Below are 72,089 nucleotides of genomic sequence, written 5' to 3' on the forward strand. Positions count from 1 at the left end.
TATTAACAAGGAAGCTCAGACAGAAGGCAGAGGCCTAAATGGTGTGTTTTTTTGAGATTTTATTTATTTTGACAGAGAGAGTGACAGAGGGAACACAAGCAAAGGGAGTGGGAGAGGGAGATGCAGGCTTCCTGCCCAGCAGGGAGCCTGATGTGGGGCTCGATCCCAGGACCCTGGGATCATCACCTGAGCTGAAGGCAGAAGCCTAATGACTGAGCCACCAAGGCACCCCTAAATGGTTTTAAGTCTTGCTTCAGGTGGCTCATCAGCCCATGTCTGGTGACTCAGAAGCTGATCCAGCCTCACACCCAAGAATGCACTGTCCTGGGGCCTTGCATAGATAGGGCCTTCCTTTTGTGTGGGAAGTACTCAGTGGTCAGCGTGGGCCACTGACTATATTCAGACCTGGGCATCACTTGCTTGCCTAGGTCTCTATCGGGGACACCCTACTGTTTGGTTTATCAGCATCAATCCCACATGCACCCTTTTCTTAAAAACTGTTTTTCCCACAGCCCCATTCCTTCTAATCAAGTTCTTTTTTTTTTTTTTTTTAAGATTTTATTTTTAAGTAATCCCTATGCCTGGGGCACCTGGGTGGCTCAGTGGGTTAAAGCCTCTGCCTTTGGCTCAGGTCATGATCCCAGGGTCCTGGGATCGAGCCCCGCATCGGGCTGTCCGCTCCGCGGAGAGCCTGCTTCCTCCTCTCTCTCTCTCTGCCTGCCTCTCTGCCTACTTGTGATCTCTGTTTGTCGAATAAATAAATAAAATCTTAAAAAAAAAAAAAAGTAATCCCTATACCCAACATGGGGCTCAAACTTACAACCCTGAGATCAAGAGCCGTGCGCTTTACCAAGCCAGCCAAGCACCCCACTAGTCATATATTTCTACGGGGACTGGCCCTCCTGCTTCATCCCGGGGTAAGAACAGTATTCAGCTCTACTTGGGAGTCCTTCCTCTTTCCTTGGGATTTTTAAGCTTGCAAGTCAGGTGTACTTCTTTGCAGGGGAGCAAAGCTGTAAGATGTGAGGTGTGGAAGCTTCCAGTAACCCTCTGAGGAAAACTTGTTTGCATGGAGAAAAAAGCAAAGTCATCAGGCAGAGAAGAGGAAGGGACAGAGACAGTGTTGGTTGTGTGGAGCCCCTGAAGGCAGCTGTACCCACTGCTCAAATGTATCTTAACTGCTCTTCAGGAGGGATCAGCTGTTCAAGGTGTCCTTGGATCCCACGAACCAACAGATCTACCTAAATTAATTCAGATTGGCTTTTAGTCCCTTACAACAGAATTGACCCCAACTCTACATTAAGTCACTCAACTAGTAGGAGTCTGTTTCCTCACCTGCAGAACCTATTAGAAAGATTTTTGGCAAGGACTAAGGAGATATGTAACTTTGTTAAAAATGTACTAAGCCGTAATTACATAAGGAGGGACTATGACCTGTCTGATGATGAATATGATGGCAAGTGCTACCGAGGTGGAGGTAGCACAAATGACCCTTGCTGCTAGGAAGACAAGGGTGTTGTTGACTAGAAGGCAGGAACTCAGCAGTGGACACCCACTGTTCGTCTGTCCAATTGCCCTACCCCCCCCCACACACACACACACTCTACTTCTGGGTGTCCATTTGATTTCCATGGGAACTGCCCTATTCTTTCAAAATTCCATTCCTAGCCTGGCTGATTGATGGGCCTCAGGATAAGCACCAGACCCAATTAAGGCTAATGAACCCCTTTCCTGGGACTCTTTTTTTTTTTTTTTTAAGATTTTATTTATTTATCTGACAGAGAGAGAGCACAAGTAGGTACAGTGGCAAGCAGAGGGAGAGGGAGAAGCAGGCTCTCCACTGAGCAGGGAGCCCGATGCAGGGCTTGATCCCAGGACTCTGGGATCATGACCCGAGCCGAAGGCAGAGGCTTAACCCACTGAACCATCCAGGCACCTCTGGGACTCTTTTTTCAAACTGTGGCAAAATATACATAATGTAGATCTATTATTTTTTTTAAAGACTTTATTTTATTTGAGAGAGAGAGAGAGAGAAAGTAGGGCAAGGGGCAGAGGCAGACTACCCACTCAGCATGGAGCCCAATGTAGGGCTTGACCCCAAGACCCAGAGATCATGACCTGAGCTGAAACCCAGAGTCAGACACTTAACTGACTGAGTCACCAAGGAGCCCCTAAAATCTATGATCTTAAACCATTTTCAAGTATACAGTTCAGTAGTGTTGAGCATTTCACACTGTTGCACAACCAATCTTCAAAACTTTTTCATCTTGCAAACTTGAAATTCTATACCCATAAACAATTCCCCATTTCCTCTGCTCTCCAGGCCTTGGCAAGCACCATTCGACTTTCTATCTCTATGAATTTGACTACTTTAGATCCCTCATATAGGTGGAATCATACACTATTTGTCCTTTTTGTGCCTGGGTTATTTTATTTAGCATAATATCCTCAAGATTCATCCATGTTGGACCAGTCAGAAATTTCCTGCCTTCCTAAGACTGAATAATATTCCATTGTATGTATATACCACATTTTGCTTATCCATTTATCTGGCCATGGGCACTTGAGGGCTATTTCCATTTTTTGTCTACTGTGAATAATGCTACAATGAACACGGGTGTACAAAAATCTCTTCAAGACCCTGCTTTCAGTTCTTTTGGGTACACACCCAGAAGTGGAACTGCTGGGTCATTCGGCAATTCTATTTTTGATTTCTGTAGGAACCACTGGACTGTTTTCTGTAGCTGCTGTACCATTTTGCATTCCCACCAATATTGCTCAAGGGTTTCAGTTTCTCCACATCCTCATCAACGTCTGTTATTTCCTGGTTTTTGATAGGAGCCATCCTAATGGTTGTAAGATATCCTGGCACTTCAGAACTTTAGAGAAAGAATCAGCACAGTCTCTCTGCTGTAAGAGCTCTAAGTGGTAAAGCTTAGGTGCTACTGGCAGCCTGGTCTGCATCATGTAGAAAAAGCCTGTTTGTAATGAGAGGAGAGAGCGGCGTCTCCAACAGCATCAGATTAGGTAGTACTGGTTGTGCCTGGGGCTTTTCCATCCTTGAATCTGATGAGACACCTAAGTAATCCTATCATAAACTTACCTTTTTGCTTCAGTTAGAGTCTGGCTTACTTAATTTTTTTTAAAGTAGGCTCCATGCTGGGTGCCCCAGTGTGGGGCTCAATCTCACAACCCTGAGAGCGAGACCTGAGCTGAGATCAAGAGTCGGACGCTTAGCCCACAGAGCCACCCGGGCGCCCCAGAGTTTGGCTTATTTCATTGGTAACCATGAGTCTTAACTAAAATAAACATCTTAGTAAAAGGGTTAGTTCTTTGGGAATCTTTTTTGCTTTTTCTTTTCTTGATTCCTTCTTACAAGTAGTTGGGATATAAATAATTTGTACATTGAAAAAGCCCTAAAGGAATGTCCTTAATGAAGCAGTGTAACGATTAGAGCATGGGTTTGGAGTCAGCCCAACCTGGCTTCATATCCTAGCTCAACAAATATTTAGTGAGTGCCTTGCAAGCCGCAGGCCCCCAGCAGGTGCCAGGGATAAAGCAGTTAACAATGGACAAAACCCCCTGCCCTCACAGAGCTTTTTTTCTAGTACTCATTAAATATCTGTGTGTCGACTACACGCCAGTCACCAGTAAGCACTCTGAATATATACGCCTGTTTATAAGGTGGGGATAATAAATTACCTTGTCCGTTTGTTTAAAGGAATCATTATAAGGTATGCATGTGCTTAACACACAAGGCCTGCCTGACACACAGCAAGCACTCAGTGAGAAGCAGCCACGTTTATGTTTAGACACAGCGGCATGCCTTGCAGGAACTAGCCTCACTATCTGTTGTGGGCCCAATGTATGTCCTACATATGTCTCAAAATAGGACTGACACCTTGACAGAATTTTCTCTCCAACTGGAGCCAGAGATAGCTAGAGGTGATATGCACTTTAGCAGAATAATGAGGCAAAAGAATACGGTGGGTGAGAACACAGACTTTGGAGCCACGCACCTAGATTCAAACCCCAGCTTGCGCTCAGGGCAAGAACTTAACTCTTCCAGTTTCCTCAGCTGAAAAATAGGACTAATATCAATGATGATGATATTACCTCACAGAGCTGTTGTGAGGATTAAATGAGTTATTATATGTAAAGTACTTAAAACCTGCCTGGCACATACTGCTATGCAAGTACTTCCTAATGTTACTTATAAACTGCTATGGAGGGGCACCTGGATGTACCTGATCTCAGGGTCTTGAGTTCAAGTCCCACAGCGGCCAGAGATTACTTAAAAACAAAAACAAAAAACTAATATGGGGGGGCGCCTGGGTGGCTCAGTGGGTTAAGCCTCTGCCTTCAGCTCAGATCATGATCCCAGGGTGCTGGGATCCAGCCCCGCATCGGGCTCTCTGCTCAGCAGGGAGCCTGCTTCCTCCTATCTCTTTGCCTGCCTCTCTGCCTACTTGTGATCTCTCTGTCCAATAAATAAATAAAAAATCTTAAAAAAACAACAACAACAACAACAAACTACTATGGGAACACATAGGAAGGAGACACTAAGCTTCCTTAGAGGTCCCAACGAAGCTTTGTCTAAGGAGAGGACATCAGATTTGGGCCTTCAAGGATATATAGGAGTTCACTAGGTAAAAAGTAGCAGAAAGCATTCCTGATGAAGAAAACAGTTTAAGCAAATGAGCTAAGCCATGAAGAAATCATATGCGTTAATGGGCACCTGGGTGGCTCAGTGGGTTAAGCCGCTGCCTTCGGCTCAGGTCATGATCTCAGGGTGCTGGGATCGAGTCCCGCATCGGGCTCTCTGCTCAGCGGGGAGCCTGCTTCCCTTCCTCTCTCTCTGCCTGCCTCTCTGCCTACTTGTGATCTCTCTCTGTCAAATAAATAAATAAAAATCTTTAAAAAAAAAAAAAAAACAACAACAAGGGCCCTGGCTGGTTCATCCACTGGAGATATGACTCTTAATGTCAGGGTCGTGAGTTCAAGCGCCAATTGGGTATTTTAATAAAATAAAAAATTTCAATTAAAAATTAATTTTTTAATTTAAATTTTTAATTAATTAAAATTAATTTTAAAAATTTTTTAATTAAAAAAACAGTAACAGGGTGCCTGGGTGGCTCAGTGGGTTAAGCCACTGCCTTCGGCTCAGGTCATGATCTCAGGTTCCTGGGATCGAGTCCCGCATCGGGCTCTCTGCTCAGCAGGGAGCCTGCTTCCTCCTCTCTCTCTGCCTGCCTCTCTGCCTACTTGTAATCTCTCTGTCAAATAAATAAATAAAATCTTTAAAAAAAAAAAAAAAGTAGCAACATCTAGCAAATGGTAGACAATACACGAGGCACCATTTTAGGCCATGAGCATTGTGGATCACCAACCTAATCAGTTTTAACTTAGAGCTTGACCTGGTAACTTCTGGGAACTGACATGACACCATAAACCAACACTTCAGGAGTATTAACAATTTTTCCACACTAAGCAAATAAATCCAATTTATACCCACCATTTACTGGACACTGCGTTGCAGTAAATGGCAACAACTACGATGTTTTCAAAAGGACCTCATTTAATCCTTAGGATGTCCTCTGGAATGGAGGCAGTAACTCCATTTTATATATAAGGAAACTCAGGCTGCGTGAGCAATTTTCCCAAGGTCACAGAGACAGTGTACTGGATAGGAAAGTATTCCTATCAAATAGCAGTTTTGGTTGTTTCCTTTCTTTTCCCCTCACATAAACAGAAGTCCGCAGGAAGGGAGTTGCAGCCCTTAGTTCAGTTACTCTGCAAAGCCACCAAAATACCTCTCACTCCTTCCCACCATCTGGAGAGCGTTTGCCATTTGGCCCTGTGGCTCCTGCAGTCTCTCATTCCTTAGGACGCCTTTCAAACCCATCTTTAAAAATCTGACCGGCCAAGATTTTGTCCAGCATTACTTTCTGAAGTATTTCAGCAGTCAGCTCATACAGCTCACTGATTTCACAGATGGGGAAATAGATCTGCCCCTAGCAAGATAGCAAAGCTAATTAGTTACACCAGCCTGGAGTCCGGGGCTCTTTCCAGGATACAAGTATTTAGTGGAGACTGCAAGTTTCCCACCAAAATCTGTTCTCCCTTTTTTTCTTGGCACATGGCTTGACTGCATTTCTCAGCTTCCTCTGCAGGTAGGTGCGGACAGCCATGACTAAGTTCTTGCCAAAGGAAAGTGCGAGGTATGTGTGCTACTGCAGGGTCCAGGCCTTAAGGCTTCCGGTGTCTCCTCTGTGCTGTTTCCCCTTTCCATTTCCCCTTCACTCATGCAGATGATAAAATGACAATGCCCACCCAGAGGCTGGAAAAACAACATGATATAAGGAACCCGTCCATGTCCCTGAATGACTGCTTGGAGCACAGCTGCCCCACTGACCTGGGCCGCTCGCTCACTTCAGAAAAGTTAACTACTCCCCCAGAGCTGTTATGTGAGAAAGAAACAAACTTCTTTGTTCCTTAAGCCACTGTATGGTTGAGCTTCTTTGTTATAGCAGCTTAGCCTTTTATCCTAACTAATACAACCATGCAGCTTCCTTTGTACATATTCAGAATAGCTTTACAAGTGACCCGTTAGCCATCTTTTTAGAAAATAGCCCTAACTGCCCAAGCACGTGATATACACTGAAATTCCTTCCTCTGGCTGCTATCTCAAGATTTTCTTCATCCTGGTTAAGGTTATTTAATGATTAAAACAGATCATTTATGTAGAGACCTACTTAGCTTTTATGCTTTCATGTAATTACTTCAACAAATACTGGATTTTCCACATGTTGGGGATATACAAACAGGTTACTGCATTCATAAAAGCTTGCCTTCTAGTGTTTTTTTGTTGGTGTTTTTAATGTCATATTTTAAGCAGAAAAACCTCTCTGTAGGAACTGAGGCTAAGAATACAGTTACTAAGGGTTACAAAGGATCAAACCACATACCTAGCCTACAGATAAACTGTTTTCCTGCTTGGCCCTAAAAATCAAGCAAAATATTTTAGACTAAGAATCCAGCTCTCTGATATTCAGAGTCAAAGTACTTCCTACCCACTTAAAAACAGCATTGACTTAACTATAAGAAGTGCAGAGCCTAGTTAAGATTTTTACTTTCTTTTTCGACCTTATCTCAATAAAACTGGGGCAAAAAATTTTTTACTGATAAAGGTAGGTGGACCAGATAACTTGCTGAGTGCTGGAATCAATTACCAAAGCCATTTAGAGAGCATTGCTGTGGACTGGAGACTCTGAGCACCTGGACCAAAGGGATTGGCTAGTCTGGGGATTAGCTGAGGCCAGATGGTACAAAATGGCACTCCTCACCCTCGATCCAGGCTGAACAGATAGCCCAGAGCTGGTCTCCCTGGTCCTTTCCAGCTCTCAAATGAGATCTGGAATGAGATATTTAGTAACAGTAACAGAGGGAAGCGGAGCTTTGTCCTGGCTTTGCCACAACCTGCTCTAGGGCTATGGAATATCCATGTTCGGGGCTTGATTTCCCATCTGCACAAGAAGGTGCTGAGGATCCTTTCATCCTTATATTTATGACAATCACTAGGAAGAACTACTTTCCTTCCTTACACTCAACAGCAAGGTCATTCAGAAGGCAGCAGGCAGAGAAGGGAAATCTACCTCAATGCAGGGCCTCAGATCAGGGCACCAAGCTGATTTCTAGTGAGTGTTCCTCTTCCCTACACTCTCTGCTGATGGTGAAGGAATTAATCTTGTTGAATTTACAGTTTCTAAGAACAGAGGCAGTGGGTCCAATGACAGTGCCTTAAATTTCATAGGTACTTCATAAATATTAGGCATTTGGATTTCTTTCTTTCAGGAAATTCCTGATTTCCAATTGCCACAGAGATAGCAGTGATTCAATGAGAAGCTGCTGCTCCAAGTATTTCAGGTGAAAGGATTAAAGGCTTCTTTCTGGAGGTGGGATTATTAAAACTAGTTTTTCCTGCCTCTCCACTGAAACTTTTTTTAAAGCTTTAAAATACATTTAGTGACTTAAGTGAAGAGCATTTCAGAGACAAAGGCTCCTCCTAAAATTACAGGCGGCTTAACGGTGCCTCAGCTCGGGCCGGCTGCTCTGTGCTGTGCTCCTGGGCCCAGTCCCTCTGCCCGCTGGTTACTGGGGAGAGAAACAGCCTCTCCCTCCCAGGACTGTGTTGGAGACTGCATATAACACGCTCGGTCCTGTTTGACTCACAGTTAAGTATCCGTCCCCACTTCCAGTGGGAAGATGTGACCTCTGCTCTGTTAGCTCCAGAAGTAGTTAATGTAAAACTGACTGGGAAAAACTATATTATTATGTTCCATGTAAAGAACAACATGGGGTGGATACAAAGATAATTTCTCCTTTGGCTTAGAAAAATGTATTCTTGAAATTCAAAGTCATTAAGAATGGGTAAAGCTCAATAAAACTCAAGGGGTCCAGGATATTCCACCCACAGAGTGTGGAAGGAGGAGAAGCCACTGGAGTCACGTTGAGAACCTCAGCTTTCCAGGTCACGCTGTACAATATCTGCAGACCTGGCTCCAAACCCCGAGCTAGCATCACACTGTGCCCTGTTGTGTCACGTGCCTTCCCCCAACGCATGCACACACTCCCACACACCAAGGGGTGGGGCGCAAGGCTTTAGATTACTCGCTCTTACAGCAAGTGTGATTTCTTTGCAGCCTTATTACAGCTATAATTCGATAATTATTTAATCAGTGTGGACTTTCTGGATCACCACTGTAGCCTATGAGTCTGGCAAAGCACCAAGCATATGGAAGTTCTGAGGTATCTGCTGGCTGAACGAATGGGCTGGCCATAGCTTAAGAATTTGTCAGAGACTGGTTTGGGCCTAAGCCCTAGCATCTGAATTAAGTTCAGTGTATGAGGTTAAGTGAACCTTGCTGGAGTTAACTGGGGAATCTAGCATAAATGGTTAAGGCCCAACACAAAAGACCTGACAGAGGTAGCAGGAGAAATCCATGTACACCCAGATGCTGCTTACAGGGGAGGTGACAGATGAAGAGAGTATGTGCTAACGGCTATCTTCTGGGTAAGGTGGCGGAGGGGGGGGGGGGGGGTTGTGGAGGGTGTGGATACATATTTCTGTTTGTTCATTTTTGCATTAAAAAACTCTTGAGGGCCCCCTGGGTGGCTCAGTCGTAAAGCGTCTACCTTTGGCTCAGGTCACGATTCCAGGGTCCTGAGACTGAGCCCTGTATCAGGGTCCCTGCTCAGCAGGGAGCTTGCTTCTCTGTCAAATAAATAAATAAAACCTTTTAAATAAATAAATAAATACTCTTGAGAGAGATTAAAAAACTAGTAAGTATCTACTTGGGGAGAAGGGGATAGAAATGGGAGTGACATTTCTCAAAGAATGTCTTTTTTTTTTTTAAGATTTTATTTAGGGGCACCCAGGTGGGTCAGTTGGTTGGGCGTCCACTCAGGTCAAGATCCTGTCAGGGACCTGGCATGGAGCCCCACGTCAGGCTCCCCGCTGGGTAGGGAATCTGCATCTCTCTCTGCCCAGTTCCCTCTACCATTCCCTGCTTGTGCTCTTTCAAATACAAAACATTTTTTTTTAAATAAAGATTTTATTTATTTCAGAGATAGGGCGGAGAGCCACCTAGGGGCCCCTCAATGAATGTCTTTTGATATCATTTTGATTTTGAAGTATGTAAACAAATTTAGTGGAAAAAATGACTTTTAAAAAATGTTAGAAGGAAAAAGAAAAAAAAGGTAAGGCTATGGAATTCAGCAGTGTTTTAAAAAAGGTCAGCCAGGGTTGATAGTTCTTTATCCTCTCTTCCTACACATAGCTAACCAAGAACTACTATTTTTTTTTTTTAAGATTTTATTTATTTATTTGACAGACAGAGATCACAAATAGGCAGAGAGGCAGGCAGAGAGAGAGAGGGGAAAGCAGTCTCCCTGCTGAGCAGAGAGCCCAAAGTGGGGCTTGATCCCAGGACCCTGGGATCATGACCTGAGCTGAAGGCAGAGGCTTAACCCACTGAGCCACCCAGGCACCCTACCAAGAACTGCTTTTAAAGGTCCAGCAGAAATGCTCCTTCTTCCATGATCCTCTTCCCCTCTCTTTCCTCCCCTCCAAAGCATAATACACAAAATATATACACACCTCTTATGGCCTTTAGATATTCTCTTCCCTAGACTGGCTGTTGGTACAGTATGAACAAAGCTCCCTGAAAACAAGAACGACATCTCATTTTATCTCCATTTTCCCTCTAGCCTCTCATCTAGTAGATTCTGAACAAATAACGTATTACTTGAGTGAGGTTATGGCTTAATGGATACACCTTGTTTAGGGTAATCAAAAATTTTGGAAATAGAGGTGATAGTTGCATAGCATTATGAACATAATTAATGCTGCTGAACTATAAACACAAAAATGCTTAATTTTATGCTAAATACATACATGTACTCAACACTGCTAGAAATCACACATCTCCAATAACCCTCTATGTCTTCCTGGAATATAGTAAGTGCTCAATAAACATTTGCTAAATAATGACTAGACAGGGGCACCTGGGTGGCTCAGTCATTAAGCGTTTGCCTTCGACTCAATCCAGTGTCCTGGGACTGAGCCCCGCATCAGGCTTTCAGCTCAGTGGGAAGCCTGCTTCTCCCTCTCCCACTACCCCGGCTTGTGTTCCCTCTCTTGCTGTCTCTCTCTCTAATAAATAGATAAAAATCTTTAAAAAAGAATAGTGACTAGACAGATAGATCATTAAGACGAATGTTAAGTTTGAGAAAAGGCTATCATGTTTTTGTTTTGTTTTGTTTTTTACGTAGGATCTAAGCCCAGTGTGGAGCCCAATGTAGGACGTGAAGATCAAGATCTGAGCTGAGATCAAGAATAGGATGCTTTTTTTTTTTTTTTTTTAAGATTTTATTTATTTGACAGAGACACAGCGAGAGAGGGAACACAAGCAGGGGGAGTGAGAGAGGGAGAAGCAGGCTTCCTGCTGAACAGGGAGTCACAATGTGGGGCTCGATCCCAGGATTCTGGGATCATGACCCAAGTCAAAGGCAGATGCCCAACAACTGAGCCACCTAGGTGCCCTTAGGATGCTTAACCAACTGAGCCCCCTGGTGCCCCAATGCTATCATGTATATTGATTACAGAGCCTACTATGTATAAACTAGACATGGTATATATATGTTTTTTAAGGACTAAAGAGACTCCTAGAAACTTTTTCTTTATTTAACTTTTAATAAAAATATAGACTCTTAACTCAATAAAAAGATAGCAGTGATAGTAATTATCACACAGGAGGAGCTCAACAAATGTCAAAGTCTTTAGTTTTCAAGCCACATCATGACCACCTCCTTCTCTCCTTCTCAGTGGAATCCAACAATTGGCTGAGTTCACTTAATCATCTCACTGGGGCTGGGCCTTTCCTGCCATTCACCCAAATCCAGAACTCCTGATTTGTGGCTCACAATACTTCAGTCATCTTTTATAGAAGTGGAAATGAGGTATTTTTAGCCACAGTCAGGGACATAAAACTTCTTTTTTAAGGGATATAGGAAATTCAGGTATTCATTACCAAAAAGATCCTCAAGTATTAAAAAGTGCAATCTGTGCCTCTTTCAAAAATAGAACCTTTTGGGTTGAAAGAAAAAAAATTCCTTCCCCAAATCATCATTACCAGGCACATCAGCCAAACAGGGAGCTAACAAGTCCTGCTGTTTACATGACAAAGAACACTGAAACTACACCACTGCAGAAAGAAAATGGTGGGGGCTTTCTGCGTAGCACTCCTCAGTCCAGACAGGGACACAGACATAGCCCTCCCTCCTGAACTGTGTCCCTACCTGTGCAAAGGCTACCACATTTCTCTTTAAACACCAGATTTTAGCTCTTTCTCATTCTGCCCTGGGGACCCTTTCTCTTCAGGCTCTTTGTCACAGTCTGGAGAAATACTCTGACTCTCAATGGTAGCAAGAGCATCCAAGTCCAATCTTCTTCTCTTCCTCAGTTGGTGCAAGTGGGATTTGGATTTTATATGTGCTAAGACAGAACAAAACAAAAACAACTCATTAGAACTTTCTAGAATCAATCCTAGAAGCATACAAAACTAATTATATAATCCTTTTCTTTAACAATAACAGGATCAACACATACTGGTAAGAGCTGCGTAGCATTTTTAAGGGAAGGCGAAGTTACAGGGCCAACAAGCTACTATGCAGTCAGTGTATCCTGCTGGGTGCTTTACATCACTAATCCTCACAGCCATCTTGCAGGACAGTATTATTCAGCTCATTTTATACAGGAGGAAACTGAATTTCACCAAGGACTTAGATTTTGTCCAAGGACACACAGCAGGTAAGTTCTTTGGCTCACCTATAGTACAAAAAGAGATGAAACTTTCCAGAATCAGGGCTCTAGACTCAATTTTCCATAATGTGGCTTCTTGTTACAGATAGATTACCTTTCAACTCACTCAGCTAAAAAGTTACAAATCCAAATCCTTGTCTATATTGCAGAACAGATGCTCTGTCCCACATCAGACCTAGAGCTGTCCTTGCACTTCTTTCCTGCTCACACAGGTTACCCCTGCTGATCTGACATCCCTCTGCCTGGGTTAGACAAGCCATCTGAATGACTAATCCACAAGGTTCCCATTCTCCAAGCACACAATGCTCCAGAGAGATAACAGGAAGCATTCTTCTCTGCCAATCCTTTTTGAGAGCCCACAGAAGCAGTAAAACTGAAAGGTCACTGTTGCCTGATACATGAAAACTGTTCCCATCCTCATACTAGCTTCTTTCTACTTTTTCTTTTTCAAGGAAATTTTCTTTGGAAGCCTCTAAAGACATAGACAACCAGATTAAATTATCTTTGATATCTATTAAAAACATCATTTTAAGGTTTCAAAGCAAAAAACAAGTAAGGAAGAGGTTAGAAGTCAAAGAAAAGTTTACTTGGGGGAAAAAAGTCAGCTTTATTCTCCAGCTAGAGCCTAAGGCAAGAAAGGGCTTCTGGCCTGGCTCGCCACAGCAGCAGGAGATGGGAGCAAGGACTTGACAGATGGCACTATAGAAGGGCTCACACAAGCTAAGCTCACAAAGGCTCACAAATGTTGTTTCTTTAAGGCTATCCCTGAAGGACATTAGACAAACTGAACCACTAAGTTTCCTTTAGAAAAAAAACAATCAGACACTCTCTTTCTCTTCCCCTTTCATCATTATAAACCAACGACAATCGAGGCTTCTTCTGCTGCTTGGGCAAATCACGCCATCCCCAATCTCTGACAATGGAGTTCATTTTGCCAGCATTACCAGTTAACAGAACTAATCATTCTATTGGTTGGTATGGGGAGAAAACTCTATTTCTAGGAGAATCCCATTCACGGCAGTGCTCTGAACAGGATTCTAGCCACTGGGTCCCTATAAGCCCTACTGTACTCAAAAGGAGTGAGCCTTAAAAAAAAGTTCCAAACAGAATGTAAACTCAAGACTTGGGAGGCCCTGGCCTTTTCTGGGCTTTGACTAAAGGACTGCAAGAACCCGACAGGGGAGTTCAGTGTGACTCTGTGGCAGAAGTGAATCCAGGCTCTACAATAGTGAAAAAGAGCCTAAGGTCAGGGCCCATGCTGCTTAGTCAAGAGTACCTTTAAAGAAGACATCACCCTTTGGCCACCTCCTTTATACAAGTCTGACTTTCATAGCATCTTTTTTTTTTTAAGATTTTTTTTTAAGATTTTTTTTTTAAAGATTTATTTGAAAGAGAGAGTGTGTACGCATGCATGGGGAAGGGGGTGGGGACAGAGTAGCAGCAGAGGGAGAGAATCCCCAAAGCAGACTACCCGCTGAGCACAGTTCATGACCTGAGCTAAAACCAAGAGTTGGACACTTAACCTACTGAGCCACCCAGGTGCCCCTGCTTTCACAGCTTAACACTCTTCATCACAGCTTTAGCAATCACCACCACTTCAATATATTACCTTAAAAATTACCAAAGAGATCCCATTTTCAAAGACTGTACTCAGGAGGAGTAACTGAACTCCCCCTACCCTCCCAGCTGTTTCTGCTTCCTTGGTCTCTTGGGTGAGTTGGCTGGTTTCCCTTACAATCTCACCTCATCCACACTGAGTTTTAAACATGAAAGGCCAAGAAATTCCTAGAAGGTAGGTTCAGGAAAGTCAAAGGAGCTCTGGAAAGTTAACTGCAGATCTCTCAGAATAAAATATCTACTCTAGGGGCCCCTGGGTGGCTCAGTTTAGTTAAGCGTCTGCCCTCAGCTCAGATCATCCCAGGGTTCTGGGACTGAGCCCCACGTTGGGGGGGTGGTCCTTGCTCAGTGCGGAGCCTGCTTCTCCCTCTGCCTGCTGCTCCCCTCCTTGTGCTTGTGCTCTCTCTTCTGTCAAATAAATAAATAAAATCTTAAAAAATAAATAAAATATCTACTCTAGCTGAAGATGGAGCGCATATGATCTTCCTTTGAAAATCAGAATACAAAGATAACTCTCCAAAATGGGAAAGTCTCTATAAAATTTGAGTACTTAGGGGCTCTTAGAGGAATCTGGCCGTCCCTTTACAAATAAGTAGACTCAAGCATTCAACCCATCAAAGACCTTAAATTTCACAAGGTCACTGTGAATCACCCTTACAGTTCTCCATGTCCTTCCCAGACTCACCTGCCCATTCACGGTCCCCAATGATGATTCGATCACAGAGGTCACACATGTGGTAACTTCTCTTGTTCTCCATTTCATTGCATGCCATCTTTACTGGAGCAGCTGCAGGCTTGCGGCCCTGAAAGAACAAGGGGGGTGGGGGGTGGGGGGTGGCAGGGTGGGAGAGAAGCAATCGACTCAGAGAGATTTGGATCTCATTCTCTGATATTAAGGGAAGTGGGATTTTCCCAAGATTCCTTTTTCTCATCCCACAGAACAGGTGGACTATAGACAGATTTTAGCAACCTTTGTAAATGTGAAAGTAGAAACACAGCCTCCAGAGATCTAAAAGCAGCCAACTCTTCTGCTCTATTCCATGAAAAAGAAAGTTTGGTTTCCTGCCAACAAAGGTGTCAACTAAGGAAAGGTCTCTGAAAGCCAGACAATATGCAGTACTGTGATTAATGATCACCTGGATGAAACTTTGCACGATTTCAAGAGCAGGTTCAAGAACAGATTCTTCCCACTTCGAGACATCAGATACTTCTAAGCCATATACTGGGGGGACACTGGGACCAGGTCCTAATGATGACAAAGAGAAATTGTGAGAAGTCAGCCTCAAAGACCCACTCAATTCTGCTCCCAGGACTCCAAAATCCTCAAAGGAAATAAAAGGGGCCAAAGGAATAAACATTCTGATCATAACATTCATTCTAGCCAGAAACATGAACCAAACAACTACATACAATACAAGAATGATCAAGAAGGTTTACTGATCTGTAGCCAACTAGTCTACCCGAATAATCTAGAGACTTCTAGAGATAGGATCTTCCAGATCAGTCAGAAAAACAGAACAGAGTAACAGCTCTAGTGACAACCATGTGGGCTATAATATGAAGATAGCATATCAAAGGAGTAAATAACAGTTTGAAGTAAATGCCTGTTCTAAGTTGCCTATCATCTTACAGTGATGTTCCTCTTGTGGCAAGAGAGTTCACACCTTTCTTTAGGAACAGACACTAGTCTCAGGTTTGTATATATCCCTTCAGCAGTATGGCATTTATGAAACTTGTTGATACCATAAGGATATTCAGGGACTGAGACAGAAGAATATCTATCAATGAGCCACTATATCTGAGAACTAGAAAGAAGCCTTTACTGAACTAGGTGAGCCCCTTCTTTCAGGAAACAGATCTAGAGTATTCAAGAAATACCCTTTCGTAAATACTTCTGTATGGAAAGGTGACTAGGGACAGCCTAGAGTAAAGCTACAGGCATTCTGCCCATTGGAGCCAACACTGTTTAGTCTCTGTTGGTAGCTTCCCCTGTCAATGGACACACTAAACTGCCTTCCATAGCTAGGTCAAGTCAGTTGTCTAAAGGCAAAGAGCATCTCCGCATGGACAAAAACATCAAAGTCCTTCGGATGCCAACGGCTGGCAGGTGCTGGCCTTTTGATTGTGCCAACCACAAGTAAGATTCTTCATAAAATGGACTGCGTTGCACCTGCCACCACACGGAAAGGTGAGACTGGGAGGGTGCAGGCAGCATCCACAGCACACCTGGCCTTGGCTAAGCTCTGCACCTGTTTCCAGGCCACTCTATATTTTCCTTTCCCCTCTCAGTCCTTTGTTGGGTTTCTGTGCCCTGTCTAAGCACCTTTCAACAAGTTCTCGGCTCCCAGCTGCTATTTCTGGCTTGGGTCCAAGGCCAAGTTGGGGCGGGGAAGTCCCTCTGGCTTCTTGCCAGAGCCATGTCCCAGCAGACTAGCCCTGGCCAATCACACACAGCTCCTGGTTTATAAGGCAGCTGTGCCTTTCACTCTAGCACCAGGACTGAGCCGGCATACACATGAATGAGGAATGGGCAGATGATGCACTGTGCCATCAATCCCTCCTGACTCAGGATGGGGGAGTTATTGTGGCTTTACCACAGGGGGAAGTCTCAAATCATTACAAAAAACATCTTTTGTTACAGACTAATTGTTAGCCCTGGGGAGAGGAGAAGCTGCACTAGAAATCTGTAGTAGTGAATTTCAGTTGATGCAATTCGATTTCGGTATTAGCTGAAGCCAAGAATTCTCCTATCTGACAGGACATGCAGAGAAAGCAGGGTAAGTAGAAGTAAGTATAAAGAGTCCCTTGGTGCCAGAACTACCCCAGAGATGCCGGGCTGAGAGCGAGTGTGGGAGAAAGAACTTCAGCTATTGGTGGTCAACAACACGGATCGAGATGTTTCTGTTCAGAGGCCCTGAAGAGCAGAGGGGAGGCCTCAGCTGTCCTTATCTATAACTGAAAGCAGAAATCTAACAGCAAAAGGCAAACAGGAGATGATTCAGAAGCATTTTTAAGAAATGTCCATAAGATAAAGTTGGTGTTTCACGTAATCTCTTTTAAGGTAATCTCCTTTTAGCTCATAACTGCACAATTTCTTACCTGAGGCCCAACAGCAATGCTGTCTAGCTAAAGTTATGGCTATAGGAATCAAGAGCACTAAAAAGTACAATGTGTGTGTGGTGGGTGGGTGTCAGGCCTGTAATCAGTATTGCTTATTCAGCTGGCAGATTTTTGGCAATATATTTAACTTCCTGAAGCCTCCTTTGCCTTATCTGCAAAAATCAAAGAATAACACCTACCTCACAGGCTCAGTAATATATGTATAGCACCAAATTTAGTGTCAAAGACACAGTCCTCACTTCGGCAGCACATATATTAAAAGACACAGAACAAGGTCAAATAAAGGAGAATTTCCTTCCCTGTTCCTTAAAAGTGCTGTTCAATTGAAGGCAAAGCTGCAGCACTCGGAAGCACCACGTACCGGAAAGTGAAGGCAACGCTGGGAGCAAGGATGTAGGTTTGACTTTTGCAACTGCTCATGTGGTCTACGAACCATTTTCTTTCTTTCTTTTCTTTTTCTTTTTTTTTTTTAAAGTAATCTCTACACCCAGCATGGGGCCCAAACTCAGGACCCCTGAGATCAAGAGTAACATGCTTTTCCAAATGAGCCAGCCAGATGCCCGAGAACCATGTGAATTAGGAAAGCCTCCCTAAAGAAATCTGACTGCACTTCAGGTACAAAATCTGAAGCTGAAGTCACCCTTGAGCACCAACTCTATAGCGATGTTGCTAGTATGCTCTTAACCTGTTTGCAGCTACCACCTGAATGTTCAACTCCTCATTGGAAAGATTTCATTTGTTTTCTGAGACATTACGAAGAAGTATCCTGCACAGTCATTGATGCAGTAGACCCTCTCCCAGATCGGGTCCCCAAAGCTTGGGACAGGTCCAGAAACTAAAGTTCCTTTTCTGGGTGAGCTAAGGATCTATATTCTACTGGAAACGGACCCAGGGGGTAAGGAAAAACATGAGACTTACTGCTCAAAAATCGGTTTTTAACCCATCGGTTTTGCTTCCGGGCATATCTCTTAGTCACTTGTTTCAGAGACTCAATACCTGAAAGACAAGGTAGATCCAAGAACCTCTAAGTTCTGACCCAGCCAAAAGGCAAGCCCTCCCAGACCAGCAGAAGAGAAATCAACCATAGCAGCACACTGGAGTATACTTGGTAGACAAAAATCTCAGTTCTGAGTTGAAGACCATTTGGGAGAAGGCCATTTGGGACTCTTCTGACCTCAGTTCTTTCTCAGACCATATCAGCGGTGCACTCTGCCATCCAAGGATGTCCAAGACTAGGTTAGATGGAAGAATTCACACCTTTCTTTAGGAGCTGGTTACTAGTCTCTGGTGTGCATTTTCCCTCAGTGACCAGGTACTCATGAAATTCCTTGAAGCCAATGGATTGGAAGATACCGTGTTGATAGTCCTGGCTGGGAACAGGAGAGCATCAGCAGATGAGCCACTGCATCTGAGAGGGCTTAGAGAAGATCTATCTAGCTGAGCCATTTCATCTCATAGATGAGAAACTGAGATCCTCAACAGTTACATATTCTCTAAACTCCTTCTTCCACCACCCACCACCAGCTCCCTGGTTAGTTCTCTTGAAAACTCATTCCTAGGAATGTCTGACAGATTAGAAAAGTGCAACTGTAACAAGTACACTAGACTGCCTTCCAACAAGCCTTGCCAATGCCAAGGACAAAGGCTAATTTACAAGTAGATCCAAAGCCAGTATTACATTTATGGTCTTTTGACCGAAAGCAAGGGAGGGAGAGTGGGTCAAAGAAATGGCCAAATCCTCACCTATTTTCTGCAACTTTCTTCTGATTATAGCGTCTGTGAAAATCTCTTAGTTCATCCAAGAGCCCGGCAGCAAGCATGTCATCCACCCTCTTATCCAAGCGCTCATCTAGAACTTCAATCACATTAGCCCATCAACCAGCAAGCCTGTTGTAGGTGGCCCACTAGACACTTACATGATGAATGGACAGGCTGCTACAAGAAATACATTTGTTCAAATGTAAGAAAGGGTTCAAAGATTATAGAATAACTCATATTATAGATGTCATACTTAAGATCGCACTTCAATTAAAAACAGCCAAAATGAACCACAGGTCTTATTATATAAAGAGAAAACATACAGGGGCACCTGGGTGGCTCAGAGGGTTAAAGCCTCTGCCTTTGGCTCAGGTCATGATCCCAGGGTCCTGGGATCGAGCCCCACATTGGGCTCTCTGCTCTGCAGGGAGCCTGCTTCCCTTCCTCTCTCTCTGCCTGCCTCTCTGCCTACTTGTGATCTCTGTCTGTCAAATAAATAAATAAAGTCTTTTAAAAAAGAGAGAGAGAGAAAACATACAGTTACAGCTATTAGGAAAGACAAATATTTTATTATGGAATGTATATTCATTGTTTACTTTAGAGGTAACTGAGACACCCCTTGGTTATCCTTCTTACTTTTTTCCATTATCTTTGTTACTCTAGCTTCGTGTTCTTTTTATATTTAAGAACTTTCATGGGGGCGCCTGGGTGGCTCAGTGGGTTAAGCCGCTGCCTTCGGCTCAGGTCATGATCTCAGGGTCCTGGGATTGAATCCCACATCGGGCTCTCTGCTCAGCAGGGAGCCTGCTTCCTCCTCTCTCTCTCTGCCTGCCTCTCTGCCTACTTGTGATCTCTCTCTGTCAAATAAATAAATAAAATCTTTAAAAAAAAAAAAAAGAACTTTCAGATGACATCACGGATAGGAACAAGGAACTTTAATCCAAAGCCATCCTAGGTACATCTTGAACTACTGAGCCAGACAAAGGAGCAAAGAGTCAGGGGTCATAATCATTCAGATGGGATGATAAAACTTTATTATGCCCAAAAGTGGTGTTCAGCTTTATTATGAATCAGATTCCATTATTTTATGCTGAACTGCAATACATGTTTTTATTCACAAAAATTTCATTTAAAAAATTACCTTTTTTGATGAACTTGCACATGAGATCAATTTAACAAATTTTCACCATTTCAACCATGCTCTACATTATCTGCCATTGCTACTTCTCAGCCTGCAGTAACAGTAACCTCTTATTCGATATTCCTAAAAAGTCTGTTTATTAAGGACTCATCACATGCATATCTGACCACTTTGTATGTTGTAATTCATCTAATCCTCAATACATATATGTATTATTATTAATACATTAATTCCACTTTACAGAAGAGAAAATTGGGGCATAGGAAATGTTAACTAACTTGCCTTGAAACTCACACAGCTAAAAGATGGTGGAGCAGGAATCTGAATCCAGGCAGTTTGGCTCAAAGACCATATTCTTAATCGCTACACTATGCTGCCTGTTCACATAGAGACCAGCCCACAGGTTATCCTTAAAAATGGGTATCCCTTCTCTGTGGCCTCAAGGTACTTTCTAGCCTAGCATTTAGCACAATGTAGTAGCTATCTTTGTTTGCTGCACCACTAGACCAGGAGCTCCTAAAAACCAGGCACGGTCTCACGTTCATCTCTGAAATCCAAGTAACTATGCAGCATACCAGCACTTCATTGAATGTTTACTGAATGTTAGCTGGATGGAGAAGTTAGTACTATCCCAAGGCATTATCATACTTCACCAAAAAAAAAAAAAAAAAAAAAAAAAAACAACCACCCACCAAACCATAATCAGGCTAATAATCATCATACCCATTTCTCAGGTCTGCGGCCTCCACCCAGCCAACCAGGGAGTCAGACCTCCTTCCTCAAAGCCTTCCTTCTCTTTCTCTTCAGACCATCCCTGGATGGCAGTCTCTTACCCAACCCACCCATCTCCTCTTATCCCATCCTTGGTATCTTATCCTAATGCCAGGGGCACCTACTTCCCTTTCCAGACAGATAGCTAAGGGAAAGGCACTGTGCCTTAATAAGTTAATGAATCATGGTAATTATAAAATTAAGAGCTAACACTTGTTTAGTGCTTATTAAGACCCACTCATGGTTCTGGGCAATATATATATATATATATATAATAAGCTCTATTTCAGATGGACTCTAAGGCATCAAAGGGCTTTTACCTGTCTGGTCAGCATGAAGCCAGAGGATGCAAAGGTTAGGGAACTTCAGAGGGCCTCCAAGGGGACCACCACCTTCCTCTGCATGTTGACGATGAAGAAATTCACTATGAGAAATCCCCGTTTCTTCAAACACTTGCAAGCTCCTAAGTCATTTAAAGGGGTGAGGGAGGGGGAACACACCCATAAAAACCATTAGAAAATACTGATTCTCAAATGAAACAAGGAGAGAGGCTATTTATTACAGAACCACCTCTTTCTCATTTTCACTGTTTAAGTTCCTGAAGCCATGAAGGTCTGCGGTTATTCCAATCCTACAGCTACTCGGGAAACAGTCCTAAAGAAAATTTTAGGTCAAGTAAGAATAATACTATTCTTCTAAACATACATTAACTTTTCTAAACTCAGGTTCAAAAACAGCAGGCTTCTTCCACACAAACAGAATGGGGCTCACTCACTGTCAGGTAAGCAGTAAAAGAGCTTATTTGGGAGACTGTTAAAAGCCAGCAAGTCCAGTCTCGCTGGAACGCCTTTCCCACAGTACAGAAGTATGTCGTATATCCAGCTCATCAACTTTTTTTTACACAGGTCTAGAATTAACGAAGAACACTTCTGATTTGGTCCTCTACTAGCACAAAGACCACTGAAGAAAGAACTCACATTCTTACTCTTCAGCCACCTCCACTCTGTCTGCCTCAGTTATGCAGCCCTAGGTAATACAACTCTCAAATCTACACGCCACCACTCTGGGTGACTGCAACTTATTCATTCAGCTTGAAAGTGATCTTTCCCTCCTGACCCAATTCTACTTCCTGAAACCCTAACACAAAAGTAGAGACCCTTGTCTTTCTATACCACTGGTCACTCAAAGAAGACCTATGAGGAAAAATCGTGGTAACAGATAATCTCAATTATCTGGAGATTAGGAAACAGTCTCAAAATAAAAGAAAAATGAGGGACACCTGGTTGGCTCAGTCAGTTGAGTGCTGGCCTTTAGCTCAGGTTGTGATCCTGGGGTCCTAGGATGGAGCCCTGCATTGGGCTCCCTGTTCTGTGGCAGTCTGCTTCTCCCTCAGCCCCTCCACCCCCACCCCTTGCTCATGCTCTATCTCTCTCAAACGAATAAATTAAAAACCTCAAAAAAAAAAAAAAAAAAAAAAAGATGAACAAAGTCTTCCAGTCCTCTCCAAAGAAGGGACTCTAGAATGCTTGTTCAGAGGCTACTGACTCTAAGACACAATTCTTGGCACATAACTAGTTTATAAGCAGCAAAATGCAGAGAGGTGATAAGATAAAACTCATTAGTAAAAAGAGAGGATGGGGAGCCTGGGTGGCTCAGTCAGTTAAGCACCATGATCAGGGCATGATCCCAGGGTCCTGGGATTGAGCCCCACATCGGGCTCCCTGCTCAGTGGGTAGGGCAGTGGGGAGCCTCCTTTTCCTCTCCCTCTGTCTGCTCTGCTGCTGCCTCTCCTGCTTGTGCTCTCTCTTGCTCTGACAAATAAATAAATAAAATCTTTTTAAAAAATAAATAAATAACAAGAGAGGGTAATAAAGACCAAACTAGAATTACATCATAAAACATAAAACTGTTCATCTTTAATGTTCTTGTTCTCCAAAAATTTTTGAAATATCTCTATTAAAATATTTTTTAAAATAAAATGTTTGGACACTGGAAGTATAAATTTCATTTATCTAGAATGTGCATTATCACCTGAGGTGACACAGCTCTGAAGGAAGCAAGAATACCTAGACAGTACAATGGTGTGTGACACTCCGAGGGGCAACCATACCCAAAGAAATATTATTCTTTAGTACTACATTCCATGGAGGACAGGGAGGCAGGGAGGCAGAATTAGCACAAAATAAAAAGGCTCTGGGTATATATGGGGTGGTGGGAGATAGTGAAAAAGGATTAAGAAACACTCATCTAGATTATTCATTTGAGTGGACTACTTCATAATCCCTCTCAATACCAGATGGTGCTCTAGTATTTTATCTGTGTTAATCAACCGCCCTTCATCAGATCCTCTACCCCACTTCATTAGATATGGTTTCACTCCCAACACTGCAGAAGAATAAACTTACCACACGAGGCTGCAATTTCAAAACAAACCTAAGAAAACATGACCTTATGAGTTCATTCACCACCTCGCTCTTCCCTTCAAGAAAGCCTCCACATGTGAAGGTGAGCTGGTCTATGAGACAGTTTATAAAATCTACCTCCCACTAGGAAAGCTGCTGGGGCAGAACTCAGCATTGCACCATCAATTATGAAACTCAAATCACAATGTAAACCAACTGCATGCCAGAAAAAATTTATATGAAAACTGTTATACAAGCAAAGATCAAATAGAAAATGAAGCACAATTACCTAGGCCCTAGGGAAAACTCCATTGTATTATACATTTTAAATTAACAACAAAGTTGGGTGCAATTATTTATTGAGGGAGTTGGATCGAGGCAGTACCTCAGGGCCTCGCAACCTTTGAGCTGGGAACATACCAGCCTCCACTAACTGCTATTACCAAACTCCTCTCATTACCCAGGCGCACTGGAGAACTGACTGCCCAACTCCAGACGGACTCAGGCCCAGGCTCTCTTACCTGGCCACTTTGCGCTTGTCATGGGGGTGCAGCTTGGCAGCCATTTCTGGGTCCACTTGGCTTAGGCGTTTGTGGAGGACGTGGCCATCCTCCTTTTCAAGCTCTTTTCGGTCGGTCACTTTCTTGCTGCCCATCTCCTGGGGCTATTAAAAGAAGGTTCAGAAGCAAATTTAATTCAACAGTTCAACAAGTACTGCAACAGTGTATATGTCAGGCACTTTGCTAGGAGTTCAGAGTACAGAACAGAGAGAAACCAGAAGGTCCTGCCATAGAGTGAAAGACAGACCGTAGAAAATTCCAATTCCAATATACTGTGGTAGTGTGGTGAGGCCACAGCACACAAAGGAGGACATCCTGCTCAGGGAAGTATTCGGGTACCCGCTTCCTTGTCAGAAGTACAAACACAAACCAGGGCTAACACATCTGTATTAACATATTCAGGAGTCTAGTCTTCTCAGCAAGTGGCCAGGGTGGACCAGGACTGCCCACACATTACAGTCTGCAAAGTCTCACCCTATGCAATAGCATCTCCGTCAGAAGGGTTAGTGTTAGACATCTCACTGATGTACAGATTGTTAAAGCCAAGAAATGCTGAGTCAGACTGATGTACTGTTAACTTACATGAAGATGCTAATTAATTCACAGAGGAGAATTTTTCCCACACACGGCCCCTGCCCTCAGGCCACCCTGGAGGAGCACACTTCATATATGGAGGTGGCATTTGCTTCAGAATATTAAGTAAGAAAATTACAGTTGCTGAGTTTAAGAAATAGACAAGAGTCAACCTTCCTCCCACTAAAATTAGCTGGCAAGAAAGAGGAACCCATTCCTCAGTGACTTACAAGTGAACTAAACATACCTTAGTATTGACAAGAACTTTCCAGAGCAGAGATTCAATGTAATAATTGGTCCCTCCCACGACAATAGGAATTTTGTCTCGGGCAAATATATCTTCAATGTGAATGTTAAGAAAGACATCACAATATTTAATATCAAGAAGAGCATCCTGACTCACTTGGGAAGGAGGTATTAGCAAGAAACCACATTCATTTACTCGTCTGGAGAACAGAGGGAAAAGGGTGGAAACCCAGACGAACTGATATCCGTCTTCATGGTTTCCCATGAGTTCTCAGAAGCATTTCCTATTTGTTCTAGAGGGACTTGCACAAACCATATACAGATGCATGATGGTAATTCCTTCCCGTTCTAGAAATTTCTAGGCCTTGCTGCTAAAATTCAAAGCTTGCTTGGTATTCCAAATCAGTTTAATGAGCACAAGCCCAAGGGCTCTCAGAGAACCAAGTGTCAGCTGCTCAGGAAGCCACCACGGTGACGTCCATTGTGGGACTGCCTTCTTAGATAAAATACAAGTAGGTTTCTCTGTGCCATGGTTCTTAGTCAGAACTGACGGACTCAGTCAGTCCCCATCATTATGTGGTAGTACTGCACATTTCAGCCCCACTTGAGACTCCACCAGATAAACTGAGAAGCACAGATTCCAAGGACAAATAGATCTCAATTACCAGATCCAACTCTCTGACAACTTATCCAGCCTATGCTTCAATTTTCTCACCTGTAAAATTTTCCTGAATTCTAAGGAGCATTAAATGTGACAAGGCACATAAATCCCCTACCACGATGCCTGAAATATTTGCTTTCAATTGAGTAAGCACTGAATTAACTTGAGCCACTATTGTTTTTATATCCCGGCTATTTTGAATTCTTCTCTTTAGAATCCCTGTTGAACAGATAATTATCTGCTTTATGAAGGGCTTTGCTTCTGAGGATAATTGATAAAAAGAGACTTTCAACCTAGACAAAGACTCATTTGTGCATTTCTTCCCTTGCCAGCCTGTCTGTGGGCACAGAGATAGATGACCTCTTTTCTACCAGAAGCCCATGAACCCCAAGAGGTTGGGGTGGGCTGAGAAGAAAGCTGTTACCAATCAAGGATATTAAAGAAGAAACAGTCTTTCTCTATTTGTTGTTGTTGGGTTTTAAGATTTTTTTTATTTATTTGAGAGAGACAGAGGGAGAGAGCAAGAGAGAGCCTGGTGAGGGGCAAAGGGAGAAGCAGACTCCTCACTGAGCAGAGAGCCCAATGCAGGGCTCCATCCCTGGATTCTGGGACCATGACCTAAGCCAAAAGCAGACCCTTAAGCTACTGAGCCATCAGGCACCCCTCTCAATTTGTTTTTTAAAAAGAGAAATAACTCTATTCCTCCTCTTAAGTACAGGGAACATAGAATTACAGTAAATGTAACATTAATTCAAATATATACTATGATTAACAAAGGGAAAGGGAGCAAGGGAAGTAAAAAGGGAAGGGGAAAATGGTGAGAGTGGAAAAGAGGGAAGGAGATGGGATAGGAGATGCTTGGTGGAAAAAGGTTTAACTTGCTTGCCTAATCCATGAAACAACTGTGATACTGGGCTAAACCTTTCTCTCTGCCTCTGTATCTAATACCTTACTTAGCCTGTCAAATCAAGAAGGTTAACTGGATACTTCTTAAGGTAGTTTCAGTTCTGACATTCTGATTTTAGGTTCTTACCTAAACTCAGAAATCTCCAATTCTGTAAGGGATGGGTCATCCCTTACTGCCCTCCGAAACCATTTTCTATCAGCTCTTTTTGAACAACCAAATTGTCTTAAAGCAACAACATACATTTAGTGATATGTTTTAATTTGCCAAGGGCTTTCATATATATTATCTCACCTGATACAACTGTGTCATAAAGCAGGTAAGACAAGAATTATCTGCATTTTTAATCTCTGCCTATTTGATAGGCAAAAAATATGATCTCATTATTTTGGTTTGCATGGCCTTAACAACAAGGCTAAAAACACTTTTTCATGTTTACCATCACTTGTATTTCTTCCTTTGTGAATTACTACTCAGGCCCTTTAAGTATTTTTCATATTGATTCATATGAGTTCTTTATATAGTAAGGATATTAACCATTTGCCTTTCCTATGTTACAAACTTTTTTTCCTCTGGCCTGTAGTGTTTTTTAATTTTGTTTATAATAGGCTAATTTTTAATTATAAAATATTCAATACAGGGGCGCCTGGGTGGCTCAGTGGGTTAAAGCCTCTGCCTTCGGCTCAGGTCATGATCCCGGGTCCTGGGATAGAGCTCCACATCAGGCTCTCTGCTCAGCAGGGAACCTGCTTTCTCCTCTCTCTCTCTGCCTGCCTCTCTGCCTACTTGTGATCTCTGTCTGTCAAATAAATAAATAAAACCTTTAAAAAAATTTTTTTTCTAAAAAAAAAAAATATTCAATACAAATAAAAGAACATATGTAAATTATGAAGCTTAATAATAAACATGTACTCATGAGCCCAATGTAAAAAAGGAGTATTACCAATTCTTTTGAAGCTTCTATGTATTCACTCCCATCCCAACTCCCTACTTCCCCTCTCTGTGGGGAAACCTGAGATTTGCTATCCTGAATTGTCTGGTTTTACTATTCCCTTGCTTTTCTTTACATTATTCCTTATGTGTATATAACTCCCTCAAAAACATATTGGTTAGTTTTGCTTGCCTTTTTTTTTTTTTGAAGATTTTGTTTGTTTATTTATTGGACAGAGAGAGAGAGAGAGAGCGAGCAAGTGTTGTGTACGCACAGACAGGGGGAGCAGTGGAGGGAGAGGGAGAAGCAGGCTCCCCACTGAGCAGTTAGACTGCCAGATGTGGGACTTGATCCCAAGACCCTGGGATCATGACCTGAGCTGAAGGTTCAACTGACTAAGCCACCCAGGCACCCGTTTTGCCTGCATTTTAACTTTTATGATAAATGGTATGAATGTGTACGGTATGACTGTCTATAATTTCTCACATTTTATTGTTTCTGAGATTCTTCCACATTGACTGCTGCATGTAGGTACAATTTATTCATTTTCACTGCTGAAAAAGTACTTATATGAACAAAGCAAATTTTATACATTCTTCTGTAAGTAAGAATTTAGGTGTTTGTTTTTGCCATCAAAAGCAATGCTACTATGAATGAGATCTATCACCTATCTCACTCGCATGGCAAGGTTTACTCTACAGTAGATATCTAGTTCTGGTTGATATATATTCTTGCTGACACAAATTCTTAATTTGAATATACTGGAAGCTAGCTACTTCTGTTTAAAAAAGGCAGGGGGTGCCTAGGTGTACAGTCAGTTTAACATCCATGAATCTTGGTTTTGGCTTAGGTCATGATCTCAAGGTCCTGGGATCAAGCCCCATATAGGACAAGGAGTCTGCTTGGGATTCTCTCTACCTCTTCCTCTGACCTTCCCACTCATGCTCTCTCTCTCTTAAATAAATAAATCTTACAAAACAACAACAACAACAACAAAAAAAAAAAACAGGGGTGCCTGGGTGGTTCAGTCATTAAGCATCTACCTTCGGCTTGGGTCATGGTGCCAGGGTCCTGGGATTGAGTCCCATGTCGGGCTCTCTGCTCAGCAGGAAGCCTGCTCCTCCCTCTCCACTCCCCCTGCTTGTGTTCCCTCTCTCACTGGGTCTCTGTCAAATAAATAAAATCTTAAAAAAAAAAAAAAAAAAAACCCAGAAGGTTATGGAGATGGATGGTGGTGATGGTTGCACGACAATGTGAAGGGATTCAATACAACTGAACTATACACTTAAAAATGGTTAAGTGGTAAATTTTGTATTTAACACAGTAAAATAAAGGAAAAAATTGAGTTAAAAAAATCCATTAAAGTAACTTCTTTAGAGGGCCGCTTGGGTGGGCTCAGTCATTAGGCGCCTACCTTTGGCTAGGGTCGTGGTCCCAGGGTCCTAGGATGGAGCCCCACATCGGGCTTCCTGCTCGGTGGGAAGCCTGCTTCTCCCTCTCCCACTCCCCCTACTTTGTGTTCCCTCTCTCGCTGTGTCTATCAAATAAATAAATAAAAATTTTAAAAAGAACTTTTTTAGTAACTGTGTATTTACAGAGTCCTTCCCTACTTGAAAATCACGTAACTACTCAATTATTATCCCATTTGTTTTAAAGTTTTAAAAAATACATATATTTAACTCTGAAATCCATCTGCAATTTATGTCATACATAATGAGGTCATAATTTTATTTTTTCCAAAAAGATTAGCTATCCCAGGAATATTAACTACTGTATTCTCTATTGTTTTAAATGCCACCTTGATCATAAGATAAATATATATAAACATTTTAATTTGCATCTGAGTTTTCTATTCCGTGTCATAAATTTGTCCAGCATAAATTCAATACTATTATAGTTATTATGAATTTTCCTCATGTCTTAATATGTGGCAGTCCAAATTTTTTAAAGCAATCCCTATACTCAACGTGGGGCTTGAGCTCACAAACTGGTGATTGAGAGCTGCATACTCTACCAACTGAGCCAGCCTGCTACGCCATCTGGAAGCCTGGACAATTAAAACATAGGAACAGTCCCCCCTTATATTATTCTTTCTTCCAAAATATACTGGTGTTGAAACTAATAGAACACTATATGTTAGCTATACTGGAATTAAATTTAAAAAAAATAAATAACAAGGGCCACCTGGGTGGCTCAGCTGTTTAAGCGTCTAACTCGACCTCAGCTCAGGTCTTAATTTCAGGGTTGTGAGTTTAAGCCCTGTGTTGGGCTCCATGCTGGGCGTACAATCTACTTAATCAATCAATCAATCAATCAAAGATCACTGATCACAGAAAAAAAAATCTTCTTTTTGCAGTCCTCCCCCACCCAATAATCCCTATTAAATTCTAACGATAACTCCACTATATTTGTAAATTGATTTTGTATCCCCATTTAAAGAGTAGGAAACTGAAGATGAGTTGGGTAAATGTTCTACCCAGTAAAATTCACTGGTCCAAAGAGGCAGTTCTGGGACTAGAACACAGATCTTCTAGTTCCTTTCAGTGTTCTTTCCACTAAAACAGCTTCTCAAATTTTAATATGCATATAAATCACCTGGGACTCTTGTGAAATGCAGATTCTGATTCAGTAGTTCTGGAGTGAGGCCCAAATTCAGCATTTCTAATAAGCGCCCAAGGGATGGCTGGTGCTGCAGTCTGACAACACTCTGAGAAGCAAGGGTACTGTATCTTTTGATCCATATAGTTCTGATGGGGGTGCTGCCTACTGGTTCTTCTTAAGTCTTGGCTTAGAAGAAACTGTCACTGAAACGAAAACTTCTTTCTTGGCTTGGACTGCCTTGCACCCACCAAACCCAGTTGCTGTCTTTCCTAAGGATATCAGAGCAGTTGCCTTGTTCCTGAAATCCACAACTGTGTAATTTGTCACGAGAGGATCCACAAAGCTGATCATGTGGTGCTGGCACATTCTCTGCTCTTGGGCAGAAACTTTGTTGGTGATGATGTCTAGGCCTTCATAAACCTAGGGAAAAGAAAATAAGCATGAGAAAGTCACCTGCCTCCTTAAAAGGCACACGTGCCCTCCAGCCAAACACATGACTGATCCAAAGCCACAGGATAGATGTGTTCTAACCCTATGTGTTCAGAGCACAGCAGACCCACAAAAACCTAAGACAAAGGAAGCAGAAGAAAACAGAACATTGACTTTCTTATCAAATAGTAGCTATTAGCTTAGACTTCAAGATAAAAAGCGTATGTAAATCAATGCTCAACTGAGAACTACTTCTGCAAGATTAATTGGAGGTTCTTTAGGTTTAAAAATGGGCAGATTGTTTTATTTATTTTATTTATCACAAGTCTCCAGAAAGGTAACAATTTGCATTGCTCATAGTTCTACTTCAAATGCTTAGGTATTTCTTGGATTTAAATGGCTCTGAGAGATTTTTAGAATCTTGGCTCCATTTTTAGAGAAGTGGCCTATTTACAAAGATACATATAAAACACACACATACACACTTTGAAGTCAGAACCCCTAATACTGCTGTACTGTAATGGAAACATTGTGATCTAACCAAATTACTGCTTCAGGGGGTCAGCACATGCAGTCTAAATACTCAAAGGCAATATCCTGTCTGTAAGCTCTTGATCTGCCAATTCAACTAAAAAGTTCAAATGTACTTCTTCTAAATGCAAGGTCTCAGATGGAGAACAGATCTGAAAATACTAGTTTGGAAATAGGGATGAATGCTTTGAGATTAAATGTTCTCTCTGTAATCACTGATTCTACAGGGAGCATTGAATGAACAAATAATAAGTTCCATAGAGCCCACAAAGATGTTAAAAGCATTTTTTATCTCACATTTCCCTTTACTTACATGAGTGTCGATTAAGTACAGTACAGTATAATGGTTAGGAGGAAGGACGCTGGCGCCAGGCTGCCTCAGATCAATTCCTAGCTCTGCCAGTTCCCAGTTCTTTGTACTTATGGAGTAGTCAGTTACTAACCTCTCTCTACCTCAATCCCTCATCAGTAAATGAGGATAACAGTATCTATCTCATGGGGTTGTTGTGTGGATTAAGTGAGTTAATACATGCAAAGCACTTAGTTTTAGCCTACCACACTGCATCACTATACAGGATCATTACGTAACTACCTGTATTACAACCACTACTACTATCACAGTGCAAGGAGAATAGTAAATAAGTTTAATGTCATTATCACTCTGAAGCTTTCATGCTCTTAATGACCAAGGTTATTTACCCAACAAGAATATAAGCTATCTTCAAGTAAAAGAAAATTGTTAATTAGTAAAATAGTGCACAGAAGAAATATAAAGAGCTATAGGGAAAGAACCAGCTCTGCCTTTAACTCATTTAATCTGCACTTGACAACAGACTTGCATTCTCACACCCAAAAACTGATGGAATCTTAAATCACAGGGTGTTCTTTTTTGTACATCTTGAATAAGATGTCCTTCTGACATTATAAAGTGCTGTAGCACATACTGTACATTGCAGTCTTCCGCACAAATTAAGAAAAGTAAAGGAAGGAAAGGAGTTAATAATTGCATGTTTTGGGTGCCTAGGTGGCTGAGTTGGTTAAGTGTCTGCCTTCAACTCAGGTCACAATCCCAGGGTCCCGGGATCGAATACCATGTCGGGCTCCCTGAGGGAGTCTGCTTCTGTCTCTGACCCTGATCCCACTCGTTCTTTCGATCTCTCAAATAAATACGTAAAATCTTAAAATTAAAAAAAAAGGAAAAGGCATAGTTGAAAATGCCCAGTTACCATTCCCCACCTCCAAAAAGCCAAAATGTAAATATCTCTCCCAGTAAATCCTATCAGATACATAAGTTTGTAGATAAAATTTCATCCTGAGTCCTGCCTTTATGTGTATCTTCTAGAACTCCTAAAAATGGTAAGTTTAAATAATCACATCAACATAAATCAAACAGAAGGTAAGCCCAGAACAAGGCTCACCTTATTTATTAAAGGAAGTGGCCTACTGTACTGTTTATGGTATATACAAATGCCAACAAATATCAGAAAGAAGGAAAAGTAATTAATGGTTTCAAGAAGAAAAGAGTATTAAAACTAGACGTCTTGCTCACAGAGTTAACAAAAACTAATACACACAAAAGTACTACATCTTGGTTACCAGTGTAAATTGTCCTCTTTGAGTGATTTGTCAACTTTTCATTTCCCATACCACTGAATTAAAAGAAACTGGGCATAAAGATATGGGTGATACTAAGTGGATAACTGATGATAAAAGGATTGTTTATTTTTAGGTATCATATGGTTTTATAGTTATGTTAAAAAAAAAAAAGGAGTCCTTAACTTTGAGGTATACACTATACTGAGGTACACACGAATAAAAATATTTTTTAAAAGAAATTAGAACCGATCCAAGGTTATGTCTATAATAATGTTGTTTCAGTCTTCCATTCTAATATGACTTCTTTCAATAGCTACTGATGTGCTGTTATAGTTGAGCTTACAAATGACTGCAACTTGTGATCACAGCTACTGTGTATTTTTTCATTTTACCCATGAATAAATTTTTCAAAAGATTTTATTTATTTATTTGTCAGAGAGAGAGAGCGCGCGCGTACAAACGGGGAGCAGCAGGCAGCACAGGCAGAAGGAGAAGCAGGCTCCACACTGAGCAAGGAGCCTGAAGCAGATTCGATCCCAGGACCCTGTGATCATGATCTGAGCCAAAGACAGATGCTTAACGACTGAGCCACCCAGGCGTCCTCCATGAATAAATTTTTAACAAGCAAGAAGGGAAGGGTAGATGAAGGGCATATGTAAAGTACATCTATATCTGCATTGCATTAGAGCAAGAATGATGCTGCAAAGAAATTTGTTAATAATGACACAGGAATTTTTTTTTTAAAGATTTTATTTATTTATTTATTTGACAGACAGAGATCACAAGTAGGCAGAGAGGCAGGCAGAGAGAGAGAGAGAGGAGGAAGCAGGCTCTCTGCGGAGCAGACAGCCCGATGCGGGGCTCGATCCCAGAACCCTGGGATCATGACCTGAGCCGAAGGCAGAGGCTCCAACCCACTGAGCCACCCAGGTGCCCCTGACACAGGAATTATGATCACTGGCTGGCTCAATCGGTAGAGCATCCAACACTTTTTTTTTTTCCCATTCATTTAGCCAACACATAGTACATCATTAGTTTTGATGTAGTGTTCACTGATGCATTAGTTGCATATAACACTCAGTGCTCATCACATCATGTGTCCTCCTTAATGCTAATCACCCAGTTACCCTATTCCCCTTCTACAACTCTCAATTTCCCAGAGTCAACAGTCTCTCATGGTTTGTCTCCCTGTCTAATTTCTTCCCATTCAGTTTTCCGTCCCTTCTCCTGTGGTCCTCTGTGCTATTTCTTATATTCCATATAGAAGTGAAACCATATGATGATTGTCTTTCTCTGATTGATGAGCACCTGACTCTTTTGGGATGATGAGTTCAAGCCCCATACTGGGTGTAGAGATTACTTTAGGAAAAAAAAAAAAAAAAAAAGGATTATGATCACTGAATGAAAGGCAGAACAACTGTGCAAGTAAAATTTGCAGTAACATTCATAACATTAAAATTTTATGGTTATAGGGGCACCTGGGGGGCTCAGTTGGTCGAGCAACCAAGTCTTGATTTTGGCTCAGGTCATGATCTCAGGATCCTGGGATCAAGTCTCATGTTGGGATCTGGGCTCAGTGAGGAGTCTGCTTGAGGATTCTCTCTCCCTCTCCTTCTGCCTGCCCCTCCCCTTGCTCTCACATTCTCTCTCTCAAATAAATAAATAAATCTTTAAAAAATTTTATGTTTGGGGCGCCTGGGTGGCTCAGTGGGTTAAGCCGCTGCCTTCGGCTCAGGTCATGATCTCAGAGTCCTGGGATCGAGTCCCGCATCGGGCTCTCTGCTCGGCAGAGAGCCTGCTTCCCTCTCTCTCTCTCTGGCTGCCTCTCTGTCTACTTGTGATTTCTCTCTGTCAAATTAATAAATAAAATCTTTTAAAAAAAAAATTTTATGTTTATTTTCTGCTTTTTACAATAGGGAAAAAAAGTATATGAAGGCTGGGACCCATGTTCCAATAATGGGGTAGGGAGAACAAACTAACTGAAATAAGATCAGACAAGTGTTCCTAACTACTGAAGTGAGGTGAGATGCACAGCAGTTCGACTAGCATCCACTCTAACTTTTTATATGCTGGAAATTTCCCCTAGCAAAAAGTTACTTTAAAAATATTTGGGTGCGCTTCATGCCCACTAAGATGGCTACCGTCAAAAAACAGAAAATAATAAATGTTGGTGCAGATGTAGAGACATTAGAACCCCTGTGCTTTGCTGGTGGGAATATAAAATGATGCAGCTATGGATGGAAAACAGTACAATGATTCATCAAAACATAAAAAATAGTGGGGTGCCTGGCTGACTCAGTCTGTAGAGCATGTGACTCTTGATCTCAAGGTTGTGAGTTCAAGCCCCATAAAAATATAAAAAATAGGGGCACCTGGGTGGCTCAGTCAGTTGAAGCATCTGCCTTCAGCTCGGGTCATGGTCCTGGGGTCCTGGGATCGAATCCCATATCATACTCCCTGCTTCACAGGGAGCCTGCTTCTCCCTCTTCCTCTCTCTCTCTGTCTCTCATAAATAAATAATTTATATATATACAAATAAAATAGAATTACTGTATGATCCAGTACTCCACTTCTGGGTACAAACCCAAAAGAACTGAAAGCAGGGAGCTGAAGAGATATTTATGTACCCATGTTCATAGCAGCATTATTCACAGAAGCCAAAGGTAGAAGCAATCCATGTTCATCATGAATGAATGGATAAACAAAATGTGCTGTATACATATAATGGAAAATTATTCAACCTTAAAAAGGAAGGAAATTCTGACACATACTATAACATGGAAGAACCTTGAAGACATCATACTAAGTGAAATAACCCAGAAACAAAAAGACAAATATTGTAGGATTCTACTTCTATGACAGAACTAAAGTGGTTAAATTCTAAGGCAGAAAGTAGAATGGTGCTTGCCAGGGGCTGGGGCAGAGAAGAATGGGGAAGTATAAAACAGGTACAGAATTTCACTTTGGGAAGACCAAAAAAGTTCTGGAGATGGAGGGTGATGATCGTTGGAGAACAGTAAATGTGCATAATGTATGGTAAAATAGTAAATTTTATGTCATGTATATTTAACCACATATAGTTTACCATAACAAAAGACTTGGAAGACAGATTTTTTGGTATAATAAGAAACCAGTGAATATTAGCAATGAAATGAAATTTTCAAAAATTTGTTGAATTTTTCAATTCTTTTTCTTTTTAAAATTTTTAAGAGGTTTTATTTGTTTATTTGAGAGACAAAGAGTACATGAGCAGGGGGAGCAGGAAAGGGAGAGGGAGAAGCAGACTACCCGCCTGAGCAGGAAGCCCAATTCGGAACTTGATTCCAGGTTGCTGGGATCATGACCTGAGCCAAAGGCAGACAATGGATTGAACCACCAAGGCACCCCCCTGAATTTTTCAATTCTTTTTAGTATATACCCAGAAATGGAATTGCTGGATCACATCATAACTTTTAAAATCATTGAGAGGGGCACCTGGGTGGCTCAGTGGGTTAAAGCCTCTGCCTTCGGCTCAGGTCATGATCCCAGGGTCCTGAGATCGAGCCCCACATCGGACTCTCTGCCCAGCAGGGAGCCTACTTCTCTCTCTGCCTGCCTCTCTGCCTACTTGTGATATCTGTCTGTCAAATAAATAAATAAAATATTTTTTTAAAAAAATCATTGAGAGGACTGGTAATGTTCAATTTCTTGAACTGAGTTTTGATTACACAGGTATTTTCACTTTCTTTTTTTTTAAAGATTTTATTTATTTATTTGAGAGAGAGAATGAGAGAGAGAGCATGAGAAGAGGGAGGATCAGAGGGAGAAGCAGACTCCCTGCCAAGCAGGAAGCCCAATGTGGGACTCAATCCCGGGACTCCAGGATCATGACCTGAGCTGAAGGCAGTCACTTAACCAACTGAGCCACTCAGGCACCCTCACTTTTTGGATAACTTACTGAACTATACAGTTACAAACTATTCATTATTTTAGCTTTTATTTTTAAGGAATCTCTACACCCAACATGGGGTATGAACCTATATCCCCAAGAACAAGAGCTGCACACTCCACCAACTGAGCTTGCCAGAAGCTCCATGAATTATGCATTTTATGACATACATTATTTATCAATTAAAATCATACCACCCAGACAAAAAGCAAAAACACAACAGATTCTACACATCTGCACTAAGGATAAATATCTAAACAAATGCAGAAACCAATCAATTTTGTAAATGTCACATTTGGCCCATACAGGTATTCACATCATAAATCCCACAACTGGGCTTATCTTATTACCTGCTCAGAAAACAATACCCTACCAGGTTTGTAGCTGATTGCCTTATATTTTCCAGCTTCAATTATAGTTTCAGTGTGACTCCACCTATCTGTCAGCCAGCCCTGGGTGCTAGGAAGAGCTTAAAGGATCTGTTTTATCTTCTAAAGCCAGCATGTCACTCTGTTCCATTTCCTATTCTCCCAGAGGACACCTGTGATCTGTGTACACAGAAATGACTGGATAAAATGCTTCTCTCTGCACAAATCTGATTTTTGTCAATACTAAGGGAACTCTGACCTCTTTGTAAGGTCTGATAACTGAAATACTCTGAAAAATTACAGGTTTCACCTACTTAGCCAGTTATCAACATAACTGACTTATTTCAGCAAACATTTACTGAGAGTGTAGCCTATTATGTGCCAGATATTCTGCAAGATGTTAGGCATTCAAAGAAGATTAAAAAAGGGTCCCTGTCCTCTAGGAGTCCAGGCTAGCAAGAGACACAGATACAAATAACTACTATAAAGAGACAAATGATATCAAAGTTTGAGAGATAATAAAGTTTGAGTGTAATCATCTTCTTTAAATCTCATAACCACTAAGCATTTAACGTTCTAGGTATTTAACTGGGTACTAGAAGGAAATATGCTTCTGTCTCACCTCTATTGAGAGTTTATTTCCAGAGTGAAATGTTCTGGAAAAAGGCCACAAAACTGAAATAACCCGGACTCGCCAAATCAAGGTGCTAAAGTGCCCAGAGGCACTAATCAAAGTGAGTAAAATTTACAACAGAGACCTAGAGGAAAACTTGCAGAATCTAGAGCTGTGTTATCAACCAGAAGTAAATTGTCTACCAGGGGACATTTGGCAAAGTCAAGAAACATTTTTGGCTGTCACAACTGCAGGGGTGGAGGTGTGGCTGGTATCTAGTGGGCAGAGGTCAGGGATGATGCTAAACATCCTACAATGCAAGAACACCCCCCACCAGACACACACACAACAAAAAATTATCCAGCCAAAGAATGTCAACAGTCCTGAGGTTTAGAAACACTGATCCAAAGAAATTCTACCTTGGAGAAACTCCCCCAAATCTTTAAGCGTACAACTAAAGATCACTCACGTAAGGCTCCATCCCTTTATGGTTGTCATGCTGTAGGGTGGTCCTACTGGGTTTGTTAATCAGCAAAATCCTGAGCACTGGGCAGATCATGGAGCTGTGTCTGAATGCAGGTTGGCTACAGTGCCCAACACTGCTGTCCACAAGCATGAGGAAAAGCTGCCCACCCCACCCCCATTTGTTTTTCTTTCCTTCCCCCTTTTGACTTCATTTCCTTCCCAATCCAAATTAGATCCTGAAGTTCTTCAATCACTTCCTTGCCTCTATAGATTACATCTGCTTTGAAAACCAGAATCACAGATTATGAATCAAAACAATTACCTATCTTCTCTGCTAGCTGCTCCCCTCTGTTCCATGGATATCTCACTCCCTGAGATCACTAATGAACCCCGACTGTCAAATATTAACACTCAACACGTTTAATGGAAAAAACAACAATCTGATACCACTCCACTCTCTTTTAAATCATTCTCCTTTGGAATTTCAATGGCAGCAATCTCTCCAGTTTTTCTCCCTATCTCACTGGCCCTTCCTCAGTTTCCCTACTAAAGCCAACCACTGATGTATTAGCAATATCTGTCATGGTAACAATAATGAGAAATGTCCAACCCTATGGTGTCTGCCTGCTATTTCTAAACTCTGAACTGTCAGACAATCATGGTTTCTATAACATTTTTGTGCTAACGCCCCAAATCCTTATCTACAATCTCGTTCTCTCTTGATGCCAGACCTTTATTTTCAACTGTCTAGTGGACATTTTCATCATCGTTGAGAGGCATTTAATATAGTGAAGCTGTTAACAGTAAAAACATGAGCCATGTTGCCTCAATTTAAAGTCCTGGCTCCACTACTTATTAGCTATGTAACCGTGGGCAAGTTAATGAATTTCTCTGTGCCTCAGACTTTATTTATAAAGTGAGGCTCATTTTAAACCTAACCTCAAAGGGTTATGATGAAAATTAAATAATTAATCCATGTGAAGAATATGGACTGGGGCCTGCCCTATAGGAAGCAGTCAATGAATGTTAGCTATCATCCGCAGCAGCAGCAGCAGCACTCCAGACACCTGTAACTCCCTATGTCCAAAACTGAACTCCTGATCTTCCCAGGTGTATTTGAGTAACCACGAGATAATCAAACCAAAAACCTTGAAGTGATCCTATATCTCTGTATCCCAATCTCTCCCCACATTTTCAATCCTTCAACTTTTGTCCATACTTGTTCCTAAAATGATCTCAAAGCTCACCATCACCACTTCCTCGTTACTTCACTGCCATTACACCATCTGAAGGCTTCGTGATTTCCCCTACTAGACTGTCCATTCCATCAGCTTCCTTGTTGATCTTCCCACCTTTGCTATAACCCCCCAATTTATGCCCACACTGCAGCTGGGGAGCTTTCTAAAATGAAAATCTGATCTTATCTATCCCCAAACTCTAGCATCCACCTCCTGATGAAAGCCTGCTTTGAGATCACTTCTCATTCCTACTCCTTGTGTGCTTGTCCTCTCTGCCCCCCCAGTACGTTGCCTTTACCTGTATCACAGAAGTATTTTAAAGTCAGGGACAGTAAGTTCTATCTCCATTAGACTACAAGTTCCAAGGGAAGAAACTGGGTATTTTGTCCCTAGGCCCAACACCTAACATGGTACCTAATGATACATGGAGTATACTCAATAAATATGCCATGCCTGAGGCAGAGTGCTAAATCCTATGTTAAAAATTTCACATCCTATGTTACGTTGGTCTCTATTTTACCAATGAGGAAATGAAAAATTTAGACACGTTATGTAACCTTCCCAAAGCCACAGAGCAAGTTAGTGGCAGAGGCAAACTTTTAATCCATGTCTTCTGACTTTTTTTTTTTTTTAAGATTTTATTTATTTATTTGACAGAGAGAGATCACAAGTAGGCAGAGCAGAGAGGCAGGCAGAGAGAGAGGAGGAAGCAGACTCCCTGCTGAGCAGAGAGCCCAATGTGGGGCTCAATCCCAGCACCCTGAGATCATGACCTGAGCTGAAGGCAGCGGCTTAACCCACTGAGCCACCCAGGCACCCCATGTCTTCTGACTTCTTATTGTTCTTTTCCCAGCATGTTCCTAATCTCCGTTCTATACAAATCAGCTCTGTGACTTTGGGATATCAGCTTTCTTTCCTGGAACCTCAAGCTCCTCATTTCTAACACCCCCTTTAATTCTAAGAGCCCAAATTTAAGAAAAAAGAATCTTGGCATAGAATGGTAAAAGGAAAATTTATTTTTTACTTTTTTTTAAAGATTTTATTTATTTATTTGACAGACAAGAGATCACAAGTAGGCAGAGAGGCAGGCAGAGAGAGAGGGGAGGAAGCAGGCTCCCTGCAGAGCAGAGAGCCCAATGTGGGGCTCGATCCCAGAACGCTGGGATCATGACCTGAGCTGAAGGCAGAGGCTTTAACCCACTGAGCCACCCAGGCACCCGAAAATTTATTTTTTTAAAGGATGTTGGCACTCACCAGAAAGATGATTTTGCTTCTCAATTGAAGGAATTTGAATTTGAATTTGTTATTCAACTGAATAGATGTGGAAAAGTAGGAAAAAGGTCAATCTCTTGCTTAACTTTTCTTTCTTAATAAAAGGATGACTTTTTAAAAATGTAACACTTTATTAAGAAAGAATGAACTAGCTGCAGGAACATCATGGCAGGCAACTACTCCTTTTACCTTTATTTGGCCGAAGTTCAACTGCAGACATGCTGACTAAATCAGGCAGATTAAGATGCTCAGAAAGCAGGAGAACCTGTACTAATATGTTCAGTCAGCCTGGTGAGAGGAGTGGTTTGGAAATTATAGTCCAGATCATGACTTTTACTCTTCCAATTGTTATCCCCATTTAAGAGAAAAGGGGTTGCGGGGGGGGGGGGGTTGTGCCTGGCTGGCTCAGTTGGTGAAGCATGCAACTCTTGAATTCAGGGTTATAAGTTCAAGCCCCACGAATGGCATAGAAATTACTTAAAAATAAAACCTAAATGGAAAAAAGAAAAAAAAGGAAAGGGGACTAGAATCTTAATAGAAGGTCATGCTTCTCAAACTGAGAGGTGCATGCATAGTATACTTACTATGCATTCTTCAAGGGCACCAATCTAACTAAATGGTAAAAAGAACCTGAAACATTTTTACATCTAAATAAACATAGATCAGGGCGGAGAATGCAAAACTGGCACGTACTTTTAAATTAAAGCATGAGAAACTCTGCAACGAAGAGCGTCTGCTGTGGCCGCTTGGAGGTCTACCTGCAAACCCTGGTGAAGAATGGATATAAGGAAATTCAGAGATCATGGGCCCAGTCCAATCACTTAAAATTTTATACTTGAGAATATGGAGGCTCAGAAAGCTTCCCTGGACATATAACTGACTGGGAGCAGAGACAACTAAAGCCTTGAGGCTCTGCCTATATATAACACAAGCTGTTTCTGCTGCCTCTTACCAGTAGAATTTTTATCCCCATTTGACTCTGGTCTGTTTGTTTGCTTGAAGTAATGAATTCTTACTAAGGTGAAATTAAATTCCAGAAACTGAGGAGAAGCCTGCTTTCATACACTGAACCCCTTCACTGTTAAAGAGTAAATGTGATAGAAAGCTAAAAATATACACAAAGACAATGCCATGTGACTATAATGCTGGGACAGAAACAAAAGGGGTCTTTTGAGAAAATAAAATAAATAAAGTTCCTCTCTGTGGTCACTTTTTTTTACAGCCTCAAGATTGGCCCATTTTTTGAGGGTTTCAGTGATATTTTCTTTCAAGATCCCTATGATAGAGTATATATTATCTGGAGGTCTAGGTCTAAGTTAGAGAGAGAGAGTAGAGTAAAATCGAGCCAGAATGCCTAGGTTCAAATTCTGGCTCTACTACTCAACTTCATGTTGCAGATTATTTAAGTTTCTAATTTTTCTTTGCCTCAGGTTTCCTAATCTATAAAATGAGAATAATAATAGCACCTATACTCCTCACTGGGTTATTCTGAAGATGAGAGTTAATACAGGTAAAATATGTAAAATGGTTGCAGGCAAGTGTGGTAAGCACTATATAAGTACTTGATATTGTCTGTATTTAACTGGTGGTTAAACAAGATTTTCCTTGGTGGTTCTAAGTGAGACCTCTGGCTAGGGTTTGAAAGAAGGGAACCACAAAACACCAGAGCTAAAAGGAGCCTTAGACCCTGTGACAGACACTGTTATGACCCACAAAGCCTAAAATGTTTACTATCTGGACCTTAAGAGAAAAAGGCTGCCCATCCCTGATTTAATCTAATCAGTTCCCCTCCCTAATATAGCCAAAGAGGAAACTAAAGCCCAGGGAGGGCAGTATCTTGTCCCAGGTTATGGAGTGAGTTGGGGCAAAGCTGTGCAGGCCTAAAACCCAGTCTCCCCAGTAAGTAAAACTGCCTCTCAGGCTAAAGAGGCTAAATGAAGACCACAGAGTGAAGCTGTAAATTAGGAAAGAATATCTGCACCTGAAGAGTTAAGCAAATCATCTAATTCTAATCAACGGGCTTTTACTGAATACTATAAGCCTGGGAACCAATGTTTTTTAGTGCTCTCCAGGTGACTGCAATGTGCACCTGAGAGCGAGAACCACTGCCATAAGAATTACGCAAGGCACTAGCAAGATATAAACCAAAAAAGGAGAGTAGGAAACTGACTGGATAGCTCGGTAGCTAACCAAGAGTACCAGTCCCGACAATGTAGAATCCCTTATTTCCTCTGCTACATCATGTGTAGGGGACCGCAAGGGAAGAGCAACAGGCACAGTGAAGGCAAGGACTTCTTGGATATACCTTCATTCACACTAGAACGTCAATAATATTTTTTAGCCACATCTGTAAGTTCCAACGGTTCAACAAATTATAAATCTATTACAACATTCTCACTTTTTAAAAACAAGCTCTATGCCCAACATGGGGCTTGAATTCACAACCTCAAGATCAAAAGTCACACTCTCTACTGAGCCAGCCAGGCACCCCTATAACATTCTATTTCTAAAAGAATGTTAAAACCAACTTGTACTTTTAAAAAAATGTACAAGAACATACAAATTTAAAACATTTATGACGAGACATCTGGGTGGCTCCATTGGTAAAGCATCTGCCTTCAGCTCAGGTCATGACCCCAGGGTGCTGGGATAGAGTTCTGCATGGGGGTCCTTGCCCAGCTGGGAGTCTGCTCCTCCCTAATGGCTGCCTCTCCCCCTGCTTTTGCTTCCCCCACCTCCCTCTGATAAATAAATAAATAAAATCCTTAAAAAAATAACAAAACAAAACATTTATGACCAAAAAAATCATACAAAAGACAAATATGACCAATTGAAAAAATACTTCCAACACAGGAGTCTGCACAAAAGATTAAAACTTAACAATACAGGGGCACCTGGGTGGCTCAGTGGGTTGAAGCCTCTGCCTTCAGCTCAGGTCATGATCCCAGGATCCTGGGATTGAGCCCCGCATCCGGATCTCTGCTCAGCGGGGAGCCTGCTTCCTCCTCTCTCTCTCTCTGCCTGCCTCTCTGACTACTTGTGATTTCTGTCAAATGAATAAATAAAATCTTAAAAAAATAAAACACTTAACAATACACAAATCCTCTTACAAATCAATAAACACAAAAATGAAAACCACTATATAGACATGGACACACACAGGTATGAGCATGACATTCAAAAAGAAAAACACAGGGCGCCTGGGTGGCTCAGTGGGTTAAGCCTCTGTCTTCAGCTCAGGTCATGATCTCAGGGTCCTGGGATGGAGCCCTGCATCAGGTTCTCTGCTCAGCGGGGAGCCTGCTTCCTCCTCTCTCTCTCTCTGCCTGCCTCTCTACCTACCTGTGGTTGCTGTCTGACAAATAAATAAATAAAACCTTTAAAAAAATACAATAAGGGTTGGGGCGCCTGGGTGGCTCAGTGGTTTGGGCTGCTGCCTTCGGCTCGGGTCATGATCTCAGGGTCCTGGGATCGAGCCCCGCATCGGGCTCCCTGCTCCGCAGGAAGCCTGCTTCCCTCTCTCTCTCTCTCTCTCTCTCTCTCTCTGCCTGCCTCTCTGCCTACTTGTGATCTCTGTCTGTCAAATAAATAAATAAAATATTTAAAAAAAAAAAAAATACAATAAGGGCGCCTGGGTGGCTCAGTGGGTTGGGCCGCTGATCTCAGGGTCCTGGGATCGAGTCCCGCATGGGGCTTTCTGCTCAGTGGGGAGCCTGCTTCCCTCTCTCTCTCTCTCTCTGCCTGCCTCTCCATCTACTTGTGATTTCTGTCAAATAAATAAATAAAATCTTTAAAAAAAAATACAATAAAATGGCTGATGTTGGGGAACCTGGGTGGCTCAGTGGGTTAAATCCTCTGCCTTCGGCATAGGTCATGATCCCAGGGTCCTGGGATCAAGACGCACACCGGGCTCTCTGCTCAGTGGGGAACCTGCTTCCTCCTCTCTCTCTGCCTGCCTTTCTGCATACTTGTGATTTCTGTCTGTCAAATAAATAAAATCTTTAAAAAAAAAAAAAAAGTTAAAAAAAAATAAAATGGCTGATGTTATGTGAATTTCACCTCAATAAGAAAAATAATGTAAGTAACCTCTAATAATCTTAGAAAATTGGAAGGGGGGAGAAGGTAATGTGTACATCTTCTCATCCAGTATTCCTATTCTAGGAATTTATCCTGAAGAGAGAATCACACAGTCCAAAAAGATATACGTATGAAGATGTTCATCTCCGCATCATTTATTATAGCAAAAAACAACCCTCCAAATGTCCTTCAGTAGAAACCTAGCTCATAGCAATACACCTATAAAATAGAATACACAGAGATTAAAAACAGAGAAGTAGAAAGTTGGAGAGCTTACACTATCCAATTTCAAGATTTAATACAAAGCCACAGTAACCAAGACAAAGCAATATTGGCAAAAAAAAAAAAAAGACACACAGATCAATGGAAAAGAATGCAGCCCAGCAATAGACCTGCACAAATATAAACTGATTTTTGACAAAAGTACAAAGGCAATTTAATGGAGAAAGGATAGTCTTTCAAAAACAGTGCTGGTACAACTGAACATTCATAATATCTCAACCCTTATACAAAAATTTATTCAAAATAGCTCATAGACTTAAATGTAAAATACAAAACCACAGAACTTTTCTTTTTTAAATAAAACTTTTTAAAAAATGGTGAGAAAATCTGTGTGACCTTGGGTTTGGCAATTTTAGGATAGGAAATCAAAGACACGATCCATTTAAAAAGAAACAAGAGAAATTGGACTTAGTGAAAATTTTAAAACTTTTGTTCTGTGAAAGACACTGAAGAAAATGAAAAAATAAGCCACAAAGCAGGAGAAAATATTTGCAAATAACATATCTGATAAAGGATAGGTACCCAGGATATACAAAGAACTCTTAAAAGTCAGTAAGACAAACACACCCCCCAAAGATCTGACAAACACTTCAAAGATACACAGATGGCAAATAAGCATATGAAAAGATGCTCAACATCATTAGCCTTTAGGGAAATGTAAATTGACCACCAAGAGATACCAGTACACACCTATTAGAATTGCTAAAATTTAAAAAAAAAAAAAAAAATCCTGGAGAGAATACAGAAGAACAGAAATTCTCATTCACTGCCGGTCAAAAAGCAAAATGGCACAGCCATTCTAGAAAAAACTTCAGTTTTTATTTTATTTTTTAAAAGATTTTATTTATTTATTTGACAGACAAAGATCACAAGTAGGCAGAGAGGCAGGCAGAGAGAGAGGGGTAAGTAAGCTCCCTGCCGAGCAAGGAGCCTGATGTGAGGCTCAATCCCAGGACCCTGAGATCATGACCTGAGCCAAAGGCAGAGGCTTTAACCACTGAGCCACCCAGGTGCCCCAAAACTTTAGTTTTTAAAGTTAAACCATCAGCAGATGTCTGTAACAGCACAAAGGAAGTGCTAACAACTTGATGTCCTCTCATAAGTGAATGGACATACTAAGGTAGGCACATCCGTACAATGGAATGACACTCAGCAATAAAGCATAATGGACTCATGCAACAACATGGGAGAATTTAAAATGTACTTTGCGGGGCGCCTAGGTGTCTGTTGTTGGCGGGCATCTGCCTTTGGCTCAGGTCATGATCCCAGGATCCTGGGATAGAGTCCTGCATCAGGCTCCTTGCGCAGCAGGGAGCCTGCTTCTCCCTTTCCTTCTGCCAGTGGCTCCCCTTGCTTGAGCTCTCTATGACAAATAAATAAATGAAAGATTTAAAAATAATAAATAAAAATAAATAATAAAATATACTCTGCTAAGTGAAAAAGTCGGACCCCAAAGGGCTGCATATTGTATGACTCCACGTACACTGGAAAAGGCAAAAGCATGGTGATAGAAAACAAATCAGTGGTGGTTGAAAGTCGGAGAGGTGGAAGAGCTGACTACAGAGGCCACGCAAGGCAATTTTTAGAGTGATGGAACTGTTCAATATGGTACTGTAAAGGTGGGTACCTGACTGTATTTATCAAAACCCATAAAACTGGGGCACCTGGGTAGCTCAGTCGTTAAGCATCTGCCTTCGGCTCAGGTCAGGATCCCAGGGTCCTGGGATCAAGCCCAGCATCTGGCTCACTCCTTGGCAGGAAGCCTGCTTCTCTCTCTCCCACTCCCCCGGCTTGTGTTCCCTCTCTCACTATGTCTCTGTCAAATAAATAAAAACTTAAAAAAAAAAAACATAAAACTGTACTCAACAAAGAATGCACTTTACTGTAGGCAATTCTTTAAAAAAAAAACAACCAGAATGTCTGGGGATCCCAGGACAGAATACAGACTGCAACAAATAAATCTACTTGTATTACAAATGTATAGCATGACTTCACTGAAGGGCAGTGGAAGGGAGAAAAGGAGCTTACCTAAGTAACTGTGTAAAACGTTCTTATGACTGGATACTATAAGGCTAAAATGAGCAAAAAGAACTACACACAAACATTATACCTAATTGGGAAGTTTGTTTCTCACCTAAGTAACTACTGCAAACTACTATACAGGTTGCACAAATTGGTAAACACATTATAGACAATGAGAACCAAATTTCTTACTCTCTGAGAAAGAAGTCACAAATGGGCAAGGAAAGAAACACTAGAATTAACCTTGTGGTGCACAGTAGAGTCAGAGATACTGGTATAAACCCATGTTTATTTTCATCTATATGCAGATACTGACATAAACATAGAGATTTGTGTACACATGGAATAGTGCACATACATGTTTCCTAGCTTAAATCCTCTCCCCTTCAGCGTGGGCTAAACTTAGCACCTTCTTTCTTCCTTTCTTTCTTTCTTCCTTCCTTCCTTTCTTCCTTCCTTTCTTTCTTTCTTTCTTTTTTTTTAAGATTTTATTTTTTTGACAGAGAGACACAGCAAAAAAGGCAGAAGCAGGGGGAGTGGGAGTGGGAGAAGCAGGCTTCCCACTGAGCAGGGAGCCCAATGCAGGGCTGTCCTGGGATCATGACCTGAGCCGAAGGCAGACACTTAACAAGTGAGGTACCCTGGTGCCCCAGCAACTCATTTCTAACAGAGAACAGAAAGGGACTTCACAGTGGCGAAATCTGGCAGACACATCCCAAACTAAATGATCAAGGTTAACATCACCAGAAATAAGTCATATTGCCATCATGCCCTGATATGATGTAATGAGAAGGGTACTTCACCTCTGTGGTTTGCTTTCCCAAAATCTGTAATGCTAGTGTAATCATAAGAAACTATCAGACAAACCCAAATTGAGAAACCGTCTACAGAAAAGCTGAACAGTAGTACCCTTCAGAAGTCAGAGACTGGAAACACCTGAGAAACTGCTACAGACTGGAGGAGTCAAAAGAGACACGATGACCAAAGGCAACATGGGACCCTAGATAGGATCCCGAAAACAGAAGATATTAGTAGAAAAACTGGTGAAATCCAAATAAAGTCTACAGTTGAAAGTATTATATCTATGTCAATTTCTTAATTTTGGCAGATGTACCAAGATGATATATGATGCTAATTTTAGGAGAAGTTGGATAAAGGGTATACAAGAACTCTCTGCTATCTTTGAAACTCTTATGTAAATCTATAATTACTTCAAAATTTAACAAACAACAATGACAATGTAGAACAGAGTTTAACTTCAGTATAATATATTGCTATTTTGGGCCAAATAATTCTTTGTTGTGAGGAGCTGTTTTATGCATAGTAGGATCTTAAGCAGCACTCCTGATCTCTACCCATTAGATGTCAGGAACCTACCTCCCCAGTTGTTACAACCAAAAATGTCTCCAGAAATTGCAAATGTGCCCTTAGGGGGCAAAATGACCCCAGGTTGAGACCACTGATATACAGTTACATTAACACATAAAGAGGGCTGCCTGGGTGGCTCAGTGGGTTAAGCCTCTGCCTTCAGCTCAGGTCATGATCTCAGGGTCCTGGGATCAAGTCCCATATCAGGCCCTCTGCTCAGCAGGGAGCCTGCTTCCCCCTCTCTGCCTGCCTCTCTGCCTACTTGTGATCTCTCTGTCAAATATAAATAAAATCTTTAAAAAAATAAAAAATAAAAAGGTAACATACATAGGGGCACCTGGGTGGTTCAGTGAGTTAAAGCCTCTGCCTTCTGCTCAGGTCATGATCCCAGGATCCTGGGATCAAGACCCACATCAGGCTCTCTGCTCAGCGGGGAGCTTGCTTCCCCCTCTCTCTCTCTCTGCCTGCCTCTGCCTACTGGTGATCTCTGTCTGTCAAATAAATAAATAAAATCTTTAAAAAAAAAATTAAAAAGATAACATACATAAAACCAACATAAAAACATAAAAATATCCATAACATATTGTTAAGCGGGGGAGAGGCAAGCAAGATACAGAATATGAAATGTATGGGGCGCCTGGGTGGCTCAGTGGGTTAAAGCCTCTGCCTTCAGCTCAGGTCATGATCCCGGGGTCCTGGGATCGAGTCCCGCATCGGGCTCTCTGCTCCACGGGGAGCCTGCTTCCCCCTCTCTCTCTGCCTGCCTCTCTGCCTACTTGTGACCTCTGTCAAATAAATAAATAAAATCTTAAAAAAAAAAAAGAATATGAAATGTATGAGTCAATTTATATAAAATTGGATGAACCTTGAGGACCCTATGCTAAGTGAAATAAGCCAGTCACAAAAGAAATATTTTTGATTCCACTTATGTGAGGTACTTAAGAGCAGTCAAAATCATGGTTAAGGTTACCTCTGGATGCTAAGACTATGGTGATATATCCTTTGTACTTTTCTGTGTTAATCCGGATTTTTTCAAGAAGCATGTCTCTTTCTTCGAAATCTAAAAGGCTTTGTTCTCTATCATTTTTTCTCATACTTCCAGTTTAATAACCAAAATCCTAGATTCTGCCTCCAAAATGCCAAAATGGTTACCTCTTCTCCCTAGCCACAGTCCAACGCCAGCCCCTCTCATCCAGGCTCATGTAACCAAATTCTTAGCTTGTTATCCCTCTCTAACCCACTCTTCACTTCGCCATCAGAATTACCCAATGAAACAGACTTACTGTCACTTCCATGTCTAAAACCCCATACCTGCTGGCATTCCTTTCAAGGGCCTCTACAATTTGTTCAACGGGTCTTATATTTTTAGTTTCATCATCAACTACTGTCCCTCAAGCATCCTCTATGCCAGATAATTGCTCGTCACTCGAAAACACACATGCTTTGCTCATGCTGTTCTTTTGTCAGGGAAGTCTTTCTCCTCTACCTGATAAAATGTATACAGTGATACAGAGGACACAGAGGAAAAGAACGGGATGCGGGGGCACCTGGGTGGCTCAGTAGGTTAGGCGGCTGCCTTTGGCTCAGGTCATGATCTCAGGGTCCTGAGATCAAGACCCACGTCGGGCTCCCTGCTCAGTGGGAAGTCTGCTTCTTCCTCTCCCTCTGCTTGTGCTCTCTCACTCACAAGCTCTCTCTCAAGTAAATGGATAAAAGCTTAAAAAAAAAAAAAGAAAGAAGAAGAACGGGATACAGGATGGACAAATATAAAGAGGTGGAGGAAAAAACATAGAAAAGCAGAGATGAGGGCTCAAGAAAGTAATTTTCTGTAGGGCTGAGATAATAATAGTGCCTACCTCACAAGGCTGTGGTGAGGAGATTAAATTAGGTAATATACGTCAAAACTTTTATTTATTTATTTATTTTTTAAGATTTTATTTATTTATTTGACAGAGAGAAATCACAAGTACACTGAGAGGCAGGCAGAGAGAGAGAAGGAAGCAGGCTCCCTGCTGAGCAGAGAGCCCGATGCGGGACTCGATCCCAGGACCCTGAGATCATGACCTGAGCTGAAGGCAGCGGTTTAACCCACTGAGCCACCCAGGCGCCCCACGTCAAAACTTTTAGAACAGTACCTGGCATATACACTATAATTGTCTACTATGTTGTGATGATGATGATGATTTTCATGGTAAGACCTGGAACTCTAGATCCCACAATGAGGAAATAGCAGTGGTGAAGCTCTAGCTCAGAACCAGAACCCCAAAGGTAAGCAAGGAGGCAAACAGGACCACAGTCTGATTCAAATTTATCTGAAGAATTCAAACTACACAAGAAACCAAAAACAACTTAGGTAAGCCACATACAAATCACAAAGGTGAATTCCTATTTACCCCAAATAACTTGCATGTCTCGAATATATACTCCTTTTGAAGAAGAGCAGTTTCAACACCTTGCCCCAAGCACGGAAACATCAGGGCAGCATTTCATCCTCACTAATCGGAACCTACAAGTCCTATCTATGCTCGCCTATGGTTTCTCATTTGGCCAGTGGCAACTTCTCTTTCCTTATATAAAATAGGATGTTTGATTCCAGAGTTCTTCCCATAGCTGCAAAAAAGTGAATATACAGTATATGAACAACCCACCCAGGTTTAATACTGTAGGCAAAGGAAAACTAAATTCCGTCACAATGGAGGTGATCTAAGGGATCTAGAAACTCATAACAGATTTTTTAGATGCGTCAAAAATTTTGAGATTTCCCTCTTAGCCTCCTGTCAGGCTAAGGTATTTATTTTTTTAAAGATCGCTTCTGGGGGCACCTGGGTGGTTCAGTGGGTTAAGCCTCTGCCTTCTGTTCAGGTCATGATCTCAGGGTCCTGGGATCAAACCCCAACATCGGGCTCTCTGCTCAGCGGGAAGCCTGCTTCCCCCTCTTTCTCTGCAAATAGCCTCCAGATAGCTCCCATCTCTCCTGGGTAACAGATTTTTGTGACTTTTATTTCATGTCCTACTAAGCCACTGTGATCCACCCTCCCATCTCTCCTTTCATAGCCCTCCCCCATGCATCCCAGATCTTCCTTGAGCACTATCAGACAAATAGTCCTTTGGTTTTAAAAAACAAAAACAAAAAACAAAAAACTGCTCCTAAATTATGTCCCAAAGCAGACAAAAAGAACGCAGAACTCCGCCTCTATTAGATGACACACAGCCTGCTCACAAGTCAGATTGCCAAAAATCATTTGCTTCTCCTCTTGTAGGTTTAGACAAACACAAAGGGAACTGTGCTCCTATGTATGACTACTGCTTCTCCACAGGACTTGAAGAACTAAGGCATTAGAGATACTTCCTCTCTATAAACCCAAATAGAACACTTTGTTTATTTTTCTCTTGGCATATAGTTGGCAGTCTGTATTTCCAGGCAGTCATTGTACATCTTTTGGCAAGTGCCTTCATGTTTCTCAGTACAATGTTTCATCCAGTGACTGAAGGCGATGTATTGTACCTTGAATTTACATGCCAAGAAAAAGACTCAGACTGAAAAGAAGACCTTCAGTATCATCTTCCTGCAATATATCAGACACTACACTGGAATCAGAAGACCTAGATCCAATTCCCAGGTGTACCAGTATCTTGCAGCGAGATCTCTAGCGTGCTCTTTTAATCTTCTGGGCCTCAGTTTTTCCATCCTGGAAAACAGGGATTGCATTACCTGTCCTTCCTTAAAAGCAGACTCTTACCACTGATTAACAATATTTAGTTTCTATAATTTATGAAACTGGGGTTTGGAAAACTCAGGAAATTAAGCACAAATGCTGTTTTTCACTTTTGTCACACCTGCCATGCAAAAATCCAAAGCAGAGTCCAGCAGTAGTCCCTAAGCAAGTAATTCCTCAGAGTGTTTCTGATGTCCCACTCAACAAATTAAGTGCATGAGAATGGGAAGCAAAAAGCCAGGCAGGACCTTCGTATGCTACATGGCTACAGAAGCAAGTCACCATTAGGCTCCATGACAACATTATCATCCTAAGATATACTACCCTTAACACTCCACTGTCATTTTCCCTCAAAGAAGCTACCTCAATACTTAAAGCACTTACTTATTCAATGTTTACAAAAATGATCACTTTCCCTAGAAGGGAACTGCCCCAATAGGGATGGCCCTACAGTAAAGGTAGCACAAAGGGATCTCCCTACAGCTAAGGTAGAACAAAGGGATAACAAAGTAAGTATGGGGTGCAAGACAATTTAAATTTTAAGACAGGGGCGCCTGGGTGGCTCAGTGGGTTAAAGCCTCTGCCTTCAGCTCAGGTCATGATCCCAGGGTCCTGGGATTGAGCCCTGCATTGGGCTCTCTGCTCAGCAGGAGGCCTGCTTCCTCCTCTCTCTCTGCCTGCCTCTTTGCCTACTTGTCATCTGTGTCTGTCAAATAAATAAATTCTTAAAAAAAAAAAAGTTCATTTTCAAAAATAAAAAATAAAATAAATTTTAAGACAGTGTTTTGGGGCATCTGGGTGGCCCAGTCGTTAAACATCTGCCTTCGGCTCAGGTCCTGATCCCAGGGTCCTGGGATAGAGCCCTGTGTTGGGCTCCTTGCTCACTGGAAGGCCTGCTTCTCCCTTTCCCACTCCCCCTGTTTGTGTTCCCTCTTTCAGTGTCTCTCTCTCTCTCTCCTCTCTGTCAAATAAATAAATCAATAAAATCTTTAAAAAAAAAGTGTCTTGCAATCCTTTTTGAATTACTATTACACTTACAAAATACAAAATTCTAGACATCATTCCAAAAGGATTAAAATGCAAATATTTGTTTTTTAAAAAATCAGTGGGTTAAGCCTCTGTCTTCAGCTCAGGTCATGATCCGGGGGTCCTGGGATCGAGTCCCACATCGGGCTCTCTGCTCGGCAGGGAGCCTGCTTCCTCCTCTCTCTCTCTGCCTGCTTGTGATCTCTCTCTCTGTCAAATAAATAAAATTTAAAAAAAAAAATCAACTTGGAACTTTGGAGGAACATTCTAATTATCACACTTTCCATTTGGTTACTTTTTTGTCTGTGTGGCTGTATAACAAAGTTTACTGTTCCATCTAGGCTCTCCACAAGGCCAAGTTTCTCTTTAGTTTCAGTAAACATTCTCTCCAGGTATCATTAAATTACTGACATTAAATTATATCTCTTAGTTGCAGCAAGTTTTATCCCCTTAAGCCGCCCATTGTGTGGCCACCACTAAGCTTCAAACACTCCACCAGACAGACATCACCATGAATTCACACTACAACTCACAATATGAACCCTAAAATACATTTTCAATCCTGATGAAAATGTAGCACACTCCTGGGAAAGAAGAGTGGCACACAAGTTAAGAAATTCTCTCAGGGGGGCGTCTGGGTGGTTCAGTGGGTTAAGCCTCTACCTTCTGCTCGGGTCATGATCCTAGGGTCCTGGGATCGAGCCCCATATGGGGCTCTCTGCTCCGCAGGGAGCCTGCTTCCCCCTCTCTCTGCCTGCTGCTCTGCCTACTTGTGATCTCTGTGAAATAAATAAATAAAATCTTTAAAAAAAAGAAAAAAGAAATACTCTCAGGGCGCCTCAGTGGCTCAGTCGTTAAGCATCTTGCCTTCAGCTCAGGTCATGATGCCAGCATCCTGGGATCAAGCCTCACATCAGGCTCCTTCCCTGGCTGGGGGCCTGCTTCTCCCTCTCCTACTCCCCCTACTTGTGTTCCCTCTCTCACTATCTCTCTCTCTCTGTGTCAAATAAATAAAATATTTAGGGGGGAGGAAAAAAAAGAAGTAACTCCCTAATGATTGAGCACCACTGCTCCTGCCTCATCTATAGGGGATGGTTTCCTGTGGACAAAGCAGTAGGCATGGAAAGTAAACAACAATGTTCAACTCCAGGTTTGCTACTTACTGTAAGACCTTATTGCAAAGCCTGTTTCCTTACCTGTGAAATGACAGTATCTACCTTACAAGGTTATTGTGAGATATCAAGCATCTGTAAGTATATTATAAAAAAAATCTGCTATACAAATTTAAGTTATTATTATCATTCTGCCTGTGTATTTATTCGCAATTGAAAATGCTCTTTCAAGGAGCTGGTAATCCAATACTAAGAATGTCATTTTTTTTTTTTAAAGAATATCACTTTGTACACCTGAAACTGAAAATGTAATGTGTGTCCACTATATTTCAATTCTTTCTTTAAACATAATTTTGTTCATATGCTTACCAAAAATTCTGAGTCAACCTCAAGTGACTAAAAAGTGCAATCTCCTTTCTCTGGATAAAAAATAAGTGTAACAGGGGCACCTGGGTGGCTCAGTGGGTTAAAGCCTCTGCCTTCCGCTCAGGTCATGATCCCAGGAAGGGTCCTCGGATCGCAGCACACATTGGGCTCTCTGCTCAGTAGGGAACCTGCTTCCCTCCTCCCCCCTGGCTGCCTCTCTGCCTACTTGTGATCTCTGCCTGTCAAATAAATAAATAAATAAATCTTAAAAAAAAAAAGGGCAAGTGAAACAGATAACAGGGACATGTAAGCAAAGATAGAAATGAAGAACTGTGTATGGCCACGTAAATGGGGCTGTGATACTTTATATAATTATTTAGACTGAAAAGTAAAATCAAAGATCAAAGTTTTCCAATAGGGACCAAAAGGAAATGTTACAAATATCCATGATATAATCAAAACTAAACACAACCGATAGCCAGTTCAGAATGCTGGATAATCTTCAAAGTGTTTTCATATCAATTAATCCTCATGGCATCCCTAGGATGAAAGAAATTTAAGTCTTACATTTCAGTTACCTATATAACCACAGGAAAAAATCTGAATGGATCAAGATGTGCTGTTTTAATAAGGCAAGCCAACAAATATTTCATCCGGGACACCTGGATGGCTCAGTCGTTAGGTATGGGTCGGCTTGGGTCATGTTCCCAGGGTCTTGGGCTCCACCCCCCATCAGGCTCCCTGCTCAACGGAAAGCCTATTTCTCCCTCTCCCACTCCCCCTACCTGTGTTCCCCCTCTCGCTGTCTTTCTCTCTCTGTCAAATAAATAAAATATTCTTTAAAATATTTCATCAAGGGGCGCCTGGGTGGCTCAGTGGTTTGGGCTGCTGCCTTCGGCTCGGGTCATGATCTCAGGGTCCTGGGATCAAGCCCTGCATCGGGCTCTCTGCTCCGCAGGAAGCCTGCTTCCCTCTCTCTCTCTCTGCCTGCCTCTCTGCCTACTTGTGATCTCTGTCTGTCAAATAAATAAATAAAATCTTTAAAAATATATATATATATTTCATCAAATATTAAGGGTCTACCATATCATCAGCACTATAAAAGGCACATTGACATGACCTATTTTATACCAAACACCACCTCTGGCAACCTCAACCTTAAGGTACAGTTATGAGAAAAGAAACACTCCTGAGATATGGATAACAGCTATTACAGAGCTATATATACACGGCACTCATGGCCAGAACACACTAACTTACTTAAAAACAGATGTAAAATTGGGGCACCTGGGTGTCTCAGTCAGTTAAGCATCTGCCTTTGGCTCAGGTCATGATCCCAGGGTCCTGGACGGAGCCCCTTGTCAGGCCTCCTGCTTCATGGGGAGTCTGCTTTGCCCTCTCCTTCTGCCCCTCCCCACCATTCATGCTTGTGTGCTCTCTCTCAAATAAGTAAAATCTGGGGGGGAAAAAAAAAAGATGATGTAAAATTAAGATGATTTACTGGGAACATTCCCCTGACAAGGACTGTTTGCTATATGAGAAAGATAGGGAACAGGGATTGGTGGTGCGTTATTTTATTTTTTATTTTTAAAGATTTTATTTATTTATTTGACAGAGAGAGAGAGAGACAGTGAGAGATGGAATACAAGCAGGGCAAGAGGGAGAGTGAGAAGCAGGCTTCCCGTGGAGCAGGGAGCCCAACATGGGGCTCCATGCTGGGATCATGACCTGAGCCGAAGGCAAATGCCCAATGACTGGGCCACCCAGGCACCCCGGTGATGTCTTACTTTAAATGGGATGATCAGAGAAGGCCTCAGTAGGAGGACATCATAGTAAAGACATAATGAAGAGAGAAAGCAAGCCACATGGTTAGAGGAATAAGTGCCACCAGGCAGAGACAGTAAGTACAAGAGTCTTGAAGTGGAGTCACACCTGCTGCACACTCTCCACCTACCCAGCAGACTTTCCCCTTGGATGTCCTGTTGCTACTCCCACTGTGCCTTGCCAAATCTTCCTGATTCCAAGGCTCACCAGACTCTCCCAGGCATACAAACCTGAATCTTCAGTCTATTATGTCCTTCATTCTTTCAGCAATCAGTGACCAGCTCACTGTAACATGATTATACCTTCAAAAAACGTTACATCTTGGGGCACCTGAGTGGCTCAGTAAGTTAACTGTCCAACTCTTGATTTCATCTCAGGTCATAATCTCAGGTTCCTGGGATCGAGCCCCATGGTAGGCTCCACACTCAGAGAGGACTCTGCTTTAAGATTCTCTCCCTCTCCCCCAGCTTGCTCAAGTACACACTCTCTCTCTCTCAAATAAATCTCTCTCTTTTTTTTTTTTAAGATTTTTATTTATTTGACAGAGAGAGATCACAAGCAGGCAAAGAGGCAAGCAGAAAGAGAGAGGGAGGAGGAAGCAGGCTCCCCGCCCAGCAGAGAACCTGATGCAGGACTCAATCCCAGGACCCTGAGATCATGACCTAAGCTAAAGACAGAGGCTTAACCCACTGAGCCACCCAGGCAGCCCTCAAATAAATATATCTTAAAAAAAAAAAAAAAGTTACAGGGCACCTGAGTGGCTCAGTAGGTTAAAGCCTCTGCCTTCGGCTCAGGTCATAATCTCGGGGTCCTGGAATCAAGCCCCACGTTGGGCTCTCTGCTCGGTGGGGAGCCTGCTTCCCTCTTTCTCTCTGCCTACTTGTGATCTCTGTCAAATAAATAAAAAAAAATTTTTTTTAAAGTTACACCTCTCCCTTCCCCCGCATTCCTAACACCCACCCCCACATCCAATTCACTGTGCATACTGTTCACAAATGAATGCTTCTTACACACTGCCTTCATCATGTTACTCATTCTCCGTTCCATCCACAATATCTACAATACCTAATGAACATCCTTCTTTCACTGACCTACATACACACTGTTCTACATTCACTGTCCTACATATTCACCTAAATCTTCATTCATGTTCCTTCCTTTGACATGCCTTTTCTTCTTATCTATCTAAACTTCACCTTTCAAGTCCCTTTTCAGAGAGCTTTACATGACTAACTATATCAGCCTTCAAGGATTTCTCCCTTCTCAGAAACTATATGGTTTAGTATAAAATCTAACATTTGTGGTTTCTCTCCTCCCTAACCATCCACCTTGCAAAGCATCATTAATATCATAGTTCAAATACTTTCTAATTGCTCTGTTTCATGTTTAGCTGGACTAAAACTCCCTGAGGAAGGGGATTATGATTTTCTCTTTCCAAAGAGCCTTGGAGAAAATAGCACTTATATTTTTAGCACCATGCACCCTATCTTGTATTAAATGCTTTACGCACTTTATCACATCAATCATCACAATTATGTTGTGTTACTGGTATTCTTCTTCCTATTGTACAGAAGAAACAAAGGCACAAAGAGGTCAGGCTGAAGTCACATATCTTAGAAAAGACAGGGCTGGGATTTGGGGTAAAGTCTGTCTCTCGAAGTTGACACAAAATAAAGGCTGCAAACTAACATTTGTTGAATCATCCTAATCATTTGTGTGTTGATGGCCATGTCACTCCAAATGAATTAATAAAGGTAGAAACCATGCCCATGCCCAGAGGTTTATCAGGTATAGTAGGGAGAAGGAATGCCTTTCCTTGCTGAGTACCCATCAGGTAGATACCAGACTCAGTGGCAGGCATTTCCCATCAAGCATCTCATTTACTCTGTAAAAACTCATTAACTGCAAATTATCTTCAATAAATAGGGTTTACAATTCCTCCATCACAGATTTACCCTAAATGTCAACCACTCTCAACCCAAGCCCAAATGCAACCGGGTGCCAGGTGTATTACCCTCCTCGGCTTCCCTCTAACTCAAGGAAGAGGACAAAGCCTCCTGGCTCCCATCAGCCAGTAGGGAGTTAAAAATCTCAACTTAAACATTTACCAGGTGCCTGGCCCCGGCCTTTTCAGGACCGTGCTCTCCATTCTAAAACTCACGCTCTCACTTATTTTGCACCACAGCCCTGGGAAGTAGGTGCCATTTTTTCCACTTTACAGATACGTTAAGCTCACGCGGTCGATGGCAGATTCGGAACTAGAATGCAGGTCTCCTGAATATCCACCCTGTTCCATTCCCTCAGGAGTTATTCATAGACGGTAACCGATTTATACCGCTGTCGCTGAGTACTCTAAATAGCAAAAGCGCTGTAACAATTTTCATTCAACAGGTATTTATTGGACGCCTGTCAACCATGTAGGTTCAAATGCCATCTCCTCCCCTTATTCGCTATGTGACACGGAGAAAGCCGTTTCATCTCCCTAGGTGAATTCCCTCAAGCGTCAATGGAGATAGCATCTATCAACAGCAACGTCTTGAGGAGCAAATGAGAGAAAACTGACTCAAGAGCCTGACACTATGTCTGGTACACGGTGGGCCTCTAGTAATTATGGGTTCCCTTCACTCCACCCCACAAGCCTCGGGGTTCACCCACTACCACCATGCGACAGGGAATCCACTCGACCACAGGCCCGCAGGCGGCCTCTGGGTTTCGCAGGCCCGGGGCCAACCACACTCTTACCTGCATGGAGTCAGCGCTAACGATTTCTCCACCGAGCCGCTGGCCTAGCTGCAACGCCAGGCTGGATTTGCCGGTGCCCGTGGCCCCGAGAATCACTACAAGAGGCAGTGTCCGTGGCACACCCCGTAGCCCGGCGCCCACAGAAACTGCTCGTGCAGCCGCCGCCGCCGCCATCTTGAAGATATCTGCGATTGCGCGGGAGCAGCTGTCCCCATGGCAACCGTCAGTGCGCCTGCGCATACGTAGGGTTCCGCGAGGAGGACAAGAGGAGGGGTGGGAGGGGCGAGACCACGGTTTCCAAGCTTAAGAAGCTTCGACATGCCTGTCATCAGCTTGCTGGTATCAGAGGCTCGACAATCTTCCTCTCTCCTTTTTGGTTTTTTTTTTTTTTAAATAACTGATTATCGATTTATTAAAAAGATTTATTTTTTTAGAAACTATCTCCTCTCTTAAATGAGGGATGGCAGTCCTATCTCAAGTCTATCCCTGTTATTTTTTCTTTCACGGCACCTAGTTCTTTTCTTCATACCACTAATTACAATATAAAAATATATACTGATTTCTTTTTTTTTTTAATTTATTTGACAGAGATCACAGGTAGGTAGAGAGGCAGGCAGAGAGAGAGGAAGGAAAGCAGGCTCCTTGCTGAGCAGAGAGCCCGATGCGAGGCTCGATCCCAGCATCCTGGGATCATGACCTGAGCCGAAAGCAGAGGCTTTAACCCACTGAGCCACCCAGGCGCCCCTATATACTGATTTCTTGTGTATTGTCTGATTTCCATTCCAGGCTGTTAGCTCCATAAAGGCAAGGAACAGATTCTGCCTAGGTAATTGCTGTATCTCCAGTGCCTAGCACAGTGTCTGATACAGAAAGATACCCAATAATTGTTAAACGGAAAGGAGAATGGTTTGCCTATCTACTGCTAGTGCCAGTGAGCTGATAGATGTGTGGTGTTCTCCAGGATCAGATATCTGCCCAGTTCTCAGGCAAGGGCGGCTGCTCTAACATTTTTATCCCAAAACGCAAAGCGAGACACAATCAGAAAGCGGGACAAAAGTTTTCTCCTTTTTGGTGAAAAGAATGCAAGAAATGGGTTAAGAACAGCAAGTAAACAACCCACAAAATATGAAGAGGAAAAATAAGGAAGAAAGGGTAAAAGAGTAGTAACCCTCAAATTAAAGTGGAGACCAGAGGACCAAAATTCAGGAAACCCTACAACCTGGGACGCCTGGGTGGCTCAATTAAACATCTGCCTTCGGCTCAGGTCATGATTCCAGGGTCCTGGGATTGAGCCCCACAGTAGGCTCCCTGCTCAGTGGGGGGAGTCTGCTTCTTCCTCTCCCTCTCCCTCTCCCTCTGTCCCTCTTCCCCCACTCATGTTCTCTCTCTCTCTATCTCAAATAAATAAAATCTAAGAAAGAAAGAGCAAGCTTTGAAATCATAGCCCACGGTTCAAATCCCAGTTTTGCTACTTAACTGCTGTGTGACCTCACACAATTAACTTTACCTTTTAGCCTCAGTTTTATCATGAAATACCTCTCAGGACTGTCATAAGGATAAATTGAAGTTATATCTGAAAAGTACCTGCTACAACACCCTAGCACAGAATGACCACCATTTGTTGAACACTTTGTATTATTATAACGGTAACACCCCATCTGCCTCACTAAGGAGGTAAGAGCAACAACCTACGGCCAGAGAAATTTTCAGACCATGTAAATTACCTAAATATACATTCTACTAACCCCTTGTTAACCAATTTAAGGGTTAATTTTTTTTCTGCCTGAGATCACTGGTCTCTGCCTAGCTCTCAGGTCATATCACCCGGATCCCTTGGGCAAGAGAAATTACCCCCTGCAAGTTTAGAGCATATGATAGGTCTGCCTGGAATAAGTGTCGATACATTTCTCCATTGCTTGGATCACTGCTGGCATAATGGCCACTCTTGCAGACCCAGCCTAAAACCTGTAGCCACATGTATTGTTTGGAGAACATCAGAACCTAGGGTACCCTGTCCCTCCTTTTCTCAATCCAGTCTGCTTTGATCAAAAGCCTGTTCATTCCAATTTGTGGTATCCGCCTGGGGCTGGTTTTAAAATCGAGATGTGTGGCCGTATATTGGCAGACACTCTCACATGATGGTTGTTAACTGTAGAGCCTTTGCCTGGAGACTTTCAGAGGGTACGGTTACCATGACAACCACTAGAAAGATGGCAGGCAGGAGAAATGATGCAAATAAAGCAAAAGGGAGGCTAATTTCATGATGACAATCTGACCATGACAGAGTGTGCTCACTCACAGATGGTAAAGCACTGTCCAAGTCATGACCAGGTGACTGTTACTAGAGAGAGAAAAAAAGAGGGGGGTGGAATTTACCACTGAGAGACCCAAAGAGGGAGAAGCTGGTTACCAAGGCAACTGGGGAGAAAGGAATGAAAAAATGGGGCTTCACCACAGCAGCAGCAAATTGCTTCTAGCCAAGCAACACGGGACTGTTGCTATAGAAACAAAGAGAACAGGGATCCTATAGACCATGGGGAGAATTATCACTGAAATGCTGAGCAGGAAAGACTCCTAAATCAGAATGGAGCCCCTGGTCCAAAACAAATCAGGAGAGGTGAGAAAAACAACATACCATTTCCATTTGCTTTAATTCTACCAGTCCTACCCCAAGAGAATAGGAACATATTTTTTAAATACCTTTAGGCTATTTCCTTTGTACCTCTGTTTGTCTCCCTAATGATGTTCTGAACTCTAAATTATACTAAGAATAGTTCCTTCGAGATAATCTGTAACTTGAAACCCTCATTGGTATGTTTAAGTTCAAGGGAAAATTGGGAAATTGAAGTCTATGACCAAGAATTAATAAGAATTTATTTTAAAAACATAAAATCCTCTTATAGGAAGATTTGCATGGTAATGAGGAAACAAAAGGTGACAAAGGGAGCCAAGAAAGCTATTTGGGGGCACCTGGGTGGCTCAGTCGGTTGAGTGACTGGCTCTTGATTTCTGCTCAGGTCATGATCTCAGGTTTGTGGGATCAAGCCCCAGGTCAGGCTCCTTGCTCAGCAGGGAGTCTGTTCGAGATTCTCTCCCACTCCCTGTGCCCCTCCCTCACTCCCTCTCTAAAATAAGTCATTACATGGGGTGCCTGGGTGGCTCAGTGGGTTAAAGCCTCTGCCTTCAGCTCAGGTCATGATCCCAGGCTCCTGGGATCAAGCCCTGCATCGGGCTCTCTGCTCAGCAGGGAGCCTGTTCCATTCTCTCTCTGCCTGCCTCTCTGACTACTTGTGATCTCTGTCTGTCAAATAAATAAATACAATCTTTAAAAAAAATAAAAAAATAAAATAAGTCATTACAAAAAAAGAGAGAGAGATTGAGAGAGAGAAAAGAAAGCTATTTGTAGTTATGCCCAAGTATTAGCCCTGATCCCTCTCCCCATTCTCTGAGGCCTGATGGGAAGTAGCTCAATATATTTTGAAAGATAACTAAAGAGGAAAGAGAGTCTCTCACTTAAGGTATATTGTATATCTAGAGGTGGAGGATGAGAAGCCCACCTCCCATACTCTACTGCTTAAAGATTATTTGGGGTAAAGAGATAGTTGAAAAGGTAAAAATGCTAGGATGGCTTCAGTCCAGAGCATATCTAAAATTTAAGAATAAGGAACTAGGGACATTCATATCACTTGGAGGGTAATAATTCTTTGCCTCCCCTTCTGATAGTCCACAGCCAGCCACCTAATTATTATCTCTAATGCGTGCATGTTGTACAGTGTCTGTCTGTAGGGCAGACATATAATCAGGCTGGACAACCTCTGCACCAGTCTTAGCATCTTTAGAAAACTGAGAGCAAGGGCGCCTGAGTGGCTCAGTGGGTTAAAGCCTCTGCCTTCAGCTCAGGTCATGATCTCAGGGTCCTGGGATCTAATCCTGCATGGGGCTCTCTGCTCAGCAGGGAGCCTACTTCCTTCTCTCTCTCTGACTGCCTCTCTGACTACTTGTAATCTCTGACCCTCAAATAAATAAATAAAATCTAAAAAAGAAAAAAAGAAAGAAAGAAAGAAAATTGAGAGCAGTGGTGCCTGGGTGGCTCAGTCATTAAGCACCTGCCTTCTGCTCAGGTCCTGATCCCAGGATCCTGGGATCCTGATCCCCACCTTGGGCTCCCTGCTCAGCGGGAAACCTCCTTCTCCCTCTCTCCTACTCTCCCTGCTTGTGCTCCTTCTCTTGCTGTGTCTCTCTCTCTGTCAAATAAATAAATAACATCTTTTAAAAAATAAAAAGAAAATTGAGAGCAGTACATGGGGTGGGATAGCATGGAAACATGGCCAGAAAAGAGAAAGGGGGAAATGCGTAGAGGTAGAGGGGATATCTGACTCGCTAGTGTTCATTGTATTACTTCTTGTCCTCTGTATATTTTAAATAATTTACTTAAAATTTGTTAGAGGAGGCTAAAAGTGAAGCCATTGGAGTCAAAGGGCGATTCAAAGTGAAGCATCCAGAAAGCTTAAGTGTTCAACATGGAAATCGAGAGGATGCTGTGATAGGACAGAAGGAGGAATGTGCCATGGGAGGTCTGAAGCATCTGTTTTTGTTGAGTTGAAGACAAACACTAGCTTTTTATACAACCCTAGGTGCCTTTTCAGCCTGATCCCCATACTAATTAGGTCCCCCAAATAAAATATATATCTTGCAGGATTATTTTATGATGAACTTGGCGCCTGTATTGGTCTCTTAGGGCTGTTATAACACACTGCCACAAACTGTGTGGCTTAAAACAACAGAAATTTATTTTCTCACTGTTCTCGACCCCAGAAGCCCAAAATCAAGGGGTGGCCAGGGCCACGGTCCCAAGCCTCCCTCTAGGGAAGAATCCTTCTTTGCCTCTTCTAGCTTGGTTTGTGGCAGCATGACTCCAATCCTGCCTCTGTCTTCATATGGCCATCTTCTCTGTGTGTATCTCTTCCACATTTCTCCCTCCCTAGGATGCCAGTCATTGAATTAGAGCCCACCTTAATCCACTATGACATCATCTGAACTTGATTACATCTGCAGACAGCCTATTTCCAAACAAGGTCACATTCATGGGTTCTGGATAGACACAAGTTGGGTGGGGGACAAGATACAACCCAGCTGAGTGCCTGGGAATCATCACAATACTTTGCGTTGGTTGCTGTTTCCACTGGCGAATTGTCGATTCAAAATTGGGAGCTCAAAACAAGCGAGGTTCCCCTCACCAGAGTGGAGCTCACCATGTTGTAGGGTTTCTATTATACCTAAAGTTGAGTTACAGGGTTTTCTCCAGAGCCCATCAGAATGTCCTCAGAGGGGGCTCACTTCCGGTCTTCTCAGCTGTCTAAGAGGGCCTGCACACCCACAGTGAAGCCCCAAAGGCTGTAAGATCAGAGTGGGGGGAAGTACAAAAGGGAAAAAGCCATAAAGAGCTCCCGTCCAGTCCTGATCTCATAACTCTTTCAAGCTCTCTCTTCTGTGTCTCCTTTGGCCCCTTTTCTTTCTCCTGGCTCAGCAGGTTGGGCCTTCATCATCTTTAGATCCCGAGGAGTCTCAAATCTGTACCTTCCTTGCAAACCCCTTCCTAAAGCTTTCATACCACATCCTCAGCTTCCTGTTGGGTGCTCTATTTTGTATGACCCCATCACCGCAAACCTCACGGTGTCCCAGCTACAGTCAGTTTCTTTCCCTGACTTCCCTATTTCAAAGAACCACTGAGGAAGTTGACAATCAAAAGGGTCCTCTCAGAAATCCCGTGCAGCTCTTGTTTTGTAAAAATATGACCACCCCAGCCAGCACATCAGACCAGATTCTTCCCCATTCCCCAAGACTCCATACAACCTCCCCCATCCCCTCCTCCCCCCAAACTAGTCCCTCGGCCCAGAACACCTTCCTCCTCTTCATTCGGCTACATGCTGCAGAGATTTCCAGTTCCAGTTATAGTCACAGTATCTCCACCAAGAACTTTCTTGATGACTCCAAATAAAGTGCTTTCTTCCCCTTCTGAGGCCTGTAGCCCTCGTCTGAGACGTGTACTGCCTTATCTCATGATCGTGTTCACACGCTCATGAACTTCCACAAGGAGCCTAGCTTCATAGACCACTGTTCTCACTGTGCGGCGGGCACTATTCTAAGTGTTTTATGTAGAATTACCTGTTGAATCTTTACAACAGTCCTGTGAGGCAGGTATTAATATCATATCCACTTCAGGGAAGAAGGAATCTTCTAGGGCTCAGAGAGGCTAAGGAATTTGCCCAACATCACACAGGTAGTAACTCCAAATCCCTATTCTCAACCATCATACTATACCATCTACACCACCTTCTATGGAGATATATATAGATAGATAGATAGATAGATGTATTTTTTTTAATCTCCACAGGACCTGTCTCCAACTCTTCATTCCAGTGTTCTTCAGGATTCCACCTTCCTGCTTGCTTGTCAGTGGCATGGATATTCCTGGCTCTGACCTACTGTATCAGGTGGGAGCGGGGGGCGGGAGGGGGGTTCGTTAATGCACACTCAAGTTTGAGAGTCACTGCCCGAACAAAACAGACGTTTGAGGGTTTACCTGGAGAAATGGGGTCAGTTAACCCCAGCTCAGTTCGAAGGTACCGCAGTGCCCAGTAAGGACAAAGGGAGGGCCCACAGGTGCCACAGCATCCCAGACTCACAGCTTCTGCCTGTCGTGGGTCGTGGGATGCTGTGGACCAGCTGGAAGCTCAGGTCTTGTGCCTCACTTTCCCCCTGTGCCTAGCTCAGGCTCCCCAGACTCTGGCTACTCTTAAGGCATCACTCTGTGCACTCCACATTACTTTAAGTACTCCTTCTGGGAAGATTCCTTATTCTACCAGTCTCTTCCATCGCTTTTCAGATATGACTAATCTGTATTCTAGGTGTGGCTTGCTAAATGCTTGGAAAAACACTAATCATTTCCTGAACACTTACTACCGCTCAAAGCAGCCCCATGAAGTGGATGCTATTATTAAGACCTGTTTCACAGAGAAGGTCATAATTTGCCCAAGGTGGTGGCAAAGGTGCAGCTGGAAATTGCAGAGCCAGATTTGGAACTAAGACCTGTTGGGTGTGGGAGACCACTGAACTGTACCGCTTCCTACAGGTTTAAAGGCAATCCAACACTTCCTGGGCCCTACTGGGCCCCTGGCACTGAGTCTAATTATTTAATAACTCACCTGATTAGAGACTTTAAGAACATATTTACATTTCCTGGCCCAAAGAATGGTAACGTTAATACAGTTGATCCCTTTGGCAGCAGTTCCAAATAAAGACATTAACAAGAGCAGCCCACCGGGCTTAAAGTAGAAATGCTCACCCCCCAGCGGAACTTCGGCTGACACACTTAGACACCTCCCCTCCAGGCCTCCCTAGTCAGACACCCACTCATCAATCATCTTCCAACTGGCTATCTTATCCTCAGAAAGAACCTCTTTCTGTTCCCTCCTATCACCCTCCAGAGCAACAAAGCCATCCCCATCGTCCCCTCCCCCTTCTCAAGTGAATATTCTTGAATATCCCAACCCCCGGAGCCCTTTACACAAATTCAGCACATCTAAGATAGTTCAACCTGTCTCAGTCCCCCCAAAATAGCTTTCCACAGGGGCGGGAATTAGCACACGTGTTAGCCTTTTATTGTCTAACAGGGAGGGTGACCTTTCTTTTCTACACTAAGTGTGGCTTCTCAGCTGCCCCTTTATTGTCCACGTGCATGTCCTTGGGTTGGGTGCCCAGTCCCTTAGGTGTACAAGTCAGAGTCAAACCAAATTTGTAGAAATTGTTCTCTGAAATCCAGGAATAAACTCCTGGCTATTTTCAGACAAAGATAGAGGTAGGAGTCTGTAGAAATGAGCTAGGAAGGAGCTTAAAATACTTCACATTCCAGAAACACCCTCCCTTCCCCCCAGGAGATGGCTTTATTCCCACTCCTTTTTCAGCAGAGCTGGACTCAGAGGAGCAGAGCTGGAGACAAGGCGGCTGGCACTAGCTGTGTGGGCTTGGACAAATGATTTCAATGCGTCTGAGCTTCAGTTTGCTCATCTGTGAAATGGGGTTGATGCCACCCTGTTCCCTAGGTTATTGTGAGAAGTAAGATATGTAAAACAACTAACACCAGTACCCATATCTAGGGGTCCCTATGATTTTACAGAGGGCTCCTGAATTCTTTCAAGGCTAGGAAAAGGAGAGAAGTCCAACAAAGTAGTCTCTTGATAAATGGCATCAAAGTTGTAGGATAAGTGTACTGGGAGCAGAGTAACTAGAACTGAAAAAGGGAACTGGAGTTTTAAGAAGAGAATCCCAGCAATGCAAGCCTTTTTTTTTTTTTTTTTTTTTTTTTTTTTTGGTCAAATAGCTACTTACAAACTAGGTTTGGTGACCTGGACGCACCAGGGATGGAGTGGAAAGTTTATCTGATGGGAGACTGGGTTTGGGATTCCTTTTTTTTTTTTTTTTTTTTTAAATTTTATTTATTTATTTGACAGAGAGAGATGACAAGCACGCAGAGAGGCAGGCAGAGAGGCAGGCAGAGAGAGAGGAGGAAGCAGGCTCCTTGCTGAGCAGAGAGCCCGATGTGGGGCTCGATCCCAGGACCCTGAGATCATGACCCGAGCCGAAGGCAGCGGCTTAACCCACTAAGCCACCCAGGCGCCCCTGGGTTTGGGATTCTGATTTTGTTATGTGACCTTGTCACTTTGCAAATGTGAGGAATTTATAGGAGCTTTTTGGCTCTACTCAGGCTCCCTACAAGAGAGGGCGAGCAGGCAGGCAATACCGAACAGGTCTGAGCTGTAAGGAAGGATTAGCTGAGGCAAGGTGGCCTCCCCCCACCATGATGCTCATGGCCTTTCCAAACAGCAACTGTTGGCCTTTCCCAGTCCCAGGAGGGGCCTCTCTGGGGCAAGACTAAGCCACCCAGGCCACAACTGCGGCACAGTGACTGGTCATGGAACATTTGTTCCACTTCCTCTCAATAAGTGGCAGGCACAATGGCCCCAAGGAAAGACAATTCCAACAAGCAGTTAAGTGATGGAATTCCATATTTACCTCCCCCACACACCCCATGCTAACAAAACAAGCTGTTGTTATTAATGCCATGATTAAGACCTCAGGCTGTAGAGATAGGCAAAGCAGGTTTCAGGGGCTTCTGGGTGGCTCAGTCATTGAGCATCTGCCTTTGGCTCAGGTCATGATCCCAGGGTACCAGGATCAAGCCCCCGCATCAGGCTCCCTCCTCAGAAGGAAGCCTGCTTCTCTCACTTCCACTTTCTATCAAATAAATAAATAAATAAAGTTTAAAAAACAAACAAACAAAAAAATGGATTTCAGTCCCAGCTCGATTACTTACTAGCCCTGTCACTTTGGGCAGTTTTGTTTTCAGTCTTAGAACCTCAGTCTCCCTCCTCCCTGGCCCCCACAAGTAGCTGGTTGTGATGTCATATGTAAGAGGGAGCAGAGTCCTTTGGCATACGTGATGTTCTGTCGGGAATGGCGTTGATTCAATTCTCCCTTCTTGCATCAACAGTAAGTTTATGAGAATGATGAGGGGGAAGGGGAGTCTTCATTTTCTTTCATTAATTGAGGGAGAAGGTAAAAATAATTTACAACACAAAATATTTGAGGATCTTTAAGACATCCTGCAAAGTCATCAGGTCATCAAGGTAAGAATGGTACCACCCTGAAGAATATAAGTCTTTATACTCTAGAAAGGAGTTTAGGGGTGCCTGAGTGGTGCATGGGTTAAACATCCAAATCTTGGTTTCGGTTCCGGTCACGCATGATCTCAGGGCCATGATCTCTGTGTCGTGAGATCGAGTTCCGAGTCAGGTTCAGCACTCAGTGCAGAGTCTGCTTGGTCTCTCTCTCCCTCTCCCTCTGCCTTGCACCCCCATAAATAAATAAATCTAAAAGAAAGATAGAAAGAAAGAGTAACCTGGCGATTCACAGACCTGTACCCCTGGGGCTAATAATACATTATATGTTAATTAAAAATTTTAAAATAAAGAAAGAAAGAGAAAAAGACTTAAAATCTACTACTTCATTAATACCTGCCGCCCCCCACCCCGCACCATAGTATTTATCCCCATTTTACAAATAAGGAAACAAAGGGTCACAGAGGTAACGCTAAAAGGCACAGAATAAATCAGGTAGTGGAACTGGGATTTCAAACCTTCCAAAGTACAAATTCAGTACTCCTTGCAATTCACAAGAGGATTTCCCGTTCACCAAGTACACCAAGTACTGAACCGACATTGTTTAGACTTGTCTGAAATGGCATTTCAGGAACCCAAAGTGGAATGACCTGGTTAGCAACATGGTTTAGAGAAATGTAACCTTCTGGATCACTGGTGGTTACCCTGAAATCCTTTCCCTTGGCTCAGGGGGACTTGGCTGGCATAAGGTGCCCCCACTCTGATATGTTTGAGAAATCTTTTATTAGCGGAAGTCCCACAAGGCAACATTTTAAAATCAGGCAATTGATAATCACAACTAAATACAAAATTTCAGGTAAACTTGTCTTTCGAAATAAATCAGACTCTTGCAACAGGAGAATTGCCCAAGAGTTTTGTCTTTTTTTTTTCTTGTACAAAAACAATTAACACCACTTTGCAAAAGGCATACAAAAATACAGTATTAAAAAAAAAAACAAATAAAACAAACCACTGCTCCCAGCCTAATACCCAACAGCAGCTTATAAAACACAAGCTATTCAGGTGATACATCAGTAACCTTTATCCCACCTGTTCTCCAAACACAATTCCAGAAGTCAGCTGGCTCCCAAAAACCATACTCCAGAAGTAGAGAGGTTCCCCAAACTTCCACTGGGGTTCTCTGAGGCCAGGAAGCAACCTCAGAAACAGACCACTGTGCATAATAAGTTTGGAAGTAGCAGCTGGCTTTGCAGAGCAGCAGAGAGTGCTCTACTGTCCTCCCCTCCCCCGCTTTCAAAACCACAGCCAGTAGGCACCTGCTGCCCTGGGCAGGGTTCTGGAGGAGCTGATCTTTCTTCCAGGCCAGGCTTAGGGGCTCCTGAGTTTGCCCACAGGACACCTGTTGGGTTGGATGCCTTTCCAGACTGGATGCTGCACCTGGAATCCACTTGGACGTACTAAGTTCACCTGGGGCCAAATCCATGGTCGGCTAAGCAGTGCTCCTGGAAGCTCCTTTAAAACACACCAGGAGACTAGTCCACCTTCTGGAGGACTGGATGAGTCCCAGCAGCTCTCCTAGCAAGAACTTCAGCAAGGCCCAGACGCCGGGAAAGAGATCTGACTCATGGCAGGCTGGCATGGGGCCTGAGGGTGGCTCTGGAGCCAGCAAGCAAGCTCCTTGGAGTTGCACTAGAAGGACAGTTTGCACAGTTCTGGTAGAACTTCAGACTTACCGGGGCGGGCATGGAGAGAAGAGGGAAGTGGGAAAGAGGAAGTAGTAGAGTTCCCCCTCCGCAGGTGCCTGACATCTGCCTTGAGAGAAGATTCCAAGATGGAAAACACCTGGGTGGGTAACAGTTCCCAGCCAGGACTCCAAGCCTTCCCCAGGCTGCAGGCTAGGACCCATTTCCCAGCATCTTGGGGAAATATTTCTGACCTGTGGCAAAGGGGTGCTATGGAGCCCATTGCATAACAAAGGCAGAAGGAAACAAAAAAGTCCCTTGTGGGGACAGAATGGTTTCTCCCTCAGAGGAAAGGGCCCAGAGGGCTTTGAGACAAAGAATCTAGAGGCCAAACTCTTTTTAAATGTTCTCAAGGTCGCAGCATTTAGACTGGGAGGAGGGGTGTTGGCTAATATCATTACATATATATATATGAATATATGCACATATATATATGTATATAGTATATATAAATTTTCCAACTCCTCAGCTACTGTAAAGTGTCTGACAGTGAGGTAATGGTCCATGCTGATCAAGTCTGTGAACCTGTCTTCACCCAAGACAGCTCGTGTGTCTCCTGGAAAGAAGAGCCTCAGGGAGAGCCTCCGGGCCCAGCTGTCCTAGCATCACCCCAGAGACACCAGCGGGAGCATCCTTTCCCAGCCTTAAGCTCATCCGGAGTGTGAGATTTCATGCCGGCTGGAGCCCCCCCACCCCCAACAACGTCCACCACCTGTTGCATAGCATCTGTCAGGCTTTTCTTCCGAGCTAGTGAGCTAGGCAGCCCCCAAGTCTCCTCGGTCAGCTGCCTGCCTGAGAAGCCCGAGGTGCCAGAGAAGACCCAGCGCTCCTGTGAGTCGGGGAAGAGGGAGCGCTGGGCTTCAAGGTTTCCGAGAATGCGAGCCCTTAGGAGTGTGTGCGCCAGCTGCACTGCATTCTGGAAGGTACTGTTCGGACTGTCCCACCATCACCAAAATGTGCAAATTACTAAGGGGGAGAAGGAAGGTGAAAAAATAAACTCAGGTCTCTGTGAGACAGAGCAGTCGGCCTTTTTGGTCACTTAGTAGCCGCTGAGGTACGCAATTCTCTTCTGCAGCTGCTGCTGCCGGCATCGGAGCTGCCTCTTCTCCGTGGCCATCCTCTTCTCGGCCCCCACCAGGGCTTGCAAGTACTCCAAGGCCTTGCTCAGGATCACCACTTTGGGGGCCTTGGAGCAGCTGGCCAAGGTGGGTACCTGGTCCCTCAGGGCCAAGAACCGAGAACGGAGGTCATTCCGCCGTTTGCGCTCCAGGAAGTTGTGGTTCTTCCTCTTGGTCACATCCTCAGTGTCGGAACTGACGGGTTTGGGGTGGCAGGACTGGGGAGCCTCGCTTTCTACAGGTGGGGGACTCACGATCTCTTCATCTGCCTCTTCTTCCTTTTCCTCTGGGACATCTCTCTCCAGAGCCTCTTCTTGGGGACCTCTCTCTGGAGCCCCTCCTTGGGAACAGCTTTCCGGAGGAAAACGGGCGGCGTAGTTGTGCTGTTGCTGATGGATGGAGATGTGGAAGTGTTTCATGCAGGGGTCCAAAGGGTCTGCCCGCACCGTGATGGTGACTGGCTTCCGTACACCCAGGGACTGTCTCTTCTCCACTGTCACAACGTCAATTTCTTCACCCTCTGTCCAAGAAGAGAGATCCAGAGAAGAAACACACCCCATGAGAAACACACACACACACACACCCTAGGCTGGGGCTTGGGAAAGGAACTGACATTTTCCCCCATTTAGATATAAAAGGATTGAAGTGAGGAGAAAGATAACTGGTTCGTTTGTAAGGGGGTAAGGGCAGCGTGAAGGAAAGAAGGGGAAATAAGCAAGGAGGAAAATATTCTCCAATTTCCTTTTGCACAGCAAGGCTTAGATAAGAACAAAAGGCAGACCCAAGCCAACAGCCCCCAGTCTGCCCAGGCGCTCCCCTCCCCCACCGAGGGGATGGAGAGAAAGAGCCATCGGCCTGGGACAAAGTTTAGCTCTAAAGATCTCCCCCAGTCGGGCTCTTTCATGCCCCA

The 72,089-nt window shown here is 42.8% G+C and overlaps 2 protein-coding genes across 3 annotated transcripts in view; both read right to left on the bottom strand.

Annotated features, from left to right (window-relative positions):
- Nucleotides 1-9,344: 9,344 nt before the first annotated feature.
- Nucleotides 9,345-58,825, bottom strand: TRIT1 (tRNA isopentenyltransferase 1). Of its 2 annotated transcripts, XM_059374221.1 has the most exons (11): nucleotides 58,643-58,825; nucleotides 29,945-30,087; nucleotides 24,572-24,668; nucleotides 23,713-23,855; nucleotides 21,110-21,252; nucleotides 18,863-18,974; nucleotides 18,377-18,489; nucleotides 18,038-18,115; nucleotides 15,136-15,245; nucleotides 14,685-14,802; nucleotides 9,346-12,055 (listed from the first exon to the last, which is right to left on the bottom strand). In XM_059374221.1, exons 1-11 carry the CDS (start codon nucleotides 58,814-58,816, stop codon nucleotides 11,886-11,888), a joined length of 1,401 nt encoding a protein of 466 aa, XP_059230204.1. In that variant the 5' UTR covers nucleotides 58,817-58,825; the 3' UTR covers nucleotides 9,346-11,885. The 2 variants fall into 2 exon arrangements, with proteins under 2 accessions (XP_059230205.1, XP_059230204.1); XM_059374222.1 differs by lacking the exons at nucleotides 24,572-24,668; nucleotides 29,945-30,087 and having other exon boundaries at nucleotides 9,345-12,055.
- A 10,258-nt stretch (nucleotides 58,826-69,083) lies between these two features.
- MYCL (MYCL proto-oncogene, bHLH transcription factor) overlaps nucleotides 69,084-72,089 on the bottom strand; it is a 6,628-nt gene continuing 3,622 nt past the window's right edge. The window contains exon 3 of the mRNA XM_059374223.1: nucleotides 69,084-71,699. Within this exon, the coding sequence (XP_059230206.1) occupies nucleotides 71,101-71,699 (599 nt within the window). The 3' untranslated portion in view covers nucleotides 69,084-71,100. The remainder of the gene's footprint in view (nucleotides 71,700-72,089) is intronic.

Source organism: Mustela nigripes, chromosome 14 (genome assembly GCF_022355385.1).
Source record: "Mustela nigripes isolate SB6536 chromosome 14, MUSNIG.SB6536, whole genome shotgun sequence".
Lineage (NCBI taxonomy): Eukaryota > Metazoa > Chordata > Mammalia > Carnivora > Mustelidae > Mustela > Mustela nigripes.

Coding starts and splice junctions, on each gene's coding strand:
- TRIT1 (XM_059374221.1), bottom strand. CDS start 58,816: ATGGCGGCGGCGGCGGCTGCACGAGCAGTTTCTGTGGGCGCCGGGCTA. Junction 21,253..23,712: donor GACAAGCGCAAAGTGGCCAG/GTAAGAGAGCCT, acceptor TAAATGACTTAG/GAGCTTGCAAGTGTTTGAAG. Junction 18,975..21,109: donor GCTTCATGCTGACCAGACAG/GTAAAAGCCCTT, acceptor ATGTGATTGAAG/TTCTAGATGAGCGCTTGGAT.